The following is a 72,089-nucleotide window of genomic DNA, read 5'->3' as shown; positions in this document are numbered from 1 at the left end:
TCGCCGGAGATCCATACGGCCGGTCAGAGATTCACGTCATCATCTGGAAGAGTGCCACGTGCCCAGCGTCCATCGACTCAGCGTTCGGACAGGATCATTATGTATTCTGCTTCGATTGTGGAGAGTGCTATACAATGTTATTTCTACTTAACCAACTAACTAAAGAAAATCTTAAGAATTCACAACTACCACTAGTATTTTTTCGATCCAATTTACACCTGACATAATTGGAATCGGAGTACCCTACAAGAACAAAAGTTTTGGTTATTGGTGTCACACCCCGAGGGTAAGGTTATCCGACGAAAATCGGATAGCATCTCCCCTATAGCAATGGCAAATGAATTGTGTATACAAGGTCACAAGTAATAATCAACAACCATGACGGCTGAATCATACACAACTATGCAGTTATATACACAACTCACACGACTAAAGTAAAAAAATATAACCACACAGTTATATAATAAACATCCCACACGGCTATACTAAAAACATAGCAGAAGACAGAATAAACAATACACAGCCTACACGGCTGGTACAAATACAAACCACCCAAGATATGTTGGGTTTTTCGGGCCGCGAAAATCGCTTTTCGCGTCGCGGAAACCCCGAATCACCCAAAGCAGAAGATCCGTGCAAGGAAAATTTCCGGAAAACACGAGTACGAGTTTTAATACTTTGATCTACAGTAGATCTACAAAGAAAACATTTTACCTTCGATGCGTGCCCTCGCAAAATCCCGCTTGTCTAAGGTACGTGTTGGATCTCCAAAGTATCAAGATAGATACTTCTCTAGTGATATCCACACGAACAAGGAGTACTCTCTAGCACTCAAGGATGGAGAAGAAAGACCCCAAGTGTGCTAGCACTCTCTCTAGGGCTCTCGGATGGGAATGGAAGAAGAAAGGAAAGCAAAGAAGAGAATACAATACACTCCTCTAAAAATATTACCTTTCTTCTTGGACTTCTTGGATTAACTCACTCAACCACCTTCTCCTCACCATGGAAGTCACGGCAACATCTAGCCAAGAGAGGGGAGAAGCAAGGAAGAAGATGATAGAATGAATGCACACATAACTCCACAAAATCAAAACCCCCTTACCATTAGTGTGGCCGGCCACACAATGTAACCCCCTTCATTAATGTGGCCGACCACATTAAAACCAAGGGAAGAGTGTAACCCCCATGAGGTGGCATACCTCATGAGGTGGAGGTGATGTGGCAAGGATGAGTCATCCTTATGATGTGGCAATACATCAAGTCAAACTTGATGTTTCAAATTCCATTTGGTCAAGTCAAAATTGACCAATTTCTTCCTTGTTGAGTTAAATCCAACCTTTGATTCAAGTCAATTTCAATTTAATAAATCTTAATTCATTAATATAAATTGACTCAATGAATCAAATTTAAATTAGACTCATTCAACAATTGAATCTAATTGAGTCTAACTCAATAAGTCTAATTCGAATCCAATCTTTGGTGCATCATATGAACCTAATCCAATTGGTTCATCATATGAACCTAATCTCCATCCACTTGTTCTTTGTGTGTGACCCAATAGGCTCTTGTAATGTTGGCAATGTTTCTAAACTCCTTTAGAAACATAAGCAATGAGCGGCATCTAGCAATACATCATTGCTACCCAAGTTACAAGAATGTTGAGATCCAACATCACCTTGTGACTATTAATTGTGACTTCTCACAATATATGACAAGTGTCCTTCTATCCTAGACATCTAGATTGATCAATGTGAGGCATAGACCGTGTCATCCTCTGACCAATCTAAATCTTGAACTCCAAGTAGACTCACTCAATCAAATGAGCTCAATATCTCATATTGACTCATTTGGGTATGGCCATACACTTCGTGGTCTTACTCTATCAAGAATATCGATGTCACTCCCGTCATATAGGAGAGATAGATCCCATCTACATCACTCACATCCCTCTGCATAATTCGTTACATACCCAGTAATCGCCTTTATAGTCCACCCAGTTACGGGCGACGTTTGACGAAACTAAAGTACATAACTCCTTATGTAGGGATCCATGGTGACTTCAGGTCTAAGGACTAATAGTCATACTAATAGCCATATGAGAAAGTATATGACACTCATATAACGATCCATGATACTTTCTCATGGCGGGTCATTCAGTATACATTCTCTAATGCATACCCATATGTCAGCTTGATATCTCTATATCCATGACTTGTGAGATCAAGTCATCGAGCTGACCTACATGCTAGTCTTATTGTATTAACATTGTCCCTGAATGTTAATACTCGACTAGGAATGATTTAGAGTAGTGTTCCCTATATCATCTCACTATCGATTCAACTAATCGATTGATATAGGTATGAACCTTCTACTCAAGGACGCTATTATACTTAGTCTATTTGGCACTAATACAAATAAGTATAATAACCAAACAAATGCCTTTATTAATATACAAGAATATGATACAATGAGTCCATACAATCATCAAATGATTGACTCTAGGGCTCTAACTAACAAGATAATATACTGATTGCATGCTGGCATGACTTACACCATAATACAAACTACAAACGAATAAATATGGCCACAAGGCTCAGAACCATAAACAAAATCACATAACACAATACCAAAACCAAATACAAAGTACCAATAGCGCAATACGAAATAATATAAAAAATTGACCTCAGATGTGATGTGAGACTGACAACTAGGATCCTCCAAGTAAACCCATAAATCCTTTACTTGCTACCTGACGAAAGAAAAAACAATATAAGGGGTGGTGAGTACAGATCACTCAGCGGGTAATAAGAACATGATAGTGTACGAATAAAAGTGTAAGACGATCAAAGATATACAGTCTCAATAGGGAAATAAGAGTATGATCATATATGACATGATAAACATACATGCTCATACTAGTCTAACACAAACAATATAATGATCATTAACTCACTAGGGATTAGCAATAGACCTGCTCATAACACCTGGACAATATATATGACAGTATAACCATGTATGATAAATAGTAATAGATCATCAAATGTGAGAGCATCGCTCCATTATAAGAATATATCATACGTGGGAGCAATGCTCCACCATTAGAAATCCATCGTATGTGGGAGCAACACTTTACCACAAGCCATACAACATATGTGGGAGTAACGCTCTATCACAAGTAATACAACATATGTGAGAGCAACGCTCCACCACAAGCAAACCCAAGCTTGCACAATTTTAACCCTTGAAGCATAGTTTCTAGTAACTAAAGACATGAGTTGACTTATTTATGTTATGATTTAAACCCTAAATCTGCTTTTTTTTAAACGCCCCTTTGAGCTCCTAAAATCATGTCTAAATATTTAGAGCTTGAAATAAACTTTTCTAAAGCACTTCTATGATCATTAACTTGTAAGTTCAAATATGCATTCTCATTCTTAAGCTCATTAAATTCATTCATGTCATTTTCATGATGGATGCAAGTTTCACATGGTATAATTTTATTGTTAAATGATTTCAATTAATTTTATAACTTTCTAACCTTATCTTTTGATTTTCCTATAGCATTAGTTAAACATGCAATAGTGGCATACATCCTATCAAGTTTGGGAAAGATTACCTCCTCATCACTAGATGATGACTCACTTGAAGATTCCACACCCTCCTCATGACTATCTTCACTTTCGCTATCTTCTACATAGAGGTGTTAAAAATAAACCCAACCTGATGACCCAACTCGAGTCGACCCGAAAAAAATTAGGTTTGGGTTAAATATTTTTGGGTTCAGGTTGGAGGGTTAAAAATTTTCGGATTGGGTCAGGTCGTATTCGGGTTGACCTAAATATAGGGTTTAGTGGAATTTTTTTGGGTTAAATCAAATTTTATTTTAAAAATTAAGATATTTTTATGTATATTAATATTATGTTTGTATAATAATGATGGAGTATTGAGATAAAAATGAAGAATTATAAGGAAAATACCCAAAAAAAAATCATTTTGAATCAGATTTTTGGGTTATCCGGGTCGGGTTTGGGTTTAGGGGTTTTGGATTAAACTCGGGTTCGAGTTAGGTTCGGGTTGGGTTTTAAAAAAAAAACTCAACCCGACCCGATTCACCTAAATTGACACCCTTACTTCTACATGGTTTAAGGCCACGAGTGTCATGTGCCTTGAGCTCTTCCTTTCATCTTCTTCTAATGAGCTTGAAGATGATTCATCTCATGTGGCTTTCAAGGCCTTCTTCTTCTTCTTCTTAGTCTTTTCTCCTTGCTTCTTCAATTTTAGACACTCGTTTTTTAGTGTCCATTTTTGTTGCATTCATAGTATATTACGTCGGCTTTAGACTTTAAATCCACAAGAAGTTTACTTTTTCTTTTGTCATCATTGAAGATCTTCTTTACATCCTTTTTGTCAAACTCCCTTAAGTGTCTCATTATCCTTAAGACAAAATTTGCTATTTCACTTAATGATAACTTCTCATCACTATCATTATCACTATCTTGCTCAGATTCGGAAGAAGACTATTCCTTATTCTTTTCTTTGTACTTCTTCTTGCTCTTTTCACCTGCAATCAATGTTATACCTTTCTTTTTATGACTTGCATTAGCTTGCTCATGCAATTCAAGTTTACAAAATAATTCATCTAACTTTACCATCGATAAGTTCCTTGAAACCTTATAGGTATCCACCATTGATGACCATAATGAGTTTCTTGGGAAGGATTTTAATGCATACCTTATGAGATCTCGATTCTCCATACTTTCTTCAACTAAATGGAGATCATTTAGGAGTTTCTTGAATCTCCCATGTAATGAACTTATCATTTCTCCATCCTTCATTGTGGAATTCTACAGTTGGTTTATTAGAAGATCTCTCTTCATAATTCTTAAATCTTTGATGCTTTCATTTAGCTTAATGAGCTTGTCCCATAAATCTTTGGCACTCTTAAAAGGTCCAATCTTGTTGAGTTGTTCTGAACTCAATCCACATTGAAGAATCACAATCACCTTGCCATTAACTTGAGCCTTCATTTTTTGTTCAACAATTCATTTTGAAGATTCAAGTACTTTTCCATCCTCAATTGGCACCATGAATCTTTCCATGATTGAGAACCACATGTCAATTTCTGTCATGAGATAGTGATCCATGCAGCTCTTCAGTAAGCAAAGTTGTTACTTTCAAAGAACAGTGGTAGAGAAGTGTTGTGTCCCTCTTTCAACAACATCTTGTAGATCTAAACTTGTGCTTCCTTGGATGTGAGTCCTCAAAAACCACCAAGTTCTAATACCACTTGTTATGACCGATTGCACAACGGAAACTTAGAAGCAATGCTAATTCCTTGTGTTTACTTGGTATCCATCTCCTTGAGATGACTAATACAAGGATCCATACTATGTCCACAACATCCACTATGAAACTTCTCTTCCTCGAAACAATGTCGAAGGTGGAGAGACCTTACACAGTTTACATCTCCCTCTAAAATGAAATAACTCACAAGAAAGAAGAGAGGAGATTACAATTTTGGTATAGCTCAACAATGCTTTTGTGCGCTCGCAGAAAACCTCTAATCGATTACACCAATCGATTAGTATAGTCCTAATCGATTTAAGCAATCAATTTGGAAACTCTTCTATGAGTCAAAAAAAAAATCTCTGATCGATTGCACCAATCGATTAGTATAGTCCTAATTGATTGGGCAATTGATTTGGAAACTCTATACATCACAAAGAGCGTGGGAACCCACATTAACTGATTGATAAACACATCAATCGATTTCAATTACCTCATGCAAGATAACCTCCTATCCCCTAGACTTTATGCCTGGAGTTTTCTCATCTATGGGTTTTTGTCTACCCTAACATCTGATCTTCTCGGGTTCCCACCATTTGCCAAGAATATGGTCCTCAACCTTCTTTGACTTCTCTTGTCTTACATCATGTCTTCCAACCTGCAAGGACTTCATCTTGCTAAGAATATGGTCCTTGATCTTCTTGAACTTCTCTTACCTTGCATCCGATCTTCCAACTTGCAAAGACTTCATCTTGCCAAGAATCTGGCTCTTGATCTTCATGGACTTCTCTTGCCCTACAAACTTGTAATTCAAGTTAGATCCAATGTATTAACCTAAACTTAAATAATTGTCAATCATTGAAACTTCTCATCTAGGGCATGATTGCACCAACAAAGAGGTGTGTAGAATAAAAAGTTTGGCGAATTTTTATCTTGGGCACTCAACATGGGCAACAGTTACAATGTTGTCCACGGTAATTATTTTTATTTTTTCAAAAAAAAAAATTAAGCTCCCGATTATGCCAATAAGATTTTGCCTTTAAAATTTAGGGGTTGGATTATAATATTAAGCATAAAAATATTTTTAAGTGCTCACGGGGTGTGCAGGGTAAGGTAAGATAACATTTCTGGGTGTCTAGCATGAGCGACTCTCATAGTAGAAATGTTGATTTTTTTTTTCAAAAAAATTAAAGCTTCCAGTTATGCTGCCTTTAGAGTTTAAAAGTTAGATTATAGTATTAAGTATAAAAAAAATAAATTTCAAAATGAAAAAATAGGTATCACAAAGTGCGTAGGATAACAAATCTATATATGAATTTTGTTATTCCATACCTCTTACGCCCTACACCTCGTGAGCACCTCAAAATTATTTTTATTTTGAATTTTTTTGTTAAATATTATAACTCAACTCCTAAACTCTAAACTAAAATTTTATTGACATAATCAGGAGCTTAAAAAATAAACAAAAAATGAAAAAAAATCACTGTTTCGCTGCTTGTGAGGGTCACCCACACTTGCTGCCCCTAAGAGGTGTGCAGGAAAAAGTTCGGTGCATTTTATCCCGGGAGCCTAGCATGTGTGACGCTTATAGCGTCGTCATGGTGATTTCTTTTTTTTTTTAAAAAAAAAAATTAAGCTCCCAGTTATGCTAATAAGATTTTGTCTTTAGGGTTTAGGAGTTGGGTTATAATATTAATCACAAAAAAGAAAATCAAATTGAAAAAAGAAAATTGAGGTGTTCACGGAATGTGCAGGATAAGATAAGATAACATTTCTGGGCGCCTAGCGTGAGTGACTCTCATAATAGGAGAAATGTTATTTTTTTTAAGCTCCCGGTTATGCCAATAAGATCTTGCCTTTAGGGTTTAGGGGGGTGAGTTATAATATTAAGTACAAAAAACATTTAAAACGAAAAAAAATTTAGATGCTCACAAGGTGTGCAGGTTAATGTGTGCAGGATAATAAATCTATATATGAATTTTGTTATCCCACATCCATTGCGTTGCACACCTTGTGAGCACCCCTAAATTATTTTTGTTTTGATTTTTTTTAAATACTATAACCCAATATCTAAAGGCAAACCTTAAATGACTTAATCACATATAAAAAAAATAATAATAACTGGACACATAGTCGCAAACATGTATTGTGTGTGTATATAGATATATATAGAGAGCATCAAGTGTATTGTTTTTCTTTATTTTTTTTAGAGTTTAGGATTTAATGGTTAAATTTAGGGTTTGTGTAGATTATTCTAAATGCATGGATGAAAACGAATTAAAACAGTAAATACTTATAGTGATCTCCCGCAGATTCGCAATCGACGTCAGCAAGACTCGCTATCGGAAAAACAATCACAGAATCGGAAAGCCCTCCACAATTCCACGAATCCAATCCCACCGCTTCAGATATTCTCCTTCCTCTCTCTACGTTACACCCCCGATGATCCTTGGATGTACTATTTATAAAAGGAAATGACCTAGTGGTATGATGGTCTTTTCCATCAAGAGTAGTGGGGAACGTGGCCATGTTCCCACGTCTCCACTTTCTTTATTTCCTACATCTCCCACTCGTCCAAGGTAAGTCACTAAGACTAGTTCATTCAGGTAAGTCACAAAAACTTAATAAGTCACCTAGACTATTTGAGAGTTTGGTCACATAGACCATATTAGAACATCCAATCCATATTTAGAGAAAATAGTTCGTGCGACAGAAAGCACACTGAACGATAATTGCTAAGAAGATTGTTACACCTTTACTTAGCCGCTCTTTGAGCAATCAATGCTAATAAAGTTGTTACACTTTACTTAACCACTCAAATAAATTAGAGACACACTTTGCATGACATATAGCCTCTTTCCTGGTGGCACATAGGCTTTATCCAGAATCCATCCAATCTTCAAGTGGCACATAGCTATTATCTTAGAGATATCCATGTCTTGCTATTTACCCAGATTAAATAATTTTCATTTACATCAATATGAACATATCTAATCCCTTATAATGACCATTATGTCAAGAGCATGTTCTATATCTAATATTCACATTCATTTCTATATATAACAGAAATGGATCGACCAGTGAATAACATCAAAAGATGTAAATATATTTAATCTTCCTTTTTAGCTAGAATCTATTCATTTTAATTAGTCACTTTCCTAGTTATGCTCCATAGACCAAATCATACATAGCCATAGGATACACGCTAAAGTAGCATACACTGATTAAAATTTCAAGTAAACAGCTAAATAGTCACTAAGGCAAAAAATGAGATTAACTTATAATCTCAAAGGTCTCACAAAGTAGAGAAATAGGGATTCATTCTCCTACTACATTTATTATCGCAATAGCACATGTGGTGTGAATCACATGTTATGATGTTATTCTCTTTACTAAAAAGAGTGCATGTTGTCTTCAAATTTAACATCGTACAGATTTTGATATAGACATACCTAATGTCTAATCCTGAATTCAACATATGAATTCTAATATGACCTTCAACAGGTTCAGTAAATGGTGGTTCATTTATTTTGATCATTATTAACACATAAATGATCTCATCTTGACATAATTATCAAGGCGACCTCAACTTATGGATATGTCTCTAATTTCAGCTACATAAGTTATTCCATAAATAACGGTCTTACCCCTATTTCTACTTAACAAATAGAGATGATTGTCCATATAAGTGGACCAATCTCCACCTACCAACATGCTCACTGAGATCTTATATAAATATAGCAAATACAACATATACACTGAATAAATTATGACAAATGACACAATCAAATCACAAAGTTTGAATGTTATTTCAATATTGTTACATTCTACGAAGTCCCAAAGACTTTACATGTTATTTAAATGACTCTTTAGTCATTGGCTTAGTAAAAAGATCTGCAAGCATAGCATATGTAGAGATATACTCAAGAATTACTTTTCTTTTAGCCGCAATATCCCTCATAAAATTATATTTAATTTCTATATGTTTGCCTTTGCTATGATATTTGTGATCCTTGGAAAAAGCTATTGCAACTTGACTATCACAATAGACAGTTACTGGACTCCCACTATCCTCAGCAATTTTCAGATGCTTCAGGAACCTTCTCAACCAGACTGCTTCATGCACAGCCGCTGAACATGCCATATATTCAGCTTTCATAGTCAACAAAGCTACACAAGCTTCTTTCTTGTTGTTCCAGGAGATGGCACCACCATTAAGCAAGAATGTATAGCCTGATGTGGATTTTCTATCATTCAGGTCCCCGACCTAATCTGCATCTGAATAACCTTTCAGACTCATATCTGATCCTTGAAAATAGAGACAATAATCTGTTGTCATCTTCAGATATCTGAATATTCTTTTTACCGCCTTCCAATGTCTCGGTCCTAGATTTGACTGGAAGCGTATGACCAAGCCCACAACACAGCTGATATCGGGACGTGTATACAACATAGTGTACATCAAACTACCAATAGCACTGGCATATGATTTTTTATTTATCTCAGCTATTTCCTCTGGAATTTTAAGACACATACTTTTGCTTAAAACAATACCTTTCACAATAGGTGTATGTTCTACGTTGCAATTTAACATGCTGAAATGATGTAACATCTTATTTATATAAGACTCTTGTGATAGACCCAAAAGTCTTTTAGGACGATCTCTTATGATTTTCACTCCTAAAATATATTCAGCTTCTCCTATATCCGTTGTATCAAATTGTGATGACAGTCATTTCTTGACTTCATTCACATATCCTATGTCATTTCCGGCTATCAGCATATCATCAACATATAATGATAAAGTAACATACTTTCCTTTTCCCCTTTTCAGGAAAACACAATGATCCTTAATGATCATCTCGAAACCATAAGATAAAATGACTTCGTTAAATCTTATGTTCCATTGTCTTGACGCTTGCTTTAGCCCATATATAGACTTTCTAAGTCTACATACTTTCTGCTCTTAGTCTTCAGTAATGAAACCTTCTGGCTGAACCATATAGATTTCTTTGTCAAGATCACTGTTAAGGAAAGCGATTTTTACATCCATTTGATGTAATTCCAAGTTATAATGTGTCATAAAGGCCAAAATAACTCGTATTGACATAAATTTCACTACGGGAGAAAATGTCTCTTCAAAGTCAATACCCTCCATTTGGGTATATCCTTTTGTAACTAAACGAGCTTTATATCTGTTAATCGATCCATCAGCTTTCCTCTTTATTTTGAGAATCCACTTATTCCCAATAGCCCTTCGGCCCGGAGGAAGATCGACTAAGTCCCAAACATAATTCTGAATAATGGACTCCATCTCTTCAACCATTGCAGCTTTCCATTTTTTCTAACTCTACATCCCAATGCTTCCTTAATAGATTGACGTTCATCGTCGTCAATTAGAAGTGTAATCAATGTCTCATTCTCAATATCAAATATCTTCTTAGGTTTGATCTTACGAACACTTCTCCGTAAGTTGGGTTGTTGAGAAGTCAACTCATGACTTGACATATCACTCCCACTCGGTTGACTAGACTCAGGTGTTCCTTTTGACACCTCTCTTGTTGATAATATCTCATCCTCCTCAAATAGAGGAACATTTTTATCAACATCACCTCTGATTGGGAACTCTGTTTCGAGAAAAGTCGCATCTCTTGAGTCTATTTTGGAGATGGTTCCATCTAGTTACTGTAAAATACCAAAAAAAAAAAAAGGGAGAATAACCATAAGGAAATTTTTCAGAATTTTCAAGAATTTTTCGAGAATTTTTCGGAGCTTGTATGACGAGATTACGGGGATAAATATTGGGCCCCGAGAAAGCTTGTTTAGGCTACCCCATTTTAGTGAGGAAAAGTTGAATTTTTATATTCTTTTTCTTTTTCTTTTTCCTCTCTTTTGCCAGTTGCCTTTCCCCGACCCACGACTCGCGCTTCACTTCGTCGGTTTCTCCTTTTCTTCCCCAAACCGACGTCGCCGCCGCCGCGTCGATTCCTCTCCTCCCCTCGCGTACAAAACCCCTCTCCTCAGCCCGAGCAGCGGCGATCCTGATTCCTCTCCTTTCCCCAATTGCTTTTCTCCTCTGCTCGACGCTCTCTCTCGTGGACAACTCGAAGACGACGGAACGGAGCTTCGACCTCCGGCGAGATTCCTCTGTCGGCATCAACACCCTAAGCTCAGTTCCGGCCGGTGCTTTTCCGCTCCGGGTCGTAGACAACGTGTCGCGTCTCCTCTAGCCGACTGCCGACGCCACTGGGTCAAGTCTTTACCATCCGATCGTCGGCGTGAAGAGGCAATTAGGGCTCCGAAGGTAAGGCATCGTGTTTGGTTGATTGTTGAGGAATTTTTTTGAGACGATTCTTGATCCTTATTCACTGGACTCTCAGAACCGTGCCCTAGGTTCATCGCTGCTTGGATCTACTGTGTCGTGCCCTAGCTTTGGGCTTCGCCTCCTCTTCACAGTAGTGGTGTTCGGGGAAGGTGACAACAAGGTGAGTTAGGTTGTTTGTTTGATCTGTGATCTCCACCGATTGATTCCAGTGAGGTTTTGTTCTGATCAGTGAGGTGTGCTTGGGTTGTCGGGAAGAGACTAGAAGGTTGTTGCTTGATCAGTGATCTTCTTGCTTGACCTCCTGCTTGATTCGATTATGATCGTGAAGTGATTTCTAGCAACTTGCTTTGTTTCAGCATCAACAGCGGCTGAATTGAGGTAAGGTGTAAGAATTTTGGTACATATTGTAGATGATTGATGATAGGTTAGCAAGGAATGTTAATTTAGGTTTGTGTTTTGAATTAGGTATGATTGGATAATAATTAGGGTTAATGGAGCTAACCCTAATTAACTCATGAGTAGGGTTTAATTAGGGATTAAAGAATGGATTTAAACTAAGCTCGGATTAGACTCGTTTAGAAAGCTAACCGAGGTTAAGGAATGAATTAGGGTTTTTGGTAAATAAGGATTTTTGGTTTAGCTATTTTGTTTACAATAAAACTTAGCTAAACCGTATGATTTATTTCAAGATTTGAATTCGGGACGAGCATTTCGACATAGAGGTTGATTAGCTCGATCTATATTGGAGGCGAGTACCTTGACCTATCTATTTTGATATGTCTTGTTGATATATTTAGTAGATTTTAGCAAGTAGTAATAATTATGTTTATATCTGCATTGGCATGTCACTATTTATTTCCGAGCATGATTTGTTTGTTACTTGTTTAGCGTTCATGCCCTGTTTATTATTTATGTTATGGAGGTAGTGACATGTCATGCTTTATGATATACCGGACTGGTTAGATACCATACCTGACATGTGTACCTAGATCATATTTTGATCCACGTATATGATACATGTTTTTATGGAGGTATATAAGATCAGGATATTTCTATGCTTAGTGTCATGCACCATCTCGCATGATTGCATGTTGTGCGATAGTCGACTCCATTATTGTTGAGTGCATCGCCAATTACATGGGTCTGCACACACAACCACTCATGGGTTAGTGCTTTTTATTCTGGTAGGGTGTGTGCAGCAGTTGCTCTGTTTGGATCCGTTGGTCACTCATGGGTAGTGTGACGCAGCGTGGTAGCCGGCAGGGATTCCTCCTCCGGACCGGCTCAGGGAGATGAGAGCATTGCGCTCCCCCACTTATGATTTGAGGTAGGAGGATAGGTGTACCCCGACAGCATCTCATCCACTCGGTCGCTCAGGAACAGTGATGACATAGTGCACGGTTGTCACAACCCTACCCACTCGGTCTTACCATCATGTGTGAGATGACCGACTAGCGTCAGGGGTGACCAGGACATGTTATGTCATCATATGCATTATTTACATTTATTGCTTGTGTTTGTTGCACTTTATATGTTGCATATTTGGTGGATGCATTGTTTGACATGCATACAGGATTTATGATACTCGGGTATGATGACCTTGATATCCCTATACCCAGATTCCGATTAGTACAGTTACTCCTTACCTTACAGTTTTGCACTTTCCATATGTTATATCCAAGAGACTGTATGCATATTTATTTCTGCTGGTTATTATTTACTATGCATGTCAACTAGGTATCCACCGAGTGTTGGACTCACACCCCGTTATTACTATTTTCAGGTTGAGGCTGTTCAGAGGTTCCAGTCGCTAGTCCCCACCACTGCGCGTCGCGACGAGTTCACACATTTCGGTTTCCTTATTATGTTATAGACTATGTTTCAGCTTGTATCTTTTGACATTTGGATCTTGTACGATTCTTATTCTCGATGGGTTTTCGTTTAGATGCATGCTGATGATTTGTGTTTTATGGGTGTAGTCGAGTAGGATATCGGATTTGTGTTTTATGGGTGTAGTTGAGTAGGATATCGATTTGTGTTTTTTGGGTGTTGTTGAGTAAGATTTCGGATTTGTTCTTTTTGGGTTTTGTTGAGTTGGTTTTTGAAATGATTTTCTTTTCATTTCTTAGGTTAATGTTTTACTATTAAACTACGTGGGTGTTTGATTATTTTCATTGTTATTATACATATGTTTCGGCCGTGTTGGCCGAGGTATCTAGATTGATGTAGTCAAGTTTCATATTGTCACCCGTACAGGGGAGATGCTGCCGAAATTTATTCCGGCAGGGACTACTTGGGGCGTGACAGTTACTCACCTATGAAAATATAACCTTTGGAGGTCTCATGATATCTTATAAAGATACATTTCTTACCCCTAGGTCCTAATTTTTCATACTTGTGAGAACTATCATGAACATAAGCAGTTGATCCCCAGGGTCTCAGATTACTTAAATCTAGGTTTCTGCCTATCCAACGTTCATATGGGATAGATGGAACTGACTTTGAAGACACTTTGTTAAGTATATAGACTGTAGTTAATAATGCATCTCCTCAATAGGAGATTGACAAATTAGCTTGCGCCATCATAGACCTAACCATTTCAAGAAGAGTTCTATTTCTTCTTTCAGCTAACCCATTTTGCTGTGGAGTTCTAGGGATTGTCGGTTGTCTAATAATCCCTCTATCATTACATATTATCTTGAACATATCAAACAAATACTCCCATCCATAGTCAGTGCGTAAAGTCTTAACTTTATGTTCTGTTTGATTCTCAACTTCGTTCATATAACGAATGAAGCAATCTAATGCTTCAGATTTATGAGAAATCAAATATACATGACCGAACCGAGAGAAATCATCAATAAATGTAATGAAAGAGGAAGCTCCATGTCTAGCCTTCACATTCATCGGACCACAAATATCCGAATGAATTAACTGCAATGTTGATTCAGATCTAATAGTCTTACCAAATGATTTCCTAGTTGCTTTTCTAACAAGACAATGCTCACATATAGACAATTGAATCTTAGCCCGAGTGCCTAATAGACCCTCTATAGCCAATCGATTCATACATTCTTGTCCTATGTGTCCTAATCTAGCATGCCAAACCTCATCAGTTATATCTGCATCACTAGTTAGAACAATGTTTGAAAAACAACCATCAATAACATAATTGACATCTGGTTCTACATCAAAAACTATAAAACTATTTGTTAAAAAACTATGTCCGATTGACATTGAGTCAATCTTAAGTTCAACACATCGACTGTAAAAATTAATGTAATACCCTAAATCAAGAAGACATGTAATGGAAACAAGATTTCATCGAATTTCAGGAGCATTCAGGATATCATGTAGAAACAAAACTCTAATACCACGGAGGTTGAGTTTGCAAGTGCCGACTCCTTTGGCTTCAACTCTTGTATTGTTTCTCATATAGATCCACTTGTTGCCAGTTGATACCCGACGATACTCAACAAATGTAACTCGTTCCCGAGCTATATGATTGGTTGCTCCCGAATCTTTTTCGGCTTAGTGCACTCCCGAGCAAAGTGACCCTTCTTGCCGTAGTTAAAACAAGTAAACTTGTTTTTATGTTTCTTTCCAGTCTTCTTTAATATCTTCTTGATTGGGTCTTGTCCCACAATAGCAGCTTCCCTCTTCTTTCCCTTCATTTTCTTGAACCATTTCCTTTTTATGGATCCAGATGATCTAGCAGAACCTACAACCACATAGGCTTGTCCAGAAATCCTTGCGGATTCAACTCTCTCCGCCTCCAATTCTGCATGACGTGAGACATCAGTGGAAGTATTGATACTCTCACTGTGAGTTAGGGTCTTCTTCATGGTTTCCCAAGAATCTAGAAGTGAACGAATAACTACTTGAACCTGTTGTTCATCGGTCAACTCATGACCAGTAGTTTTAAGCTCCCGAATCATGTTCGACATCTCCCTGAGGTGTTGAACCATTGATATATTCGGATGCTTCTTGTAGCTGTCAAACTTGATTGTCAGCTGTCAAAGTTTGCTCAAACTTACTCCACTGTATTTTTCTTTAAGGGCTACCCAGACTGCATGAGCTGAAAGATACGACTCATACTCAAAAGCTAGGTCATCTACCATTGAACTAATCAATATGCCCTTCGCAGTGGAGTCATTTTTCTTCTATGCCTTATAGGTATTAAGATCTCGTTTGTGTTTTACAGTGGGACCATCTACAGGTTCTATCATAACCTGATTTACAGCCTCCAGAACTTCTTGTTCTTCAAGTACATATTGTATCCTGAGGTGCCAGATCTTATAGTTATCCCCATTAAGTTTTTCACCTTTGTTGAGTTTAGCTATAATGTTTTTGGTTGTCATAATATATCATAAATAAACACATTATTTAGTATTCAGTGTAATTCATATGTATACAATTTATGATTGACTCAATATTAATTTGAGTTGGTTTACAAAATCAAGTGACAACAATATTTTCACTCATCATTCGTATGCCCAATCAAATCAATATTGATCAATTCTATTGCATACATCCCAACCAATAAACTAATCATTTATAAAATCATAATTTCTTTAATTAAATGAAATGTTCATTTAATAAATCATGATTATTCAATTAAATGAATTGATCATTTAATAAAAATGAACTAATCATCAAGCAAACAGCATAAATAAATGAACATATCATTAATATAAAATTATTATGGATATTGTTAACATATAACTGACTGACATAAACGAAATGGACTAAAATTGTTCACACATAATGAAAAATAACAATAACAGAACTCTAGTAAACTAGATAGGCTACTACCACTCCCACTAGGACAAACACTAGTGCAGTGTCCAACATTATCCCTTTCAGCCTGGACTTATTTGGGGTAATCTCAAGCAGGGCAGCTTTAAGATTCTCTATAGGATTCTTATCTGAATTCTCCACAGACTCTTCCAGATCATCTTCTGACTCTTCAGGATCTTCTGAATCCTCTTCAGATTCATCTAGATCCTCTTCTGGATCTTCTGAATCCTCTTCAGATTCATCTGAGAATCCTTTTCAGATTCATCTGAATCCTCCTCTGGATCTTCATGACCCCAATAGAAATGAAGTAATTGTCTGTACATCTCTGAATACGAGATGTACCCATCATAATCATCCCAAAGTTAGAATGCTATCTGCCTAAGATTTTTCGGCAGTGAATAGACCAGAGCCCATCTTCTGTGTGTCTTGGACTAGAAACTCTTCTCGCTCGAGTTTCCATAACAACCGATCGAGCCGAATAAGCCATCAGAGTCCTTGAACCGGGTCGAAATCAAGCTCCTTGATCTCCTCTCAAAGCTCATGTTGTCGTAAATCACGACTAGCCATCTGGAAAAATTGAAATTAAATAAGTCAGTACAAAACCGACTAATCAATACAAAATCAACTTATTTCAATTTATACAGGCATAGTACCAACATAATAAATCAAGAAAAATAAATCTTCTCGATTTCCAGAAGTCTAAGTCGACAATTAGAACTAATCTAATTGGTCAGACCCATTGGATCGGTTGATTAGGGATTCAGATCCTAAACTCGGTCCATTGTCCTTAATTAGAACTAATCTAATTGGACATGAATTTTTGTACCTGTGTTCTGTTACTGTTTGATCTAAGTCCATTTCTTCCAATTTCAGACTTATTGATTAAACTCAAGTCTATTTGATCAAACCAATATTCATTGGTTTAAGTTTGACCGATTAGAATAAATCTAATCATTTGATCAAATTTGACCCATTAGAATAAATTTGGTCATTTGATCATATTTGGTCCAAATCCAATTAATCAACCCAAATTGATTAGATCAAATTGATTTAGTCAAACCAACTAATAGTTTGATTGGACCAATCTGGTTCGACTAAACTAACTAACGGTTTAGCTTACCCCGGGTCTGGTTCTAATTATCTTTAAACCAAGCCCATTGAAAGCTAAACCAATTTAAGTGAACAAACTTCATTGCATTAAATAAAACCATTGCATTCAACTTGAACCTAGCACGTAATTAAATTTATACATGCATCAAATTCAATTGCGTAGACATGATACTTTTTTTTTCCCCTTTTAATCATGCATTCCATGCCATTATTCACCGCATGCATTAAATAAAACAAAAAAGGTTCCTGTCGTGAACCCTAATCTATTGTTTCTCCACATTATACACCGTCGCCAGCACTTTTCTCCACCACGAATCCACGCCGCACATCGCCTCACAGCGATGAACGTTGGTCACCGCACATCGCCTCTCCTCTACAGCCAGCCTCACAGCAGCGAACGCTGTGCATAAACTTCAAGAGGCCACCTCGAACATGCCGCCGGCCAACCTAAATGTCGTCGACCATGGATTGTTGCCACTAGCGTCCTTTAATGACGCAAGGCCTCTGCGGGAGGTGACCATGAACATAGTCATTGGCCAAAATCGGAAACAATTTTTGTGGGTGTTCCTTGAGGCCTATGGTGTCGGCAATTGAGGCAGATCATGACATGGACGCGATCTTGCCATCATGTTGACGATAGGCAACAAAATCAATTGGAGTGGCAACAAACAAGAGGGCATCAATTTTAAACAGGAGATCATACATGCATTTAGAACTAACTTGGGATTTGATACCAATGTAGATTATTCTAAATGCATGGATGAAAACGAATTAAAACGATAAATGCTTATAGTGATCTCCCGCAGATCCGCAATCGACGTCGGCAAGACTCGCTGTCGGAAGAACATCACAGAATCAGAAAGCTCTCCACAATTCCACGAATCAAATCCCACCGCCTCAGATATTCTCCTTCCTTTCTCTACGTTGCACCCCCGATGATCTTTGGACGTACTATTTATAAAAGGAAATGACCTAGGGGTATGATGGTCTTTTCCATCAAGAGTAGTGGGGAACGTGGGCATGTTCCCACGTCCCCACTTTCTCCATTTCCTACCGTTTGAGTTATAATATTAAAGCTAAAAATAAATTAAGAGATATTCTTTGTGCTTTTACTTGAAGAGGGTTTAATAGTTACCATAGAGGGTGAAAGAAGTTCATCGAGAAGCCTCATAGTTGATGACTAATGATAGTAGGGTGATTTTACGATTGAGGGCAAAGAGCAGAAAGGTACTCATGGTCAATGATGTAGGATAAAAGAGGCTTGGAGTTGATAAGGTGAAATCACTCGCCTTTAGTGCCTCTGTCGCACCTAACTCAAGATCATCATGAGGAAGGTAAATTACGATAGCCGAGAGGATAAGTGATGGGTGGGATAATGTGCATAGGGTCTGAAGATTTATGTCTTGACATCCTTATAATTCAACTTTACAGTCTTAACTGTAAATATAATCACCATTTATCATCTTGGATAACTCCATGAAGTTGACTTGGAGTTGATAAGGGATGGATCGATAGATGACAAGATTAGATTCAAAGCGCTAAATTTAGAAACACTTTCTATATATATTATCCAACACTAATGACAAAAATATAATTTATATAATTAATAGCAAATTACTTTATCAATATAATTACTCAAGTATATACTAGATTATTAAAGCAGAGTTTTAATACGTTGCGCATTGTCCCGTGTGTATTCATTGCGAAACTGAAAGCGAGGATGTTCGATAGTGATCTAGATTGAGGTGCTCAACTTATTAAAACTTATTACAATTATTTATTAGTTATTGAAATTAACTAAATAATTAATAAAGGTTAAACATGCACTAAAAGTACGGACTGCCTTCGAAGCCTCGTTATCAACTCGGAGACTTCTATATCAACTTCTTGGACTCTTGGAGTAGTGACGCGTTCACTTCCATTCCTGAGAGCCCTTGATGTGATGGCGACGGCATTCCGCCGGAGACCTCTTTCTACCGCCGATCTCTCCTGGATGGCACGTCGCCGCGTTTCCGTCCGACCGGACATGCCCCTCTGGGGGCCCTCGGGCCTCGACGCCCTTCTACGCCCGACGAACCTCATTGTGTCGCCGATTCCAGATGCAGCGTCGGCGGAGGCGACGCCGAATCTCAACGGACTGGGGAGACGTCTTTCGCCGGATCATCCGTGGCGAATCCCTCCGCATTCGAGCTATAACTTTGCCTTCTCATCCTTTGGTCCGTTTTCGTGTTCCTTTTCCCTATTGAAATCGCCGTCCGCTATTGTTTTCCATTATTATTTCAGGAATCTTTTTCCCTTCTATTTTTATGTTTTTTCTTTGCACAACTGTCAATTGGATGAACCTTTGCGTTATTCTCATCTAATCTGGAGGATCATTGTCCCTTTCATCAACATAAAATCTTTTGTTAACTGCTGATGTTAGAAAAAGGTTGCCTAATCGATGGGAGATGGAGTTTGTATTGCATTGTTGCCACCAATACAGTTTAACGGAGGGAGCAAGATGGACAGCTCGGGCTGATACTGTCTGATAAAGGTATACAGACGTTGTAGCAACATACAAACGAAACTCCGAATCATGATGGGAGAAAATGTCATCATCTTTAAAGTTTAGCGAGAGAACCAATATATCAACCGCATAATCAACATGCCACTGCTGTGAGACTATATATTAAGATATTTTTACCATTCAAGAAAAATAGTGTGGTACAATGTATCTAAGTAAGAAGAAAGAACCAAGTACTGGCTATGAGAGTAATATGCTAAAGGTACTACCTGGATAGACTATGGTATTACAAGTCATATTGTATGCTGTGAATGAACTTGTAAAAGATATTCCTTCGAGAAACAACAGAAGATATATAACTGAAAATCATTTAAATAGGGAAAATTGGTGCTTGATCAATGATGAAGGGGTTGATTCAGATAATATGATAACAACTGTATAACGTATTAGGCACAAATTGAGTTCAAGAATGATAGATTGTAATCAGGACAGCTTTAGTAGAAAAATAAAAATGATTATGGATTTATATCTATTGATAAAAGAAACATTGTAGTCCTAGTCAAGAGAAAGATGTAATAAACCTGGGATTGGTGTTCGAATTGTTCATCGTGGCATATAGTATAAGGATGATTTGAGAACTATGTAGGCTTGAACCATTCTTGAGTTGATTAAACAGAAGTAATTGATAAGTACAAAATAAGATATGTGATAACTATGCATGAATAACCAGAATATTTTTTTTATGTTAGTGGAAAATATCAAAAGAAACTGCAAATATATTTATTTCTGCAAGTGCTTATAAAGTAGATAACAATTCACAAAGGATATTCAGGACATACTGTACTTTCCCTCTTACTGCTAAGCCATGGCTGAGATCCTTGTTAACGAGATACTTTATAGCACTCACTTCATGGATCTCTCCGAATCCAATCAAATTTGTTCATGCCCTCACATCTACTGGTGTGTTCCAGTATTTCCTTAATAAGCTCTATGTGTTTTGTGTGATGCTGGCTGCAATATGCACGAACATAGAATTACGTTGGTATTGCTCTCTCAAGCTGAAGAATTTACTAGTCATATTAGCCTTCTCCTGATTTCAATCAGAACATGCATCTATGGTTCATGAGGCTATCTGATTTGGCATTAAATGGTATTTAGAGTTTGTGGGTGTGTTGAACAACCAGAATATTTTTTTATGTTAGTGGAAAATATCAAAAGAAACTGCGAATATATTTATTTCTGCAAGTCCTTATAAAGTAGATAACAATTCACAAAGGATATTCAGGACATACTGTACTTTCCTCTTACTGCTAAGCCATGGCTGGGATCCTTGTTAACGAGATACTTTATAGCACTCACTTCATGGATCTCTCCGAATCCAATCAAATTGGTTCATGCCCTCACATCTACTGGTGTGTTCCAGTATTTCCTTAATAAGCTCTATGTGTTTTGTGACGCCGCTGCAATAAGCACGAACATAGAATTACATTGGTATTGCTCTCTCAAGCTGAAGAATTTACTAGTCATATTAACCTTCTCCTGATTTCAATCAGAACATGCATCTATGGTTCATGAGGCTATCTGATTTGGCATTAAATGGTATTTAGAGTTTGTGGGTGTGTTGTAGATTCTTATCATCAAGAAGTAGGTACAAATCATTCTGGGCTAGGTGCGCCATTCAATCTGCCTTTAATAATCTATAAACATTGAGCATCTGATCATCATCTGTTGGTTCGATGCAACACCTCTGATACTCATCTGGTTTGTAATGATATATTTCATTTAGCATATTACCATATATGTAATGTTTTCTATTTTATGTTGCAATCTCTATAAATAGTGTATAATAATGTATGGTCACTAAAAAACATCAAATGAAGAATTATTTACCAATTATCTTATTTTAGAGAATTATTGACTCTCTTTTTTATTATATTCTTAAACTCTTTATCCATCTTTTTTGGCATGCAGGCACTCCCTCATCATTCCAAAATCACATGCACCTTCATTTGAACAACTCCACCTGCTGTGAATTTCTCATGTCCTTAATCTGAAGCCATGTAACTCATGAATTTTAGAGTAGCATTAGTCCATAATTTGGAGAAACACCGTGTGTTTATGATGCATGTTATGTTTGTAGGGATCTTTTGTGAAAAATAATATATAAACGCAGCGGAAAAACCGATCTAGAGATCCATGCTAATACAATATAAAGTTTGATAGAATAAGTGGGTAACCAGTCAATCCAATCAACTTATTTTCACAAGTCTCAAATGGCCGTGCTTCTTCGTATCCACAAATCCCCTTCGTTCGTCGCATCCAGTATAAGGAGAAGAACCACCTGATGTGCTAGCAATTTGGATGGTTCGGCCAAAAGAAGAAGAAGAGGAAGACTAGAATGATTCACACAAAAATGCATTGCAAATAGTTTTTTGTACTCATTCAATGAATACAAAAGATTTTTACTTTTTGATCTCCTTTTCATTAATGCTCTATTAATCTCTATTAATGGGCATTAATCCTCTTTAGTGGTTGAGTCTAATCCAATGAGTCTAATTTAGATTAGACTCAATCCAATAATCCAATAGTTGGATTCATTTGAGTCTAACTCAATGAATCTAATTCAGATTAGACTTAACCCAATAATCTTAAGGTCCATCATATTTTAGTCAAACTAAAATAAACCCATCTCTAAATCAACATATTTTTTTATGTGTGACCGAATAGGTTCTTGTGACATTGATAATGTCTCTAAAATCATTTTAAATACATATGCAATGAGTGACATCTAGCAATGCGTCATTGCTACCCAAATGACGAGAATGTCGAGATCCGATCTAACCTTTCTGTGTCTATTATTTTGTATAATTTAGCCCTTCCATCCTTGATATCTTGATTGATCCATAAGATATAGACTATATCGTCCTCTTATCAATCTTTGTGTTTCTTGATCTCTAAGTGGACGCACTCAATCAAATAAGTTCAGTATCTCATATTGACTAATTTGAACATGACCATGCATGTTTGTGTCCTACTTAATCAAGAGGTCCACAAATATCACTTCTGTGATATGGAAGAGATAAATCACATCTACATCACTCACATCCCTCCGCATAACTTATTGCATACTCAATGATCGACTTTATAGTCCACCTTGTTACATGTGATATTTGCCGATACCAAAGTGCACGACTCCTTATGTAGGGAACTATAGTGACTTCAGGTCTAAGAATTATTGATACTAGTAGTCATTATGAGAATATTTATGACACTCATATAATGATCTATGAACCATTCTCATGGCGGGCCAATTTAGTACATATTCTCTGATATATACCTATGTGTTAACTTGATATCTTATATCCATGACTTGTGAGATTAAGTCATTGATTGACCTACATGTTAGTCTTAATGTATTAATATTGTCCTTGTATGTTAATGCTTGACTAAAAATAAATAATAGTAGTATTCTATATATATATCTGCAGTCTCCCACTATTAATTTAAGCAATTGATATGTCGTATACTAGAATCTACTATCCTAGAACATTATTATACTTATTCATCTAGCATAGATTTGAAGTAAATATAATAACCATAAACTTTGTCTTTTATTAATGAAATATGATACAAAAGTTCGCTTGTCAATTATCTCATAATTGGCTTTAAGGGCTAATACTAACAATCTTCCACTAGCACTAGTGTCAATCACTGAAATATCTAATATCCAGTGACTTAGTGTGACTATCATGCTTCCTCTGTGCCAAAACCTTGGTCAAAACATCCGTAATGTTAGCATCGGTCAACATTCTGCATATCCTCACATCTTTTCTATTGATGATTTCTCAAATGAGATGGAACTGCCGTAGTATGTGTTTGGATCGTTGATGAGAGCGAGATTCCTTAGCCTGTGCAATAGCCTCATTGTTATCACAATAAAGGTCTATTGGGTTCACTATTCTAGGAACTACACCAAGCTCCGTAATAAATTTTTTGATTCAAATAGCCTCTTTTGCTGCACCTGAAGCAACAATGTACTTAGCCTCTGTAGTAGAATCAACAACTGTATCTTGCTTTGAACTCTTCTAGCTCATAGCAGCAATATTTAAGCAATATACATACCCTGACTGTGATTTATAATCATCCTTATCGGTTTGGAAGCTTGCATTACTGTAACCCTTTACAGTGAGCTCCTTATCGCCTCCAAATATCAAGAAATATTCTTTTGTTTTTCTCAAGTACTTAAGAATATTCTTGACTGCTGTCCAGGAACCTTTACTTGAATCTGACTAGTATCTGCTTGTCATGCTTAACACATACAAGACATCAGGACGAGTATAAAGCATGATGTACATGATAGACCATATAGCAGATGCATAAGGAATCTAATCCATGCAGTTTTCTTCTTTCTTAGAAGAGGGCATTGAGCCTTCGAAAGGCTCACACCATGTGACATCGGCAGAAATCTTTTTTTGGAATTCTACATGGCAAAATGATTAAGCATCTTGTCAATATATGTATTCTGAATTATGCCAAGTAATCTGTTAGAACTATCTCTATAGATCTTGATGCCTAAAATGTAGGTTGCTTCACCTAAGTCTTTAATTGAGAAACAATTCCCAAGCTATGCCTTCACAGATTGTAGTATAGGGATATCATTTCTAATGAGAAATATGTCATCTACATACAAGATGAGAAAGATGACTGTGCTCCCACTAATCTTTTTGTAGACATAAGGTTCATTTTCATTCTTAATGAAACCAAATGCGTTGATTGCATCATCGAATCGAAGATTCTAGCTTCTTGAAGCTTATTTTAAACTATAAATGAACTTTTGCAACTTACATATCTTTCCTACATCCTTTGGATCTACAAAACCCTCGGGTTGTGTCATGTACATATCCTCGAGTAGATTTCCATTCAGAAATACAATTTTGACATCCATCTGCTAGATCTTATAATCATGGTAAGTTGTAATAGCAAGCATGATCTGAATAGACTTAAGCATCGCAATTGGTGAAAATTTTTTATCATAGTCTATACCATGAATCTGCATGAATCCTTTAGTTACCAATCGTCCTTTATAGATATACATTAGACCATCCATGTCAGTCTTTCTCTTAAAGACCCATTTATACCCAATGAGTTTGATTCCTAGGTGGATCAACCAAAGTTCATACTTAGTTAGTGTACATGGATTATATTTTGGACCTCATGACCTCAAGCCATTTTGTTAGTACCCCAAGCTAGTTTTGATGTGATCAACCAAATCAAGTTATGTCCTGTTGTGATTTAACCCATTGTGTCTAAGTGCGCAGGAACTCAGGAGCACAGGAAGTCGAGTGAAAGACGCATTTAGCGAGAAGGTCATAACAACACTTGTAATTGATTCCATTTGACTTTAGTTTTGGAGTTGTGAGTTTTGACTGCTATAAAAGGTTTTTCCGCCCAAAGGAGACATTAGTGATCTTTTCATCTTTCTTGAATTAATAACCTCCCCGGTTGTAACCAAGTAATTTCTTTTGTGCCTATTTTATTTCTTTAATTAATCGGTTTCTTTTACGCAAGTGAATGATTTAATTAAGTTGTAAAGTTCGAGAAGGGATTTGTTTGTTTTTTTTTGTAGGCTATTCACCCTTCTAGCCGGTCGCCAAGGGATCAACACATATCTTAGAATCTGGGCTCATTACAACTTCCTGATAAGATGTAAGCTCGTTGAGATCAATAAACATTACATCACTGTCGTCAGACAAGAGAAAAGAATATCTCTTAGGTTGGCGACGTATTCTATCAGATCTGCGCAGAGCTTGGTCTACTCGAACAGGTCGTTACTTCATAATTTCTTGCGATGTAACATATTCATGATCCACAACACTTTATGGTGCCTGTTTAATTTCCATCAAGGCCTAAGGACTAATTTGTGTATTTCGAATTTCTTCAAGATCGACTTTACTTCAATTAGTTCTTCTAGAAATTAACTCTCTTTTTAGGAAAATATCATTTTTAGCAACAAAAACAAACACTTTGCCTTGTGTGGAATTATAAAAGTAATATCCTTCATTTTCTTGGGATATCCTACAAAATAACACTTATCGAATTTGGATCCTAGTTTCTTTGAAACTTGACGTCGAATGTAAGCCACATAATCCTGAATCTTCATGAAAGACATCTTGGAACTCTTCCCAGTCTATATAGTATATGGTGTCTTTATGACTGCCTTAGATGGAACATAGTTAAGTGTGAAAGCAGTCGTTTCTAAAGCATGTCTCCAGAAAGAAGTAGGAAGATATGTCTGACTAATCATTGATCGCATCATATCTAATAAAGTACTATTTCTTCTCTAATACATCATTCCACTATGGTGTTCCAGGTGGAGTGAGTTGAGATATGATCCCAAATTCAATAAGATGGTCATGAAACTCTTGGTTAAGGTATTTTCCACATTGATTTGATCGAAGTATCTTAATACACTTACCAAGTTGGTTTTGCACTTCATTCTTGAATTTTTTGAACTTTTCAAAGAATTCAGGCTTGTGTTTCATGCAATACATATAGCCATATCTACTGATATCATGTAAAAGTAATGAAATATTGATAGCCTCCTCTAGTTGTTATATTGAAAAGGCCACAAACATTAATATGAATGAGTCCTAACAAATCATTAGCTCTTTTGTTGTGTCTATTAAAAGGAGTCTTTGCCATCTTGCCTTGTAGACAAGATTCACATACACATATCTCATATGATCCAAAATTAAATAAGTCAAAAAGTCCATCCTTATGGAGCTGTGATACGCAATTCTCATTTATGTGACCCAAGCGACAATGCCAGAGATATGTTTGGTTCAGATCATTAAGTTTGAATCATGTGATATTTATGTTATAGATTAAGTTTTCAAAGTTTAGAACATAGAGTCCATTTATAGGAAGTGCACTACAATAGAACATATCATTTAAATGAACAAAACAACATTTGTCCTTTATTATAAATGAGAAACCTTTCTTATCCAAATAAAAAATAGAGATAATGTTCTTAGTTAAAGTGGACATAATGGGCAAAGATAAGTCTAATGGGCAAAGATAAGGAATATGTTTCTACAACTATAGCAGCAACTCTTGCTCTACTTCACCCTTTGTCAACAATCTAGTCTTTCTTAGGCCCTACACATTAGTACAAATGTGAGATACATAGCCGGTATTTAATATCCATGAAGAAGAAATAGATAGATTGACTTCTATAACATATATACCTGAGGCTCTCACTTCTTTTATTTCTAACTTCCTCCATATATAATTTACAGTTCCTCTTCCAATGTCCGATTTCACCACAATGGAAGCATGTTTCTGTTGGAGCAATCCCAATGGTCCGTTCGACCATGTATTTTGGTGTTTGGGCAAAGGGTTTAAGTTAGGTTCACCCTTGTATTTGATATGTGTATTTAAGTTGTGCAGGTTTGCGGGGTACACATGTGACTTAGGTTGACGGCTTCAGGTCCAGTGAAGGATGGAGCATCCGAGGGACCGTGAACAAGGCAGCGAGGACAAGGGCCGAGGGAAGCGACTTCGAGGCATACGCGAAGGATGACATTGGGGATGAGCCGCGGGCTTGAATGCATCCGAGGGACGAGAGTCAAAGGAAGTAGGTTGAAAGCAAGAGGTCAAGGCTACAAAGAAACGTCAAGTGAGTCATAAGGGTGAGGGTACGAGTGCACGAGAGATTGTACTTGGAGTAAAATCCTAATTTTAGGGTTTACTGTAGCGTTACTATAGCAGTTCTGTGGTGCAGTCGACTGGGTGCGAACATAATGGTTCTGTTCGTTCGGTCAGTGTGGATCAGTAGATTGCATGTTTTAGCAGTCGACTGGTGCAGTCGACTGTAAGTTTTAGCAGTCGACTGGTATCGAGCCGTTGGGATGGAACGGTCGAATTTCCACAGAGGGCAGTCGACTGCATATTTTGGCAGTCGACTGGTAGGCGGAGTTTTCAACCCGCAGCTTATATAACCAAGGCTTGGAAGCTTGGTTATCCCTGACGAAATTAGTGGTGGTAAACCCTAATTAATAGTCTACTTGTTTTCAAGTGTTTGTGAGTGTTGTGGTGAGGTTTCTCCACCCACAATGAGCTATTTGAGATAGCCGGAGTTTGCCGGGGGTTAATCCACTGACGGATCGGGATCGTCCACCTCAAGGACACGTCGTGGAGTAGGAGTTCTAATCTCCGAACCACGTTAAACGAACGTGTTAGCGGTTTGCATTTCCTTTCTTAGTTTTAGCCTTTAGCTTGTTTGTTTTGTTTGTATTCCGCTGCGCAAGCTAACATCTTAGGAGAAGCGATCGATTTGGGGGCGCCGTCTATCCAACCTCCTTCAAGCCGGCCACCGATCCCTCACAGTTCCTTCCTTAGGCACTTTGCCTTTATGTTTCAATGCATAAGATTTGGTCTTACCTTTGCCTTTGCCTAGGTCTTATTCTTATCTTTGGGCTGTCATTTACCTTTTCCCCTTTGCACCATTAATATTGTACTAGGCTTTGTCTTCTTAGGATTGAGTTCAGCAGTTCTCAACATGCTTAACATCTCAGGCAATGGTTTGTCAAATTCATTCATGTTATAGTTCATGACAAATTGACTATACCCTTCTGGCAATGATTGCAAAACAAGGTTAGTGGTCAATTCTTGGTCCAATGGAAATTCCAATCTTTTAAGGTTCTCAATGTACCCAATCATTTTAGTTACATGAGATCCTACGAGACTTCCTTTTTACATCTTGCATTGAAATAAAGCTTGAGATATCTCAAATCTCTCGTGTCTTGCCTGCCATTGCTATAGTTGTCTGTTCAATCATATCATGAGCATCTATGTTCTCATGTTGCTTCTGAAGCTTAGAGTTCATGGTGGCAAGTATAAGACATGACACATCTAATGCATCATCTTGATGCTTCTTATAAGCACGAGTAATAGTAGTGGCGGGTGGTTCAAGAATGGGTTGCTCTAGGACATACAGTTTTCTTTTTTGCTTGAGAACAATTCTCATATTTCTGTACCAACCCAGGAAATTAGTTTCATGGAGCTTGTCCTTATCAAGGATAGATCACATAAAGAGAGTATTTGACGTATTTAATGATATGGTGATCTATAATATGAAATATAGAAATAAGTATCATATTTAAATCATTTAATTAGACCTTTAATTAAATGATTCTCCCATTGAACTGTAAAGCTTGGTAGGAGTAAGTAATGAATGTAGGCAACCGGAGTTTACCCACACTACTAGCTCCAAACCCAATGACATTCAAGTGGAACAAGATTTATATTATACCTCATCTTGAGTTAGCTTTGGCTAATCGTCCAAGACTTGTATAATTTAGGTAGGCAATATTTACCAATTACAACATATGCAACTCTTAGATAGTTAGGTGAACAAGACTATTTGTTCGTTTGCCTAATGTATGGGATATGTCTCTATGTTCTCAAGCTAATTGAGATAACTTAGTTAAGTCGCATCCAAAGTTCAATATTTGGACATCATAATTATTCTGTCGTACTCTGCCAAGATAAATTGAGTCACTTTTCTTTGGCATGCATGTCTACAATTGATCAAGGTAATAGTGAGTATTAAACTTTGATAAACATATGAAATTGACCTAATTATGATAAAACGACTAATTAAACATACATCACATACAAGCATGACACATATCAATATATATGCATAATTAGAAACGTGACATGGTTATGACCCGTCTACTACAATCTTTTCAAGCTAATGAGAAGATCGAAAGGTCAACCTAGGGAATTGGATCTTCTCCAAGTGCTTCCTTGGTTATCGTGTGTTATTGGTCTCCTCCCTTTCCATCGTCGTCTAATAGATTAGTACTATTCTTAATTGTTCATTACAAATTTAAAGAAACCTCGAGTTACATTCGAGGGTTGTCTAATTTTTTACAACTAAAAGTATAAAAGGTGAGAGGCATGGCTCGTAGGTTGTATTATTAATTAATACATGTACACACACACAATCCAATCACATTGGGTAAAGGGGTCATAACCATACACCATGACATACATTATTCGTAATAGATCTTAACCATGCACTATAACATACTTTTATTATGATTCTTAACAATATTTATGAGCCACAATCTTACGGCGGTCTTGCTAAATTTTTATTAACTCATTGAATGAGTTGTTGCTCACAGTTCATAAAGAATAACCTGAGACCTCCCTCATAATAGATTGATGCATGCTTACAACAAATATTGTACAATTTGTTCACAACAGTTCATGAGTTATTTCACAATCTGTTCTCAACATATTAACGCAACTGCATCAACTATTATGAAAATCGTTATGAAAATCGTAGGACATGGAAGATTTGTCAAATGAAATTAGACTATAGCACACAGTCATATTACGTATGAAGATGCTACAATCCTTTAGTTTGATCAACACAAACTATTTCATGTTCGACAAAAACACTCATCATGCAAATCATAATAAACATATGTTCGTTATCTATATCACGTATGAAACATAACTAAAACGATGTATATGCATTCACAAGTGACTCTGATACCATGGATCTTTTGCGAAAAATAATATATAAACACAGTGGAAAAATCGATCCCTCCATAGATCCATATGAATACAATATACAAAGTTTGATAGAATGACTACTGATGCGGCGATAAGAAGGAGCCCACCTGACACACCGTGGAGGTCAAAGTCAAGGCGGTAAACACTAGAACTCAGAAGAGCGGAAGGTGGCTACATTGGCCAATCGGATGAACCAGTGTCCGGTCGGCAGGAGATTCGTCCGAGCGGATCATTCGTCCGACTCGGGGTAAGGCGGTGGTATCTCTCGACACCGAGTGCTCTAGGAAATATTAAGACACCGGGTATGGAAGAGCTTGTCCGATCAAGAGGGACAAGTCATTGCTCGGAATCATCACACAGAAGAGTAGCCGAAGCCGACCGAGCGGAGGAGTCCTGGTGCCGAGCGGCTGACCCGTTCGGACAAGCAGCAGGACAGGAGGATTGTGCATGTTGGAACGTGTGGGGGCGTGGCCACGAACATGTTGGAGAACGTGGCCACGCACATATTAGAGAATGTGCCCACTCTTCGAGGAACGTGCACGTCGTCCACCAGAGCTCTATATAAAGGGGGTCCATCACCGGCGGAGGTACGCATGATACTTTTTACGCATAATTCTACTGTTGCTTCACTTCTTCTCCGTATTTCGGTGACTGACTTGAGCGTCGGAGGGCTAACGCCGGGACCCTTTCCCTGGCTCGGCACTGACGTCGTCTGTTTTGCAGAGCGAAGCGAAATCCACATTCCAGCAAAACTGCCATATCCTAGCTCTCTAACTCGCGCACTTTCGGATAGGGTCAACTACCTTTGTTGTGTGAATGGTACAATTCTGGCAGCAACTTTGATTCGAAAGATCTTAGCACGATCTGAATGACCACGCCTCTTCGGTATCTACATGAACACGTTCCATGTTCATCGCTCGAACTCAGTTTCGAAGAAGAACCACCTTCGGTGTACTAGCAACTTGGATGGTTCGACCAAGAGAAGAAGAAGAAGAAGAAGAAGAAGAAGAAGAAGACTAGAATGATTCACACGAAAATGCATTGCAAATAACTTTTGTACTCATCTAATGAATATAAAAAGGTTTTTGTCTTTTGGTTTCCTTTTCATTAATGCTCTATTAATCTCTATTAATGGATATTAATTCTCTTTAGTGGTTAAGTTTAATCCAATGGTCTAATTCGGATTAGACTCATCCAATGATTGGATTCATTTGACTCTAACTCAATGAGTCTAATTCGGATTACACTTAACCCAATAATTTTAGGGTTCATCATATTTTAGTCAAATTAAAATAAACTCATCTCTAAATCAACATGTTCTTTGTGTATGATCCAATATGTTCTCGTAACGTTGACAATATCTCTAAAATCATTTTAGATACATATGTAATGAGTGACATCTAGCAATGCGTCATTGCATCCTTAATATCTAAATTGATCCATGAGGCATGAGTCATGTCATCCTCTTATCAATCTTTGTGTTTTTTATTCTCTAAGTAAACACACTCAATCAAATAAGCTTAATATCTCATATTGGCTAATTTGAGCATGACCATGCATTCTTGTGTCCTACTTAATCAAGGGACCCACAGATATCACTTTTGTCATATGGAAGGATAGATCTCATCTACATCACTCACATTCCTCAGCATAACTTATTGCATACCCAGTGATTGACTTTATAGTCCACCTTGTTACAGGTGATGTTTGCCGATATCAAAGTACACAACTCCTTAGGTAGAGAATCGTAGTGATTTCATGTCTAAGGATTATTCATACCAATAGTCACTATGGTATTTTCATGACGGGTCAATTCAGTACATTTTCTCTAATATATACCCATGTATCAACTTGATATCTTATCTCCACGACTTGTGAGAATAAATTATCAATTGACCTATATGCTACTCTCAACGCATTAATATTGTCCTTGTATATTAATACTTGACTAGAAATAATTAAGAGTAGTGTTATATATATATATATATATATACAACCTCCCACTATCAATTCAACCAATTGATATGTTGTAGACTAGAACCTACTGCCCTAGGATATTATTATACTTATTCATCTAGCACAGATTTAAAGTAAATATAATGACCATAAACTTTATCTTTTAGGCATAAAATATGATGCAAAAGTTCCCTTGTCAATTATCTCATAATTGTCTCTAAGGGCTAATACTAACCATGTTTATCTTGGTGAATCAGATCTTGAGGCATTGGTTCATGATTTTCTTTTTCTGTTTCCTCAACGAAGTACTCAGCCTCAAATGTCTATGGATACTTCATTTTTGTTTTTTAGCTTGGATTTCTTGTTGGTCACTGTCCTTGAGATTGACAAGGACTGCTCAGCTGTTTTTGGATGTTTCTTTTCTTGTTTCTTACAGTGTGTCAGGTTTATTAGAATTGAAGCTCTTTAGAGTTGTCACCCCTGACAGTAGTTGGCCATGAAATCATGTAGATTATGGGCTCATGAATGTGAAAAATAGGTATGTGATTTTGTTTGATATTCTTTGTTTATGCATTAATTATTTTGCTTCTTCTCTCATTGATTTTCGGATGATAGGCATCCTTGGTTGAAAACAAGAATTTTCACCATTCCAATGAACAAAAACGAAATCTAAAACACATCAAATTGTTACAGTTTATTGATTCGCATGCATGCTCAATGGCTAGTGCTGATTGAATACCTGCCATGCTGCCACTGTCCTTGGAGATTCATATTCATACAAACCACAGAGAAGAAATAAAGTCTGTGTGTATTCTATTTAACATCTAGAACCTGTGTCTGTCTTTTCATATATCAAAGAATATCATTAATTGTTCAACTGGTGTCATTTTTGTCTAGACAAAACATGAAAATAACTCGTGAATTAATGGTATCTATGCCAAAGTTCCTCGTAACTTTTAACAACTAATTTGAGATATTGAAATGAGCTTGGTAAGTTGGAAGCTGATATGATTCATCATACTTTTCCTTGATGCTGGATGCCGTGCTGTTTGATTTTTCATTAAAATTTCTGAAATTTGAATCTGCCAAGAGATCCATGCCAATACTTGCGTACAAGATTTCTAAAGCACCTCAGCCTGATTGGGTAATATTTTAGTTTTTTCCTTTCGGATATGAATGTTTCCATCATTTTTTTTAAAAAAATTATTGACAATGTTTGATGTGCTTTTATGTAGCCATGCTTCTGTGTATCTTTTATATATCTGTTTGGTCATTTATTATCTCTTGAAGGTTTATTTGCATCAAATGTCATATAAAGCTTCTAGCATCTCAATAGACCATTTACCTTGAAACCAGTTGCCCTGAACAATTCATCATTGTGATACACACTATTCAACTTCTATTTGTCAATTTTTGTGAAAAAACAATGAGTTGTAATGCACTCTATTAAAGCACCTTTCATCAGTATTTGGTAGAAGAGTTATATGCAATCTGTAATTTGCAGATTCATTCAATTTGCTTGTCAACGATGGATTAGAGCAGGTCAAGTAATATTTCATGTTAGTAGTGAATTTAAGTTCAGGAGATGGTTTCAAATACCAGTGGCTGTATGCTACCTTCTTTAATCTATGCCTGCTGCAGACTCATCTTCACATAATTCCTTGGAAGCCTGGGGACCAGCTATGGCCTTTTGAGGTAAGATACTGTAAATTTTCAGATCACTTGGGTGCATAGTTAATGACTTTTTACTCCCATTACATGTAGTGTTTCCGAAGACAATCCATTGAATCCAACCAGGAAATTGTTGATCTAGCGAACACTGTTAGTGATCTAGTTTCTTCAGGTCCAAGAACGATTTATTGATAGATATCCACTTTAAGTTTTCAGGAATAGTTATCTCATATTGGTAATATGTGCACAGAATTTTGTGCACTTTACATTGTTACTAATTATATTTAAATTCAATTTTAGAATTGATTTTTTTTCTAGTCTGTAACATGATGCAACATCAATGAAAAATTTTGGTGGGTGAAACTTATCCACTAGCTGAGTCGTATTTGGAAGTAGATGACATTGGAAGACGCACATGCTTTCAGATAAGGATAAATCTCAATGGTCAGACCAGCTAGAAAATGAATGTAAGGTGTTTAATCAATGCATGGTATTTTAAAAATGTAATTAATCATTGATATAGATGTTGGATACAAATAATCTGTTGTCGGAGATATACAGGGTATTAGTTGAATTTAAACTGCTCTGAATTAAATTCAACTTACAGTTGATATGACCTGAGCGGATAATCTTAGGCTGCCAGCAGGAGTTGGTTTCTGCTACGAGCTGAAGAATTGCTGAGCAAGAAGATCAACTGAGCCGCTAGTCTGTGTTGCCGAGCGGGTGGATCGGGCGAGAGGGCAGGTCGGCCAAGTAGAGGGTAGGTCGGCCAAGCAGAGGGCAGATCTGTGTTGCAACAGATCTGTGTTGCCGAGTGGGCGGATCGGCCAAGAGGGCAGGTCGGCCAAGCAGAGGGCAGATCTGTGTTGCCGAGCGGGTGGATCGGCTGTGCGGGCAGGTCGGCCACGCAGAGGGTAGATCGGTCAAGCGGAGGACGGATCGGTCGAGCGAGCAGGTCGGCCAAGCAGAGGGTAGATTGGTCAAGCGGAGGGTGGATTGACCGAGCGGGCAGGTCGGCCAAGCAGAGGGCAGAGAGACTGACCGGACGAGCTGACCGAGGCCTGCAAGAGTTGCAGTTTCCTTGAAACAGATTCGCCCCCACCTCCAGCTGTGCTTCGAGGCTTACTCGGGTCGTTTGCTTCCCAAGATACAACGGTTTGACAGTGATCCCCACCAAGCACTGGTGGTCACGGCGAATGGCACCCGATCGCTATCACGGGCACTTTGCTGAGCAGGAGTAGCACGACAGGGGAGGGGAATGAGGCGGGGAGCTTCTGCTTGCTTCTTGCGTGTGTGTACTCTGCCTGTGATCGCAGCCTCCTTATATAGGAGCTCAGATCAACGACAGCGTTAATGGTCGATTAATGACCATTACTAGCCGAGCAGTGAAACGTCTACTGTTTCACTCATTATTACTCGTAATCTCAAACTTAATGCATCTGTTACACAGAAACAAAATGTTTACATGGCAAAACGTTGGTTGTTCTACTTGGGTGAATTTTGTCCCGACCGGTCCAGCATTCGGCGCGCGCAGGTCGTGCCCACACACGAGTCAACATGGTCCAGTGCAATCCAGGCTCTGGATTTGCACCCCTGTGCACCCATGCATGAGAGAGAGTCTCTTCCCGTACATTTGTTTACATTCTCAATACATGTGAATCAATATAAACCAACCATCATGCCATGAAACTCCCAATGTGGAACTAAAGTCCCATTCACAATGGAGCCTCTTTCCTCTTCCACCTCTTCTCCATTCACTTATATTCAACAATCCCCCACATGAATGGAGATAGGGTATGTGATAGCATTCAACAGTTGAGTCAAGTATAGGATAGGTAGGTTTTACCCTTTGAAACTTCCCTTGTGAAGATCTGGTTACTTACTGGCTGATAGTAGACACAATGTCCTTGAACTATACTGCCGTCTATGTAAGCAGTGACAAATCTCACCCAAGACTCTCCCTGATACAACTCAGTTCTCATGGGTGTGTTCGTTCTTGGCCATGAACACGCCTGGTTCTGTGAGAAGTTCTAAGAATTGTGCCTCTAATTCTTTTCGAAGCGGCCCCACTTCTTTTTCACATAGGTGATCCCTCAAGAGTTGTCATATACTCTTCTTGATCATTAAAAGCCCATCGGTTTACCCTCGTCTAGTCATTGTTTCATTGGGCTATCCCCACAATGTGTCTAGTTAGTGCAGATTAGTTGTCCCTTTGAACATAGTTCTTGGGATCTCCAGTCAGCATAGGTTGGGTGTCCTCTGCACTGATCGCTGACAACGACATCAATCCCATTTCTCGTGATGAGCTTGCAACTAACTCTCGATTTAACCCTTTCGTTAGCGGATCCGCTAGGTTATCCTTCGACTTCACATAGTCAACCGTGATAACTCCCGATGAGAGTAGTTGTCTAATGGTATTATGTCTACGATATATATGTCTGGACTTACCATTATACAGATGGCTCTGTGCCCGATCAATTGCTGATTGACTATCGCAATATATGCAAATCGCCGACACAGGTTTCGGTCATCGTGGAATTTCTTCTAAGAATTGTCGTAGCCATTCAGCCTCTTCATCACATTTGTCAAGAGTTACAAACTCAGATTCCATCATGAATCTGGTTATTGCGGTTTGCTTAGAAGTTTCCAGGAAATGACTGCACCTGCTAAAGTGAAGACATATCCACTCGTAGACTTAGAGTCTTTTATATCAGATATCTAACTTGTATCGCTGTATCCTTTGATCACAGCAGGATATCTTGTATAGTACAGTCCATATTCATGAGTATGCCTCAAGTACCTCAGTACTCTTGTTATCCCTTTCCAGTGCTCAACACCGGGATTACTCGTGTATCTACTCAGTTTGCTTACTGTGTAGGCCAAGTCTGGTCGTGTACAACTCATCAAGTACATCAGACTTCCAATCACTCGAGAGTACTCTACCTGAGAGATACTTTTACCTCGATTTTTCGATAGATGTTGACTTGTATCTATCGACATTCGTGCCAACGCAGTATCACTCTTAGTGAATTTCTCAAGAATTTGTTCACGTAATGAGATTGACTAAGAACAAGTCCTTTTGTTGTTATAAGAATTTTGATTCCTAGAATCACATCAGCTAGGCCTATGCCTTTCATATCAAATCTTGAGCTCAACATACCTTTTGTGGATTTTATTATCTTATCATTACTTCCAATGATAAGTATGTCGTCTACATAGAGACACAAGATGATATAGTCACTCTCTGTGGCTTTCATGTAGACACATTTATTACATTCATTGATCTTGAATCCACATTTCTTCATGGCATTATCAAATTTTTCATGTCACTACTTTGGTGCTTGTTTCAAGCCATATAATGACTTCACTAATCTACAAACCTTGTTTTTCTGTCCTGGCGTAGAAAACCTCTCAGGTTGCTTCATGTAGATCTTCTCTTCTAAATCCCCATTTAGAAAGACAGTCTTTACATCCATTTGATGTATTTTGAGATTCCATAGAGCGGCGATAGCCAACAGTACTCTAATGGAAGTTATTCTCGACACCGGAGAATACGTATCAAAGTAATCAAGGCCTTCTCGTTGTCGGTATCCTTTGATTACCAATCTGACCTTATACTTATCAATTGTGCCATTTGGTTTCATTTTCTTCTTAAAAATCTACTTGCAACCTAGTGGTTTACTTCCCGAAGGAAGATCCACAAGTTCCCAAGTGTGATTTTGCAAGATAGATTCTATCTCAGATGCAATTGCCTCTCTCCAGTGAGGTCTATTAGAAGAGCCTACACCTTCTTAGTAACTTCGGGGCTCACTCTCCAACACGAAAGTGATAAAATCCGATCCATAGGATTTTTCTACTCAAACTCTTTTGCTCCGTCTAGGCTCAACCTCCATAGGTTCCTCATCATCATCTTCTTTTTCGCCTTGTGTTTCATTTGCCCGTTTTGAGGAGCTCGCATCCTCTCGGGTCTTATACGGAAACACATGCTAGAAGAACGAGGCATTTCTCGATTCGATTATCGAGTTTTTGTGTATCTCCGGTATGTGTGACTTATATACACAAAATCTATACGCAGTGTTGTTTCGTGTATATCCAATAAATATGCAATCAACAATCTTTAGTCCTATCTTAATTCTTTTTGGATTAGGCACCAACACTTTGGCAAGAGACCCCCATATTCGTAAATATTTGTAGGACAGTTGTCTTCCATTCCACAACTCATAAGGGCTCTTATCTATTTTCTTCTGGAGCACCTTATTTAAAAGGTAATTAGTTGTTAATACAGCTTCGCCTCACATGGACTCTGGCAATCCAGAGCTCAATAGAAAGGACATTCATCATCTCCTTTAGAGTTCAATTCTTTCACTCAGCAACTCCATTTTGCTAAGGAGTATAAGGAGCTGTTGTTTCGTGGCTGTTCAGTACACAACTCAGCAAATGGTGATACATATTCACCGCCTCGATCACTTCGAACCATCTTAATTTTTCTAGTAAGTTGGTTTTCAACCTCATTCTTATAGAGAACAAATTTCTCTATAACTTCATCCTTACTTTTGAGAAGATACACATAACAATATTTTGTGTTATCATTTATAAAAGTGATGAAGTATTTATTACCACCACGTGTTGGCGTACCTTTTAGGTCGCATACATCAGTGTGGATTAGGTCAAGTGGTTCGTTACTTCTTTCAATATGTTGAAAGGATGACCTTGTCATTTTCACTTCAACACAAATCTCACACTTGTGTTTTGGGTGAAGGTGGAATGTAGGTATGCTTTGCATATTAATTAATCTACACAATACATCATAGTTAACATGTCCTAATCTATCATGCCACAAACACGAAGACTCAAGCATATAAGTGGAAGAGCTTTCAGTGTTATTTATCTTAGGCCTAATCGTCATTACATTGAGCTTAAACAACCCATCAGATACATAGCCCCTTCCTACAAACACTCCATTCTTGGGCAATACAACTCTGTCCGACTCAAAGACAATGCGGAAGCCATGCTTGCTTAGCAGTGATCCGGACACTAGATTCTTCCGAATCGCCGGAACATACAACACATTGTTCAGAGTAAGGTCCTTGCTCGAGGTCATCTTCAGCACCACCTTTCCTTGGCCCATGATGTCCGAGGTTGCTAAGTTCCCCATGAGCAGCTTGTCTCCAGTGACTTCTTCAAAGTTGTGGAGCTGCTCCTTATTGCAGCAGACATGTCTGGTGGCTCCAGTATCGATCCACCATTGCTGCGGGTTTGAACCGATCATGTTCAACTCAGAGACCACAACGCAGAGGTCGTCCATTTCTGGTCCCTCGTTCAGGTTGGCCTCTTGCTTCTTCGGCTTTCTGCACTCCGAAGATTTGTGATCCACTTTGTCACAGTTGAAGTACTTCCCAAAGAACTTCTTGCTGATGCCTCCTCTGGGTCCCATCTTGGAAGACTTAGGGTTCTTCCGTTTCGAGCTTTGACCGTGCTCGACCATGTTGTCTTTCACAGTAGCCTGAGAGAACAGCTTTCTCTCTGAACTCTTGTCGTCTTCTTCGATGCGAAGTCGAACAATGAGTTCCTCCACATTCATCTCCTTCCGCTTATAGGAGACAACTTTTCAATGATAGCAGCCACCTGGAAGGTTTCACTCAGAACCACCCCTTCAAGTGAATCTCGCAAGATCACCGCAAGATCACCTGAAGCTCCTGGGACTTGGCTGATCATCGTCTTGGAGTTAACCATCTTGTAGTCTAGGAATCATCCCACGATGAACTTCTTTGCCCCTGCATCCTCCGTCTTGTATTTCTTGTCCAGGGACTCCCACAGCTCCTTAGTCGTTCTCTTCATGCTATACACAGCGTACAACGAGTCGACAAGGCAGTTGAGGATGTAGTTTCAGCAGAGGAACTCAGAATGAGTCCATGCCTCCACTGTACTGATGGTTTGCGCATCAGCATCCTCAGCACGCTTGGGAGGGTCCTCGGTCAAGAACCGAGCCAGGTTGAGCGTGGTCAGGTAGAAGAGCATCTTCTGCTGCCACCTCTTGAAGTTCAGTCCACTGAACTTCTCTGGCTTTTCCCCGTAGTTGATTGACACAGTTCCAATCGGGGCGGAGGGGGCATGCATGTGTTGAGTCTGTTGCATCTCAACATTCCGTTCTGTGGCCATCTCAACAGAATTGAATCTGTTTCAAGATTGTTGAATACAAATAATCTGTCACCGGAGATATACAGGGTATTAGTTGAATTTAAACTGCGCTGAATTAAATTCAACTTACAATTGAGATGACCTGAGCGGATAATCTCAGGGGCTGGTTTCTGCTACGAGCTGAAGAATTGCTGAGCAGGAAGATCGGCTAAGCCGCTAGTCTGTGTTGCCGAGCGGGCGGATCGACCGAGGGGGCGAATCGGCCGAGAGGGCGGATCGGCCAAGCAGAGGGCAGGTCAGCCAAGCAGAGAGCAGATCTGTGTTGCCGAGTGCACGGATTGGCTAAGAGGGCAGGTCGACCAAGCAGAGGGCAGATTTGTGTTGCCGAGCGGGTGGATTGGCTGAGCAGGCAAGTCAGCCACGCAGAGGGTAGATCGGTCAAGCGGAGGACGGATCGACCAAGCGGCAGGTCGGCCAAACAGAGGGTAGATCGGTCAAGAGGAGGGCGGATCGGCCGAGCGGGCAGGTCAGCCAAGCAAAGGGTAGATAGACTGACCGTACGAGCTGACTGAGGCCTGCGAGAGTCGTAGTTTCTTTTTCGTCGAACTGAGTGACACCCGATCGCTATCACGAGCACTCTGCTGAGCAGGAGTAGCACGACAGAGGAGGGGAATGAGGCGGGGAGCTTTTGTTTGCTTCTTGCGTGTGTGTTCTCTGCCTGTGATCGCAGCCTCTGTATTACTCGAACGTTTAGATTCTGCATTAATCTCAAACTTAATGCATTTGTTACACAGAAGCAAAATGTTGTTTGTTCTATTTGGGCGAATTTTGTCCCGACCGGTACGGGATTAGGCGCGCGCAAGTCGTGCCCGCACACGAGTTAACATGGTTCAATATAATCCGGGCTCTGGATTTACACCCTCTGTGCACCCACACGTGAGAGAGAGTCTCTTCCCGTGCATTTGTTCACATCCTCAATACATGTGAATCAATATAAATCAACCATCATGTCATGAAACTCCCAATGTGGGACTAAAGTCCCATTCACAATGGAACCTCTTTCCTCTTCCACTTCCACTTCCACTTCTTCTCCATTCACTTATATTCAACAATATAAAGAGATAAATTTTAAAAATTAAATATGAAATAGATGGAAAAAGATATTATTGATTTATAAAATATGATATTACTTGGACACACTTAATAATGACTCTAAAATTTAGAGAAAAATCTATTTTAGCTGGCAGATTCTAGTCATTTAGCACAATCCTACCATTTAGCACCATCCTTCAAATAAATATCCTATGCGTATCAGCATAGGATGGTGTTCCAAACTCTAGAAAGTTTTTGTGCGGAAGCAGGGGGAAAAGGGAATAGAATGTGGCATTCATTGTCCATCAACAGAAACCAAACAGCATTTATATCATTTTATGATAGTACAGTCGAAGCTTTTCATATCACAAGGTACACCTCCTCTTCATTTAATGAAAAGATGCCCCATCAACAAGCATTTGATTATTTGATTTCATTCTATCGCATTGGCTTCAAACCACTACCTATTATATTTTTCTACCAACCTAAATGCTCAACTCACATCTTTAACACAATTAATGAAGGAGGTTCAGAGTTTCCAATGGCTTTGCAGCCTCTAGATTATGATGAGACACATCTTGCAATGGCAGCGAGTGCAGGTAGTTGCAATTTGGACAGTGTGGTGAAGATTTGAACATCATGACGAGAAGATGGCAATGAACACAGACTAATGCCACCATGTTGCTACTTGAACTGCATTGCTTCTTCATTTCCTGAGCTGTGTATGTTGTCTTTCCTTCTGAGAATGGAAACACTGAGATGTTAAGATCCAAGTCCATGCTTCGCTCTTTTGGCCTCATCCATCTTTTTTTCATGGTCCTCCTGTTCAGGTAATACATGTTTCCTGACTGCCACAGCATGATTTAAATAAAGCATAAATTTAGATGATACTGTCATATTGCATTAGATAAATGCGAGAGGTTTATTGCTCACTTCCAAATCTAAGCATTGCTCCCAATCTAGTGGCAGGGGATCATCGAGCTGGAGGTCAATGTTACCACTCTGGTTCACTGGATTACTCCATATAGATTGTTGCTTCCTCTTCGTCGTGGAAATTGGATCTGTTTCCTCAGTCGAGATTGACTGAGGCTGGCCAAGAGAAAGCTCCGTGTGTTCCATAGCCGCCTGTTTGATACTGGTACCTCCTCTTTTCTGTCTTCTCGTTAAGCTTTACTTCCTCCTTCCTGTCTCCTCGTTAAGCTTTATCAATCAACTTTTATGTCTTCATACATGTAGTCTGCAATATATAGGATGAGTGAACGATAATCTCGGAGAGACATCTCGTGTTAAGACTGATGGGATCATGCAAGGGGGCGCGTGGTGAGTAAATAGGGTTCTTAAAGTGAATTTCATCCAACCCCATTAATAGGAGGGCAGTCCTATGCATTTAAAGTGGACAGTAGACTGGAGAATGACCATAAATTGTGACAAGAAACCAACACCAATAAGGCCCACTCTGTCCCACTTCCTGTTTACATTGGTATTTACCAAACGGTGCAATGAATTTCCAAAAAACTCCTTTAGTCTCTGCCCATTTGAAAGCGTTAAACTTTGTTTTGCCACCTGAACATAACCGACTTGCGACAAGAAACCAAATCGTTAAGTCTTTTATCAAGAACTTTTTAACCAAAAGTGTTCACCTGAATTAGTCCCTTGAGTCTGTATACCTTTTTTTTTTTTTAGATTTTAAGTTGTTTAGGGTCATTAAGCACTTTTGGTCATGACAGGCGACTTCAGAGGCGATGCCAATCTCTACCATCATGATGGCGGAATAGGTATGGCGATAGAGAACTTCAAACACGTCAGAAATGGTTTCACACTTATTGGGCAGGCAAACAGCGGTTTGGCCTGAAAATGGGTTGCGCTATGAGAGTTGGGCAGAGGGGTATTTTAGAAAATGAATGCGCTCTTTGATAATACCAAAGGTAATACCAAAGTATGGTGCATTCTTCTGGTAGTTGGAAAAGCTAGCCGTGTTCTATGATAAAATGCTAAAAAAATCAGTAAATCTTGTTAGCTAGAATCTGGCCAGTTAGAAATGAATTGTAATACATGTATGTAATTAATATATAAATATGATATTATTAAAATATTTTTAATAATAATTTATAAAATGTATTCTAACTGGTCAAATTCTGACCATTTAGCACTATCCTAAAAAAATAAACTAAGCAAGGCATAACAAATTAGTGTGGTGGGGTGAGGCTTCTGAAAATCCACGCCAGCAACTCCAATTAATAAATGGAGCTGTGCCTCATTCTTTGGTCATGATGGATCAAATGCATTCAATGTTTGATGTCATAACTCACTCCCCTTGTGAATTTAATGTTCCAACAGCCCTTTGTATCTGTGAGGTCGTCTTTAATCTCCAGTGGCACCTCGGACTTCTTATATGAGCATAGCATTTGGACATTAATGCGGGGGTCGTCTTGTCATTAACAGAGATTAATTATTCATTTAGTGGCAATTAAGTGATTGAACTGATTCCATGTTTGCTACACTGTTTCATCATAATGACAATTAAATATTTAGCATTAGTTACGTCGATTTGACTAAAGGTCCATGGCAGTGCAATGTTGGGCCATATAATTGGAACTGAATCGATTTGGGTTCTAAATGATATGGAAAACCCTGAATGAGTTTTTTCTTTGCAAGAAAAGAGGAAGAATGAACACAAGCCCCCTTGACGAAGACTTTGAGTGAGTTATACTCAAGAAGCAAGCACATAGAATCATGATCATATGTTCAATATTACACTGAAAATTAGTATATTGCATAACGAACATATCAAAGCATATTATTAAGTACCAACATCATATATCACATGATCATCCAATATTCACGCCTTTATCTATTAGAGCATTTCACATTATTTGGACTGTGGTATAAGTAATCCCATGATAGTGTGAATTCAAGTGTGTGATTTGTTAATTTTTGAACTGTGGTTTAAGTACCTTGAAGGATGCGGGAGGAAAGAAAGGAAAAAGATAGGAGGGAAAAGGGTGAAAAGAGAAGGTGAAGTAAGAAGGGCTTGAAGTGAGTGAGGGGGTTTGAAGTCCATTCCACGGTGTCTTCCATCTGGATGAACAAAAGAACCTTACTAATCTTACCTCGATTCTCATGCCCGTCCTCACATAAATCGCATCTGTTCTTTAGGTAAAATAGGTCTTAAACTCTGCAGATGCCAAGTAGCACTAATTATGCTCAGAGTCGGCACTTGATTTCTTCATTCAATTACAGATACACAATTGATCAAGTAGAGAAGTTAACACACTCGTACAAAGTATTTAGTATTTTATATAAGGGCACATCGTGATGCATAGTATTTTATATGTAATGAGAAAATACATATGTATGGCTCATTTTGCATGGCTGCAATGGGGCCCCCCTTCATCTATCCTCTGGAAACAATTGCAATTGGATGAAAAGCTCACTACATCCAGCCATTGACAGCTTGGTACCTATTGATTAATAAAAAAACCGTGTAAGAGATACAACCATTGATTGTTATTCTTTCTTGAAAAAAAGACAGTGATAGATTCTTTTTCTAGTTGTTCTTGTAATTGGCTGGACCACAAGACCAGCGTGTTTGTTTAAACAAGATTTTGGATTAGGAATCACTTCTGGAGGCAAAAGGTATAAAGTGGAGTTGTTTTTTTTTCTCCCTTTAAGAAATATACCCCATAGTCCAATGCATATATTTATGTTTCTTGTTTCTGCATGGGCTTAATTGCTTACATTTTGTATTGATTGAGAAGCTTGATTTTAGTTGTACACAAGATGTTTGATAAATTCATTTTAGTATGCATAAGTAGTCAAATTGAGCCTCTACTAATGAAAAAAAAAATTCAAGTTCGGACCTTCTTATTTGAAAATACCCAATTGAGATCCCTCTCGAACCATTGTTCAAGTTGTGCAAACAAGTTGATGGATTGAATATTTATTTGATCATAATTTAGTATATTTGATTTTGTCGGTATCATCTAGGTTCACTTTGATACAATTCTAATATCACATGTTGCTTATCAAATTGTTTCAATTTCATTTCTTGACTGTTATAAAATTTTATTTAGGTCATTTTTTGCTCTATTTTTGATATAAAATATTTTGTAAGTTGTTGGTGAAAAAGTTGATAATCAAGAGAGTATTTTGGCTACGGCAACCTGTTCCCTTTAATCTTGGGCATATCCAATTGATGAACAGTCAAGATCTAAAATCTATATACTTACCTTCTTCCTCCACATCCATTCTCCCTTTGGCAGTTGAAGAACATGGCAGCCACAGGATCACCGAGGCTATACGCAGCTGCAAAGTCCCTTGTGTTGAAGTTTGGCCTCCATCCTGGTGCATAAATTGTTTGTCGGATGGATTGTCGGAATACCACAAACACAAACCGATGGATCCCGGCAGTTGGCCGGGGACTCTCATATGCCACAATCTCATTTCCTACAACGAAAAACTTTTACGCTTCACAAAAGAATCCATAGTCAAAAGAAGTTTATAACCTAGTTCAATGTGGTTTCCTCACCATAAGTGGCATTTGATGTTTCTGGGATGTCAGTCACCAACCTACAAGGACATTTAAGATGGAAGGCCGTTAGATCCCAGGGATCATATACCAATGTTGGGAATATCAAACCAGGGCGAGATAGTCCCATTGAACTGACCCTTTAGCTAGTTCAACTGGATGTTCCATTATTCACAGCTGTTCTAGTTGGATCTACTGGTTCGATTTCAAGACAATGAAATAAATTTCAACCATTTTTTCAGGCAAGGTGAACTTACCAATGGAGGTACTCCCTCTTGGTTGGATTGCTGGGGCTGGGAGAATCAGGATCCACCATCACCTAAACATATCATTATGGTCAACAAACATCAAGAATACTTGAATCTATTGATGTTTTAATTGGCATTCTATAAACATGCAACAAATCTTATGCCATGTTTACGTGATGCAAATCAAGATTTACAATAGTGAAAGCATAGGAAAACTGTCCCTCAGGATTTCTTATGCTATTGGAATTTAGTTTAACTGTTAATGATTAATTAACAATGATAAATCATCAATTTTCATAATTAAATATGGACCTAATCTTACGGCCAAGAAAAACACCACTATAGGATTTCCTACGGAGCCTATTCATAGGATTAGCGTTGAATTCTGCCTACACATGTAACTCCAAGAGAAACCTATCAAGTCGAGCAGCCTTGTCAATTCAAAGATTGCACAAAAGGCTTCAACAGTTAATCCAAGACCTAGAAGAAGATTCTTTGACTGCTACAAATGGACAAACAACTTTGCATCTTGACCCACTTGCTCCAATTGAGCTGATAGATTGAGGCTCATGCAACCAAACCAAATCAAGCTAAACATGTCACTTACAAGAGTATAGTATGTCCTAGAGTCACGTCCCCTCATCTCAACCCTTGGCTGGTTTGCCACTGCCGAAGGTTTGAGCTCGGACCCATTGGTCAACTCCTTCCCGTTGTAGATCACCCTAAGTGAGGCTGACCTGACAAACGGGTCCAAGACATCCCCAACAATGTTGCCAACCACGAGCGGGTCTCTCGACATGATTGATTGATGGGTTGCGGGACTCGGATTGAAGTTGAGCAAAAGAGGCTTGATGGTGGTAATGCCAATGGAGGGATTAGAGTCTTATATAGATAGAGAGGGTAATGATGGTCCTGGAATCTGAGACTAGTGCAATGTTAAGGAGGATAATTTGGATTGAGATGAATGTGGGATATTGAATTTTGTAAGGGTTAGTGGCATGGTGAATAAAATCTTTAGATCTGGATCCTCCTGTAACAGTGATTGGTGATCAATGATACATGGAATGGAGGTAGGTGTGAGCTCCTGGAGCAAGTAAGCACCTAACTGTTGGAATTTAGCATTTTGTTTGCTCTTGGGAATCCCTTGAGAAAGAATAAATATATATTTTCGTTTGAAATTAGTTATTCTCTTTTGACAAAGTGGCACCAGCGCAAATGTCTTCACTTCAAGGAGTGTGGTTTAGGAATTGAGTATGAAGTGTGTGTGTGGTTCTAAATTCAGGTCTATTAAGGTTGTCTGCACTTCATGCCTGAAAAATTTCGAGGGCAGCATGCTCTGTTTTTAAGGTGCTTGTTGTGGTTGAAATTACAAACTCACAATTACGATAGAAATGATAGTGATATATTTGACTGAACTATTCGAAGCTCATGTATGAGTGGACGGAGATTTGGGTGGGGTTCAATCGAACTGCTTGGTGTTCAGTCAATGTGGATAAAAGTTGGTAAGCATCTTGCCTGAGGTGAACAGATGTTGGATTAGCATTAGCTGAAAGGGTTAAGGTGGAACATGACTAAAATACAAGGTGGCTTTTCTAGTTAGAGGGGTTGAGGTGGAGAGAATCTTAGATAAGCTAAATTAAAGTGGGGTTATGAGTGTTCCAAGTAATAGGAAGTTTATAACTTGGTCTTCAAATGCTTCCAAAGTGGGGTTCTTCCTTGTGGTATTGATCTATATTTTATAGGCCACAAAGTGATTGTTTGCCTTATGAGAAGTTGCCACAGGGCAAAGTGTGGATTCAATTTATGACAATTTCAATTTGTTGGCTGATAAGTTCTCAGGGATTGGTTTGAATTTCATTCCCATTGTTGGCCATCCTTAAAATACATGTTACTCATCTAAAGTTCCTATGTTTAATAAATAATTTTATCCATTTCAATGATGTGTTACATGGATAATATTTTGAAGTCCCTTTGTGTTCCTTTACTTTCTCTCACCATTCTGCCAACAAGTTCTGTGTCTATCCCTTTCAATTTCAGTACCCTTGCATGCTTAAGATTTGGGATGATTTATCGACTCCCACCCAATGAAATTTCAAAGTAACTGTGTGATTCCCCTTCCTTTGTTGCCAACTTTAATGTCAAAAAATTCACACAAGTAATGTCAATATTCTAATGCATGACCTTGAACAGGTGGAGAAAAGCTAAAGAGTTTATTGTCAAAGAGAAGCTGATGAAAAAGCCATGAGTTTATGGCAGAGTGAAGGTCTTCATCTAAGAAGTGACAAAGCGATCAAAGGTAGATCTAATCTGTCCACAATGATCATCACGTCGAGTTCTCTCGAGGCATGACTAGGAGACTAGAGATTAAAAAAGAAAAGAAAAAAAAAAAAGAAACCACCACCCAATTCGACAAGGAGACTTGTCGAGTGTGATTGGGTCATTAAATGCCCAAAAAATAAAAAGGTTCTTCAAATGGAAAATAAGTGAAAATGTGATTGCAACTTGTGTCGACATATGAGGGCGGTCAATTAGCATATTCTGGATTATTGTGCCATTCTTTGATTTCCCTTATATTCTGTCACATTTGAGTTTATCTGAGAAGAGAGACATCAATCAATTCCAGCACATGAAAACAGTGAGAGAGATTGGATAAATGCATGTAAGATTTGTTCATTCTACATGAGCAGAACCTGCGGATACGATGCTGATAGAAGTTTGTTTATCTGACAAAGTTGATGAAAGAGTATTTCAAAGATTCTTGTGGTAAGTGGAAAAACTTGATCAATTTTTATCAAACTGACTAAATTTTTTCATTTTTAAAAAGCAGGTCCTTGTTGAATCGGTTCGCATGTGGAACCAATCCATTTAAAGAACTAGACTAGTCCATGACCCAGGTTTTTTTTTTTTTTTTCTGATCAGAGTATCAGACCGATTGATCCAGTCTGTTTTTCAATAATTATGGATGAACACTTCCTCACTATTTTAACAAAATCCTTATCGTGAATACAAAAATTTAATTCATGGGATCAGCACATATAAGATTTTGATCTATCTATTCTTCCTGTGGTACTTATCATTGCAACCAAACTGATCACTTTTATAATATGCAAATTGAATGTGAGCTATGTTTCATACATATATACACCGTAATCTTGAATTATTTATTACTTTGCACATATGAAGATATGTTAATGGACTATCTCTTCTATGAGCAAGCTTAAGATTTGCCTGCATGTGACATTTAATTGTTTACAACCTCAATCAATGATAGACAGAGTGTTAGTTTTCTTCTTTACAGTTAGATTATTATATTTGGTGAAGATGTGCCTTTATAAGGAATAATTATCTCAACTTTAGAAAAAATGCATTCGCCTTTATGTTTCTTTATTAAATCAAAGACTTTGTGGCTGATTTGCCGAGCATAATAAGATGTAGAAAGCAAGTCAAAGTTTGGCTATGAATTAATTATTCATATATCTAATCGTGGATGGATGCACACACACACACACGTGTATAATTGATTATTTATCCACATATATAATCACAAGTATCTTTATATATTTACACACATATCACAAGTATACTCGTATACAAGGTATGGAATACTGCTGCATATAATTAACCCTAAAACTATAAGAACAGTTCATACATTTAATTCTTACTCCATGGAAAGGATATAGGTGGCCACATATACAGCCAAAACTTAATGAATATAATGATGAAGATTCACATATTTAATGTGCATTGTGAAGCCGACTATTCTTATTCTTGAGGCAATAGGCTCAGATTCTCTTGTTTATTTTGTTTTTTTTCCATTTCTTTAAAATGCAGAGGTGAAGGATCACATCGTGGAGCTTGCAACGTAGGCAATTCTACAACCATCAAATATATTCCCCAATTATTCATCTCTATCTCTCCCATGGCTGCCAAACTCAAGCTGAATTTTTCTTTTCTTCTGGGACAATGACAAGATCAGTGCTGCAGTAAATGAGGTTTTGCACATGGCGTGGGAGTCAGTTCCGAGGAAGGAAGAACAGCATCTCCTCGCTCATACGTCAACAGGTGAGGAAAAGGTTGGGGACAATTGTTTATGGCAGTGGAATTCACCAAACAACTGGTGGCCAAATGATGCACAAATAATTGAATGAGAGATGTCAGATGGAAGGAAGGACGCACGCCGTGCAAGGGAGAATCCCACCACCCGGCTCCTTTTTTCTTCTGCGGATTCATAAACAAATGTAGTGATGAAGAATAAAGGAGATGATTGCATGGGGATGTGTCATTGGGCACTGCCAGGATAACAATAGTCAAAAAGGTGGCAAAAAAGCCTTATGTCGCTGGTTTGGATGAGAGATTTGGATCTGATACAACTAATCGAGGTTAGTGGCTCTTTTGCTCTGTAGTTTATTTTTTTGCTAATGGTGATTAGATGCGTATAGGCATTTGATAGGCTATGAAAGGGACACTGAAACTGCAATAGTGTCAGATGAAAAAAGTAACTAGTTAATATAGGTGAAGTTCGTTTCATCTTCAAAAAAAAAAAAAAAGAAGATGAAAAATTCAGCTGATTATGCAGTGCTGATGGTGCAAATCCTATCTATGATATGCTTGGAATATACGGCGTGCGAGAAAGAAAAGAGGATTCATATGATGGAGCAGGGGGATCGTATTCCTTAGGATTTTATGCATGACTTGCACTGTAGTGTGGAGGACAAGGTTCTTCCATGCTTTCTCCCATTGTTAATGGGAAATACATGGGTGCTTGGAGGACTAATGATAGAAAAAGTGGCAATATATTCTCCAATAACGTTTCATTTTGACTCAGATTGTGATTCTCCAAATAATGCTCGTTAAAGTGATGCAATGTGCAATGGGCTTGCGGATATTTGGCACCGAACAAGTATGACTTGCCTGTTATGAACGAGATATGAATTAAGGTGACAGCAACCTACTCACTGTGGTATCAGAGGCAATAAAATAGTGTTTCTGAAAATTAGGAATGGCACACTAAGACGAAAGCAAAGGTTAGAGATGATTTAAAGAAGAGAACAAACTTCAGGAGGAGGAGGAGTTTGGTGATCTTTTCACTAGATTTAATTATAATGAGAACTTACATGATATAGATCATGGTCACACAATTTGAGAACCTTCGACTAAGAGAACTATAAGAATGTTGAATGCATTATATATGCATAATATAGACTATTAGAAACTAGAAAAAAAAAGATATTCAATACAATGAATATTACAAGATTAGGCCAAATCTACACCTAAATAACATCAATATGTATGCATCACACAATAATACCATATGGACTTGCCCAATATACTTTCATTGGGCTTATATTGATTTTCTATATTTCAAACTAAATTGTCACCTATTGGATTGTTATTTGGACTTGGCTAACCTTTGTCATATGGATAATCACTTGGACTTAGATTTACCAACTATTGATCTTGTGTACGTAGAGCCTCATATTTTAGATAATTGCTTGGACTTTGGTGAAAACCTTAGTGTAATGGTAAAATTATTGTCATATGATCTAGAGGTCACGAGTTCGAGTTTCGGAAACCTTTGCAAAATAGAATAAGACTACCAACAATAGACCCTTCTTCATGACCTCGCATTGGCGAAAACTTCATACACCGAGTTGTTTGTTTTTTTTTGGTTGGACTTTGGAAATTGAACTTTATTGATCAATAAGATCTAAATTGAGATTTGGTATGAGCATGAAGAGGGTTTCGTCTAAAACACTAGTCATGAACTAGGAAGAAGAATAGAATTAGCGAGGATGACAATTTTTATTCTCCTTTGCTTTGTTTGGATTATGCTTTAAACTTGAGTCTATAGTTCCGAATATTCTCTTCCAATTTAAATTGGTACTCTACATTGTTTGCTTTCTCTATTTCACCAAATGTTGTGTTCACACATTATGAATGCAAACCTTGTTAGGGTGGTGTTGAATGTTTTTTCCATGCGATCATTTCCATTCAAGTTCACAACTGGAGATCTTCCTATGAACTTTGGTGGAAGCGTAGTAGAAGTTTGGTTCTTTATTATCTACAATGGAATTGATTTGGAGTTCGATAGCCAATATGGAACACGACTCAAAACATAATGGCTACACATTTTCTTTAGAGTGACCAAGTTTGATCATCAAAGACTTTCCATAGCCCAATCTGCCACAACTTTTGCAAAACTTTAAGAAGTGGCATGGCTTTCCATTTGATTTTGGAAGACTAGAAGTGTGTTTTTGTTGTTTTTTTTTTTTTTTGATAAACAACTGGTTTTGATCAAATTCCGATAGGAGACCATCCTATAGTTGGATCAACTTGATTTTTTGGTTTTGCGTTACTATCAAATAGGCATGATTCTTAGTTCTAAACCAGGAAGATTTTAGCTTGGCACTCTTTGGACCTTTTATTTAGTAAATGACTTTTTTTTTTAATCAAGTTCACAATTAGAGAGCTTCTCGTGGCCAAATCGACTTAGTTTCTTTAATAGAATTGCGGAAGACAAACAACACCCTCATTCAGGCTAACAAAGAAGCTTTTTATAAGCTTAGATGAGTAAGCTACTGTTAATCGAATCCATTGGTAACAAAGCAAACCCTAATCCTACGGTGAGGTGTTAGCGTTGTCTGTGTGATAATGTAAATACCATGGGCTTCAGATGCTGCTTGTTATCAATAAATCTTGGTTATGAGATAATAAGAAAGAGTCAGCTACTGTTAATCTATGCTTATAGTTCTTAGATTTGTCCTTGCGATTTGATCCCCAGTTATGATATATTTATATGATTTTTTTTTCTAAATGAGATGCGCAATCAAAGAATACTGGGCACTCTAAGTGCTCGTCTTGTGTACTTCCCGATTTCATTTACTTACCGATAACACCAACCTTCAGCTGATAATCTTTCCTTTGCAGGACACCAAGAGCGAACGCATCGACAAATCAACATCAACCACAGATTCGAGTGAGTGACGAATGACACTATCATTAGATGGTTCTATATTTTTTTTAAAATCTTTTTATGTATATTTTTCTCTTTATGTACACCATCAATCCAACTAATCAATACTTAAATAGTCAACCCTGAAAATATATCTAATTATTTTCCATCTCAATTTAATATGTTTTTTCCTCCTAAGATTATCAGAAAAAACTATTAAAAAATAAGGACAATTATTTTTTACAAATATTTTCACATTTGACTTTAGTCAAAGTGTTATTTTTTTAATATAGGAAGGTAAAATGATGTTTGATAGAAAATATAATGGAGCTAAAGGTATTTTTTCCTATATATAATCAAGAGAATTAAACAAATTGATAAGCTTAATTCCATATCATTTTGAGTTTTTTTAATTTATCGATCAATTTTAACCAATTCAAACTCATGATATTTATTCAATTGTTCATGAGCTGCTCAAGAGTTGAACAATAAAACTTTGATTATTTTTACATACTTTTAATTTCAATATGCTGAAATTAAGATTTAAATTTAAATAATTTCAAATTATAATTTAATTATGCTCGAATAAGTTCAAACAATTTTACTCTTATTCAAACAATTTTAATCGAACGAGCTCAAATTCTATTTTAAGCTAAAATTATTTATATTTTTAAATTTTAAATTGAATTTAAATATCTTATTTATTTTTTTAAATTTAAATTTAAATATTAATATTTTTATATTATTCAGTCCGATTCACTCATGCTTTATTTTAAATGGATGCACGATGAGGATTTTTTTTTTTCCTTCAAAAGGACATGGATTTTAAGTAAAATTAAATTAAGGTTTAGAAGTGATTTATCTAATTTATAATGAGTATAATGATGATCGGTCCGACAAGCTAACCGGCCCTCGTCGGGTAGGTCCAATTGCCTTGCTCAATGTGCACTTTTGTCTACAGTATTAATGACCATTCTTTTCTTAAGTCCAAACAATTCACCGAGAATGAATCACTCCGATTACATTCTATTCACACTATTCCAATTTTCTCCGCGACCCAAATAGATATCCTTGGTAAAAAAGGAATGAATATATATATATATATATATTAAACGGAAAAAAAGGAAAAATGATTAATATAAGAGATATTTAATCTTTTAATTGGTATGAATATGAAAATGAATATATGATTCGTAATAGTGCTGTAAAAAAATCGAGTCGGGTTAAATTTTGAGATATTCAAATTTATTTGATAAGATAATCGAGCCTAGTTAAGTTTAAAATAAATCAAATTTTTGAAATGATTATTCAAACTTGATTTAATTTGTTTTTTTATGAGTTTGAGTTTTTTTGAAGCTTGGTTTGAGTCTGATTTATTTAGATTTTATCGAGCTCTCAATTCAAATTTGATTTGAACTTGATTCGTTTAGATGTTATTGTTGAAACCCCAAGGTTGTTTTGATATGATAAAAAAAGTTAAGTTAGATCCTGCTGGTTTTGATCCCTATGCTTAAATGTGCAGGAGCTTAGGGCTCGGTGCGTCTGAGGGACGAGAAGTTGGAGCGGAAGTCTGCTCGAGGAGAACACCGAAATTAGGTTCGGGTGAGCCTTATTTTGGTTGGTCGAAATTACCTAAGCGAGCGGAGCCGGAGCAGAAGACTCGGACCGAGACGAGCAGCACCGGAGTAGAGGGTCCGGACAGAAAAAGTTAAAAGGATTGACTTTGAGGGTTCGGACGCCCCGAACCTATTCTTTATCACTATCGACGTGGGCGTTGACCATTGCATCGAGATAGATTTCTATCTTATTCCAGGCATCTGGAACGCTTCCAGGCGCCCCGACCAAGGCTATAAATACAACCTTGGTCCAGAAGTTGAATAACAACAAGTAATTTGAGTTCCGATACTTGTGCGCTTCACTTTGTTAGTTTAGTTTCATCTTTTTGCGCTTTCACTGCTGTAAAAAGCTTCTCCGCCTGAAGGAGATACTTAGTGAGATTTATTTCCTTAGATTAACAACCTCTCCGGTTGTAACCAAGTAAAATCTGTGAGCCTCGTCTTTTAGTTTATTTCTTTACTTTATTATATCCAAGTGTTCTTTTAAATCTGAGAAGGGTTTGTTTCTTTTTAATTGTGTAGGGCTATTCAATTCCCCCTTCTAACCGGCCAACTGGTCCCAACAAGTGGTATCAGAGCCAGAATGCTTCAGGAGGACTAACCACCGATCGGAGCAAAGACGATGGCCGAACCAAGCATCTATCCACCAAAATTCGAGGAGGAGTTCACGAGTTGGAAAAAAAGAATGGAGGTATTTTTCAAAATCGATTTCGATTTATCATTAATAATGGAATTTGATTTTGAAGCGCTCAAGGGCAAGGAAAAGTATCAATGGACGAAGAAGGAACAAGCCGACTACGTGGCAAACGACAGGGCATAATTTCATCTGCTAAGCGTACTACCGCCACAAGAAATCAACCGGATTGAAGCTTATGAGTTCACAAATGAGCTCTGGGAGAAATTCCTGAAACTACACGAGGGAATCTCTGAAGCGAAACTTGCGAGACGGGACTTACTTCGCAATCAGCTCACCAACCTCTGATTTGAAGAAAACAAAACCATAACACACCTTCACTCGAGAATTAAGGAGTTCATCACCGAACTTTCAAATTTCAGAAAAAAGGTAAGCAACCGAGATTCGCTAAGATACGCACTTAATGCATTCCCTAGAAATATGAAATGAGCATCATTAGTAGATACCTACTATATCTCTAAGGATCTAGAAACTGTTACCTTAGAAGAGTTATTTTCAACTTTTGAAATCCATTAGTTGAGATGTGTAGATACGAAGAAGGAACCGACGCACAACATTGCTCTTAAGGTAAGAATGGACGAATAAAATTCAGAATCTTCCCTCAAGGATGAAGAAACGACAATGATGATAAGACGTTTTAAAAAGTTATTTAAATTAAGAAAAACTAACCATCCGCATAATAGAAAGAATAGGACGATCAGATGCTACCATTGTAATGAAGAAGGACACGTTAAAGACAACTGCCCCAAGCTTTGGGGCAAGGACAAGGACAAAGGAAAGAAGCTTGTCCTTTGTCCGGACTTCTTTCCTTTGTTTGGACAACTGCCCTAAGCTTTGGGGCGACATGGGACTATACTTCTTCTGAATCGAAAGTGGAGGTTTTCTCCGGACTTGCATTAATGGCAAGTCATCAAGAAGATGAACATGAGACAAGTTCGTACTAAATGAGCATCGAGAGCATCGATGAAAGAGGAGCTACATCGGAAGAAAGCAGCAGTTCAAGGGGAGCTACGGATAACGAAGTCGACAAGGTAAGTCAGGTACGATCTCTTCCACCTGATAAGTTGTTTAAATTTGTAAAAGTATTAACCAAAAATTGCTGCAAACTTGAAAAAGAAATTAAAAATTAAAAATTAATTTTAGCAAAATCTTGCCCATTAGAAGAGTTTGACAAAATAAAACTAGAAAATGATATTTTGCAAAAAGAAATAAGTAACTTGAAAAATCATGCATGCTCATGTAATACAAGTTTTAGAAAATTCAATAACCTAAATTGATATTTTAGATATCACAAAAGATAAATTAGAAATATTTCAAAGAAATATGTATCGAAGAAATTTCTAATTAATCAAGTTGGCTGAAACTTATATTGGGTTCCAAAGTCTTATCTAACTTGAATTTTAATTTAGAATTAGCGCTTTCAGTAAGAAAATTAAACGTTTAATTTCCTTATGCGGTTTTGTTTAGAAGTGGTTGATGATCCAATAATTAAGAAAGTCGAGTGCCTCTCCACAGCCTGAAAATCAAATATTAAAATAAAATATTTAATTGACTAACTGATTTATCATTAAAATTGAAATTAGATAATTCTTTGAATAATTATTATTTTTTTAAAAAAAAATTAAAATTTTTCTATGCAAATCTGTTTAACATAAAAAATCTTATTATTTTAAAATTTTTTAACTTAAAATTTTTTAACTTGTGCTTTACCAAAATATATTTTACATATTGCACAAATTTTAGAAAAAACTTAGTAAATTTTTCTTTAGAATTTTTTTTATTTAGAAATTTTTTTACTTAAAGTTTTTTAAATATCAGATATATTTTATCAAAATTTTTAAAAAAATTAATTCTTGGAAACTTGTCTAACTGAGAATTTTTTTCATTTTTAAACTTAAATTTTTTTTTCTTATTAAGATTTTCTTAAAGAAATTTTTTTGATAAGTTTTTTTCTTTCAAAATTATTTGAAAATCAGAATTACCCTTAGATTTTATGGTCCCTCATTTTTTATGTGATCAAAAGAGGGAGAGAGAGAATTAAGTCTAGGGAGAGATAACTTAAAATTAAATTTCTTACTTTTTGTGTTTTATTGTAAAATTTATTTTTACTTTAATTTTATTTATTTACCCTAACTTAACTTGGGTTGCTCACATCTAAAAGGGGGAGATTGTTAGAACCCAAGGTTATTTTGATGTGATCAAACAAGTTAAGTCCTGTTGGTTTTGATCCCTGTGTCTAAGTGTGCAGGAGCTTAGGAGCATAGGAAGTCGAGCGGAAGACGCGTCTAGCGAGAAAGACGACACGGGAGAGAGCCGACGAACTTGGTGCGTCTGAGGGACGAGATGCCGCTGAAGAGTACACCGGTGGACGAGAAGAACGTACGCGACGTTCGAGGGACGAGAAGCCGAAGCGGAAGTCTGTTCGAGGAGAAGGTCGAAATTGGGTTCAGGTAAGCCTTATTTTGGTTGGCCGAAATCACCGAAGCGAGCCGAGCCGGAGCAGAAAATCCGGACCAAGGCGAGCAGCACCGGAGCAGAGGGTCCGGATCGAAAAAGTCAACAGGGTTGACTTTGAGTATCCGAGCGCCCGAAACCCAAACTTTATCACTATCGATGTGGGCGTTGACCGTGTTAGGATGTATACTAAAAGGCTAGCTTTTGTATAAACATTTATAAGAATCACATTGGTCAAATGTCTATATTTTTGCTAAGTGTAGTTGTCCATTTAATTTATATTGAAGATAACATGGTGTGAGGAGACACACAAAAGATCTTGTTATCAGTTTCTTATAAATTATAATAGTAGCTCACAACCAAAATGGAATGGGACAAACCATTGGAGTGGTTGTACTGTAATTTGGTATTAATTTATTTAGATTATATAATTACACTAATACACTATGAGTGTATTGAGCAGGACCATTTGAGATAGTTTCTTTTATACTAACTATATAAAAGAACAAAATCTCTGTTAATATGGAAGTGCGTACTCTTAATCATGATATAATAACAAACACGTATACTTAATATTTATTTTTTTAATTTATCAAAAGGTGCAATTTAGCTCGTTAAATCAATAGGCCCGATAAGTTGGGAAATAATATTATTTATATGGTGTGTTGTTGATTATAAAATGAAATTGTGTCCTAGTAATCTAGGTTGATGATGCCCCCTTGAGGAGCTTATAAGGATTGTCATGTAAACCTTGTAGGTGGATTTAGTCCGACATGACAATAAAGTTGAGTGGTACTACTCTTGGAGCTAGATATTAATTAAGTGAGTTGTCAGTAACTCATTTAATTAGTGGACATTCAATATCTTAAATACAAGGAGATTAATGCACTCATAATAAGGAGTACATAATGTAATTTGGGATGGGTGCGGTAATTCAATAATAACTCTTTAGTGGTACAAGTTATTATTGATGAACTTGAGTTGGATGTTCGGAGCGAACACAGGAAGCTCAAGCTCATCGGTAGATTGAAACCAATTTCTCCTCTCGGTCCTTGTTGTAGCTTCTATTAAGCCTTGTATCCACAAAGTCCACTTCTTACCCAAGTAATGGGTCGGACACATCCTTGCTTAGAGCATCGGGAGACCAAAATCAATTTCTCCTCTCGATCCCTGTTGTAGCTTCTATTAAGCCTTGTATCCACAAAGTCCACTTCTTACTCAAGTAATGGGTCGGACACATCCTTGCTCGGAGCAAGGGGGTCGGCCAAGCATTATTTTTGAGCTTATGTAGTGGCCGACCAAGCCATGCTCGGTGACCAAGCATGGGGCCGACCATAGGTAAAGGAAAAAGGAAGTTTTGTTTAAAACAAAATTTTGTTGAAATCTTTTCTTATTTGTAGTTATCTACAATGGTTAAAAGAGATATTTTATTTTATTAAAATCTTTCCTTTTATGGTTAAAAGAAATATTTTAATTTCCTTTTATAGTAATTCTCATGGTTTTAAAAAAAGAGTTTTAAAATTTTAAAATTTTTCCTTTTATAGTTATCTACAAAAGATTTAAGAGATATTTTAATTTTATTAAAATCTTTCCTTATTTGTAGTTATCTATAATGTTTAAAAGAGAAATTTTAATTTTTGATAAAACTTTCTCTTTTTGTAACCATGATTTAAAAAGGAGAAGTTTTAATTAATCTTTCCTTTTTGTAGTTGTCTACATGTTTTAAAAGAGAGAGATTAATTTTAAAACTTTTCTTTATTGCCATATACAATAAGAAATTTAGAAAAGAAAAATTTTAATTGTTGTTAAAATTTTCTTTTTTAAATGGGAAGCCACAAATAAGGAAATTTTAATTATGTTTAAAACCTTCTTTTTTTACTTTGACCAAGGATTATAAAAAAGAAGAAGAGGGTGCCTCATGAGAGTACACAACCCTATTCTCTCTCTTTTCCTTGGTGTGGTCGGCTCCCTTTCTTCTTATCCTTACTTGTGGCCGACCCTCTCATCCCCTCATCTATCAAGGGCCGGCGACACAAGAGAGGTTCATCTTCATCTAGATCCGAGGACCTTTGGTTGGAGACAATTTCATCCTTACTTTGCTAAGACCGACGGAACAAAGATAGGAAGAAAGCTTGTGTTCTGTTGCTTGGAGAAGAAGAAGAAGAGAAGGAGTTTCCTATTTTTGGCATCCCTTGATGGCTTGAAAGTCTTGGAGGAGAAGAAGTAGTTCGAGTGGATTCCATCTTGGTAGATCATCGCCCACACGACGTCCAAGAGGAGGAGAGGAATATAACAGAAGATCAAGAGGTCTTTAAACTACAAAGAAAAGTATAACTAGTTATTTGTTTCCGCATCATAACTAGTTCATATTCTTTATATAGATCTTGAAAAATCAAATACAAGAGGCTATTGATTTTAAGTTATCGTTTTTGTTATCGATTTTATTTTTCGATTTCATGTTTTGATAATGTGTTTCTATTGAGGTCTCTATAATTAAACTTAGTTTACTGTAAGAAGTTAAATATTCGATTTCTTTGTGAGGTTTTGTCTAGGAAGTGGTGGATGATCTCATACCCAAGAAGGCCTAGTGTCTCGTCATGTTTAACCTGGAAGCCGATTTTTGAAATAGATATTTGATAACTTCTGTAATATGGTTTAATTTAGGAAGATCGCATCGGTTGAACTTGGAGTAAGAATGTTAAGTTTCATTCCCAATCCAAGTTTACCTTCTAAAGGAAAATTTGGATTAATAATGTTAAGCATCGTTTGCAATCCAAATTTAACTTTAGCAGAGCACATGAGTAGCTAGGTTAGTTCTATGCTTGTACAAATTTTTTGTACAGGGAAACTAGGACGGAATTCCGAGTAGCAACCAACAATTGGTATCAGAGCTACGTTTTAGCCTCTGTGTGTTTGATTTTTAGTTTAATTATGCACATGTCATACATAATTTAGGCATGATAATAGTAGGATGTGCAAATAGATTAACTCTGTAGTTGCAGACATCCTAAATCCAACTATTATGATCATGCTTGTGTTTGTGTGTGATTGGACCCTCGAACATGTCGAGGGCATTTTATGTGTGTGCATGATTGTAATATTAAATACAGTAAGAGCTGTATTAGTTATTAGGATTTTACATTTTGTTCGATCTAGATTATATGAACATTCTTTCGTGGAATATAGGATCGATAAATGTAAAATTTTTTTTTATCGCGGATCGTATCCTTGCGAGGCGTGGGGCTATTTGAGGACAAGAGGCGCAGCGGAAAAAGAAGCAAGATAGATGCGACGACTAAACCCAATGGTGGTGGCTAAAGATGGTAGCAGCTAGGGTTGATGGCACACGGATGACAGCTATGGATAAAAACCATAATAGTTGGAAAAATATTTTTCTTATTTATTGCCTTTTATGCTGTGTGTGCTTGCGTTTGTGTGCTTGTGTGCATGTTAAAATTCTTCGTTCTAAATAACTAAGTGGGAGAAGAATTTGATTAAATTCCACGGTCTCCATTACTGGTTTGTAAGTGATGCATTCAAACTTGCGCGTTGACTCTGAGTGTCTTCCTCCACATCGGATGAGTTTGTTTGCAGATCACTAAATCAAACTTCCTTAATGGATGATTATAGGAAATTATTTAGAATGTATGTGATCTTCTCCAACTGAAGGGGCACAATTCTATTTAGTGAACTTAGTATCAAGTAATGGTATACACTTAAACACATTTAATAGTATCCTTTCCATCGGAGTCACTGTTATTATTTGTGTGACCGAACAAAAACCAACTATTAATTTGTCATAAAGCTAGGTAAAACCTCTTCTTACAAATGTTTAAATTTATATACGTCCACATTATCGTGGCATATAAAATTCATAATATTTGAGGTAACTTTATTGTCATAAAGTTAGGTTGACAAAATAAAATTAATGGGTAAAACCTCCTCTTACAAATGATTGAATTTGTATACGTCCACACTATCGTGACATACAAAATTCATGGTGTTTGAGGTAATTTTAGGTTGACAAGATAATTAATGGGTAAGACCATCCTCTTACAAATGTTTGAATTTGTATACGTCCATACTATTGTGGCATATAAAATTCACGGTGTTTGAGGTGTTGATGAATTTAAATGATATTGTTTTGAGGAATTAATATTATTTTAAATTCTAAAGTTTTGACCAAATATTTGATCGAAGAAAGACTAACTATTAATTTTATTTGTCATAAATTTAGGATGACAAAATAATAAAATTAATGATTGAATTTATATACATACACATTATCGTGGCATAAAAGTTCACGGTGTTTGAGTTGTTGGTCTTGACCAAATATTTTGTAATTATTTGGATTTCAAATGGTCTTCAATTCCCTAGCTGTTATACTAGAGAATAGAGTTACTATTCTCAATTATAATGATTGGAAACAAAACTTGGACACTAAAGTGGACTGTCCTATCAGAAATGAGAACAATAAAGGTATATCTTATTCATTAGTTGTTGAAATATGTTTAATGGTGTTATCTATCGGTACCTAGTGTGTAAATACGGGAACCACTAATCATGTCTGCAATTCATTGCAGGGGGTTCCAGGAAACCTGACAACTACATGAAGGAGAAATCACTGTTTACATGGGCAATGCTACAAAAGTAGCAGCTGTTGCAGTGAGAGATGTTTATAGGAATAAAATATTGATTTTGAGAAATTATCTTTACGTACCAAGTTTTAGAAAGAACTTGATTTCAATTTCTAAACTATACAAGGATGGATATTCTATCTATTTTGATAACAAAGGTGTTATCAAGAAAAATATGGAAGTTATCTGTTCTGGTACATTGGTTGACAATTTATATACTCTAAATTCAATAACTCCCACGATGTAACAAATGAAAATTAATAACACATATTCTAACTCTAATAAGAGAAAGCAACCTTCGGAAATGAACCAAACATATCTTTGGCATCTAAAGCTAGGTCATATTAATTTGAGTAGGATTCAAAGGTTAATAGCCGATGGACTTTTGAGTTCATTGGTAGTGGAAAATTTTTCAAACCTGCGAGTCTTGCTTGGAAGGGAAAATGACCAAGAGACTTTTTAATGCCAAGGGGTATAGAGCCAAAGATGTGTTGGAATTGGATCATTCTGATTTGTACCTATGACTATTCAGGCAAGAGGTGATTTTGAATATTTCATCTCTTTTATAGATGACTATTCGAGATACGGGTACTTTTATTTGATGCGCCACAAGTCTAAGTGCTTTGATAAGTACAAGACTGGTGTGGAGAAATGTCATGGTAAAAGAATCAATACACTATGGTCTGATCGTGGTAGAAAGTACCTCTTAGGATAGTTTAGGAGTTACTTATCAGAGGCCGGGATTCAATCCCAACTGTCTGCACCTGGTACACCCCAACAGAATGGTGTGGTAGAACGAAGGTATAGAACTCTTATGGAAATGGTTAGATTAATGATGAGTTATTCAGAATACCAAGTTCGTTTTGGGGATATACTCTAGAAACGACAATGAACATAGTACCTTCTAAAGTTAGAACCATCTACTCCTATAGAATTATAGAATGAGCGTAAGCCTAGTCTGAAGTATATTCGGATTTGGGATAGTCCAGCACATGTGCTAAAGGGAGACACTGATAAGTTGGACAGGAGTTCACTTGTTTGTGGGTTATCCTAGAGAAACGAAAGGAGGTTTATAGTCCTAAAAATCAGAAGGTTATTGTTAGCACCAATGTCTGATTTTTAGAAGAGGACTATGTAATGAACCACAAGCCCATGAGAAAAATTATTCTTAAAAAAATTAGAGAAGACACATCTAAACTAGTACCAACTGTACAAGATGAGATACCACAAGAAATTGCAACACGTGTCACAAATATTGCACAATTACAAGCAGTGTCATGTCGTAGTGGGAGGGTTGTTTGACAACATGGTAGATTCATGTTTTTGGGAGAGTCTTGGACTTGATCCCTAGTGAACATGAACCTGATTCCTGCGCATATGATGAAGCACTCCAAGATTAAGATGTAGCGTCTTGGCAAAGTACAATGAATTCTGAAATAGAATCTATGTATTCTAATAAGGTCTGAGAGCTTGTAGAACCACCAAATGATGTAAAAGTCATTAGGTGTAAATAAGTCTACAAAAGAAAAAGAGGGACAGACAGGAAGGTGGAAACTTTCAAAGCAAGACTTGTTGCAAAAGGATATACTCAGAAAAAGAGAATCGATTATAAGGAAACCTTTTCGCCGGTAGCTATACTTAAGTCTATCCGGATACTTTTATCTATTGTTGCTCATATGGATTATGAGATTTGACAAATGGATGTCAAGATAGCTTTCCTTAATGGAAGTCTTGAAGAAAACATCCATATGAAACAACCAGAGGGGTTTATTGAAAAAAACAAAGAACATCTTGTATGTAAGCTCAATCGATCTATTTATGGACTGAAGCAAGCTTCAAGATCTTGGAATATCCGATTTAATGAAGGGAATTCCGTATGCTGTAGGAAGCTTAATGTATGCAATGTTATGTATGAGACCGGATATCTGTTTTATCGTGAGCATGATTAGCATCAAAATAACCCAAGACAAGGACATTGGATTGCCGTAAAACATATATTAAAATACCTGAGAAGGACTAGAGATTATATGCTGGTTTACCAGGCAAATGACTTGCTCCCTGTAGGTTACACGGATTCGAAATTCCAATCAGATAGGAACAATAGTAAGTTAACCTCGGGGTTTTGTGTTTACTTTAGGAAGTGGAGGATAACAATGGAGAAGTGTTAAACAGAAATGCAGTTCAGACTCCACCATGGAAGCAAAATATATGACAGTTTCTGAGGCAACCATAGAAGCTGAATGACTCAGTAACTTCATGATGAACTTAGATGTGATTCCTGATTTGCCCAAAATTATTTGGAGCAGTAGCAAACTCGAAGGAACCGCGAGCCCATAAGACAAGAAAACACATAGAACGCAAGTACCACCCAATACGAGACATCGTATAACGAGGAAAAGTTGTTGTCGCCTAAATTACATTAGGAGATAACCTGGATCTTTTCACTAAGGCCCTTAAGGCAAGAGCTTTTGATGGACATGTTGAGGGGATGAGAATCAGATGTGGCAACATATATGACAGCATAATTTTTTTAGTATAAGTGAGAGATTGTTAAGATGTATACTAAAAGCCTAATTTTTGTATAAACATTTATAAAAATCGCATTGGTCAAATATCTACATTTTTGCTAAGTGTAGTTGTCAATTTAATTTATATTGAAGATAACATGGTGTGAGGAGACACACAGAAGATCATGTTATCAGTTCGTTATAAATTATAAATAGTAGCTCACAACTAAGATGAAATGAAACAAACCATTGGAGTGGTTGTAGTGTAATTTAGTATTAGTTTATCTTAACTATAAAATTACACTAGTACACTATGAGTATATTGAGCAGGACCATTTGAGGTAGTTTCTTTTATACTGACTACATAAAAGAACAAAACCTCTGTTATTATGGAAGTGCGTAATCTTAATCATGATGTAATAATAAACACATATACTTAATATTTATTTCTTTAATTTATCAAATAGTGCGATTTAGCTCGTTAAATCAATAGACCCGATAAGTTGAGAAATAATATTATTTATATGGTGTTTTGTTGATTATAAAATGAAACTGTGTCCTAATAATCTAGGTTGATGATGTTCCCTTGAAGAGCTCATAAGGATTGTCATGTAAACTCTGCAGGTGGACTTAGTCCGACATGACAATAAAGTTGAGTGGTACTACTTTTGGAGCTAGATATTAATTAAGTGAGTTGTCAGTAACTCATTTAATTAGTGGGCATTCAATATCTTAAATACAGGAAGATTAATGCACTCATAATAAGGAGTCCATAATGTAATTTGGGATCGGTGCGGTAATTCAATAATAGCTCTTTAGTGGTACGAGTTATTATTGATGAACTTGAGATGGATGTTCGGGGCAAACACAAGAAGCTCAAGTTCATCAAGAGATCAAAACTAATTTCTCCTCTCGATCCCTGTTGTAGCCTCTATTAAGCCTTGTATCCAAAAAGTCCACTTCTTACCCAAGTAAATGGGTCGGACACATCCTTGCTTGGAGCAAGGGGCCGACCAAGCTTTATTTTGGAGCTCATGTAGTGGCCGGCCAAGCCATGCTTGGTGACCAAACATGAGGTCGGCCATAGGTAAAGGAAAAAGGAAGTTTTGTTTAAAACAAAATTTGTTAAAATCTTTCCTTATTTGTAGTTATCAACAATGGTTAAAAGAGAGATTTTATTTTGTTAAAATCTTTCCTTATTTGTAGTTATCAACAATGGTTAAAAGAGATATTTTATTTTATTAAAATCTTTCCTTTTATGGTTAAAAGAAAGATTTTAATTTCCTTTTAAAGTCATCCTCATGGTTTTAAAAGAGAGTTTTAAAATTTTAAAATCTTTCCTTTTATATCTATCTACAAAAGATTAAAGAGAGATTTTAATTTTGTTAAAATCTTTTTTCTTATTTGTAGTTATCTATAATGTTTAAAAGAGATATTTTAATTTTTGATAAAACTTTCTCTTCCTGTAACCATGATTTAAAAAGGAGAAGTTTTAATTAATCTTTCCTTATTTTAGTTGTCTACCTATTTTAAAAGAGAGAAATTAATTTTAAAACTTTTCTTTATTGCCATGAACAATAGGAAATTTAGAAAAGAAAGATTTTAATTGTTGTTAAAATTTCTTTTTTTTTTTAAATGGGAGGTCACAAATAAGGAAATTTTAATTATGTTTAAAACTTTCCTTTTTTACCTTGACCAAGGATTATAAAAGAGAAGGAGAGGGTGCCTCATGAGAGTACACAACTCTATTCTCTCCTCTCTTTTCCTTGGTGTGGCCAGCTCCCATTCTTCTTATCCTTACTTGTGGTCGGCCCTCTCATCCCCTCATCTATCAAGGGTCGGCGACACAAGAGAGGTTCATCTTCATCTAGATCCGAGGACATACAAGGGACCTCTCTTCCTCACCTTTGGCTGGAGGCAATTTCATCCTTACTTTGCTAAGGCCGGCGGAACAAAGAGAGGAAGAAAGCTTGTGTTCGGTTGCTTGGAGAAGAAGAAGAAGAGAAGGAGTTTCCTATTTTGGTATCCCTTGATGGCTTGAGAGTCTTGGAGGAGAAGAAGTGGTTCTAGTGGATTCCATCTTGGTAGATCATCGCCCACATGACGTCTAAGAGGAGGAGAGGAATACAACAGAAGATCAAGAGGTCTTTAAGCTACAAAGAAAGGTATAATTAGTTATTTGTTTCCGCATCATAACTAGTTCATGTTCTTTATATAGATCTTGAAAAACCAAACACAAGATGCTATCAGTTTTAAGTTATCGTTTTTGTTATCGATTTTATTTTTCGATTTCATGTTGTGATAATTGTTTCTATTGAGGTCTCTATAGTTAAACCTAGTTCACTGTAAGAAGTTAAATATCCGATTTCTTTGTGAGACTTTGTCTAGGAAGTGGTAGATGATCTCATACCCAAGAAGGCCTAGTGTCTCGCCATGTTTAACCTGGAAGCCGATATTTGAAATAGATATTTGATAACTTCTGTAATATGGTTTAACTTAGGAAGATTATATTGGTTGAACTTGGAATAAGAATATTAAGTTTCGTTCCCAATCCAAGTTTAACTTCTAAAGGAAAATTTGGATTAATAATGTTAAGTATCGTTTGCAATCCAAATTTAACTTTAGTAGAGTACATGGGTAGCTAGGATAGTTCTATGCTTGTACAAATTTTTTGTACAGGGGAACTAGGATGGTATTCCGAGTAGCAACCAACAGACCGTTACGTCGGGGATAGATTTCTATCTCACTCCAGGCGCCTGGAACGCTTTCAGACACCCCGACCAAAGCTATACTTAGTGCGAGTTCCAACAAGGCTAAATACAGCCTTGGTCCAGAAGCTGAATAACATCAAGCAATTTGAGTTCCAACACTTGTGCGCTTCACTTTGTTAGTTTAGATTCATCTTTTTGTGCTTTCATTGCTGTAAGGGGCTTCTCCGCCTGAAGGAGATACTCAATGCGATTCATTTATCTGGATTAACAACCTACCCGGTTGTAACCAAATAAAATCTGTGAACCTCATCTTTTTGTGCTTTCACTGCAAGTGTTCTTTTAAGTCCGAGAAGGGTTCATTTCTTTTTAATTGTGCAGGGCTATTCAACTCCCCTTCTAGTCAACCAACAGGTTCCAATAATTATCAAGTTCTTAATTCAAGCTTAACTTGAGCTGGGTTCGAACTTAGTTCGTTTAGAAGTTATAAAACCGTCAATTCAAGCTTGCTTGATTGTTTGATTGATTATTGAACTTGATAATTAAAATTTATTTATTTTATTGTTTATTTAGCATAATGAAAAAAATTATTAATGAATATGATTCATGAACATTGTTCATAAATATTATTCACAAATATTATTCATAAATATTGTTCATAAATATTATTCACAAATATTGTTCATAAATATTATTTATAAATGTTAACGAACTAAATACATATATATTCAAGTTTGCTTGTTTAGTTTAACAAACTGTTCAAATTTATTTATTTAATTAATTTTATATATATTAAATGAACATAAATAAATTTTTACAAGACTGAATATCAAATTTATTCATGAAAACTTCATTCATTTACCGCTCTAATTCTCAATGAGTACAAATATCGAAGATATAAAATCTGAATCCGATCAATGTCATCCCTAATCAAAGGATGTTTAGGGAGTGCAAGATTTAATATAAAAATAATAATAATTAAGAAGAAACACTATTATTTTTATCAGAAAATTTACTGCACGCTGAGAGAAGTCTGTGAACATTGCACACAAAGTCAAACAAACTGCGGAATTCAAGGCATGCAAACAAAACAAAAAACATCAGAAATGGAAAGAAGCAAGAAATAAATCACAAAGATCCAAAATGGACCAAACAAGTTTCTGCATCCCCAAATACGGTTCCAAATTCATGACTGTCATGGCCATAAAACCATGTTCTTTCCACAAAAGCTGGGATCTTTATGTCAGAGGATTTGATTGGTGGTGAACCTTTTAATCTTATGGTAAATGGTTTGAAATCCACAGTCAATTCGCAGATGCATGGTTTGTTATCAAGCCCAAGTTCATCTCAAATGCACCAAAAATATGATTCATTATTCATAATGTCGATAGAACATGAAACAAAACATGATTGGTGAAGAAGATTTTTCATGACCAGTTCTGTTAGTCTTCTTCCTCCTGCTTCATCTGCTGATTTATATGCAAAGTTGGCTCATCTCAAGCAGAATTGATGAGAGAATTTGCTCGGATTGAAATAGATTAAAGAATTTTTCCATGTTCCATCAGCAACACAATTTGACAGTACATGCCACTGCTTGAGCCCAATATTTCAATCTCGCTTTAACTTCTTCAGGATCATCGCCTAACGAGATGCAGTTCAAGGACATCGAAGAAGAGTGAGGATGAAGCATCAAACGAAAGGGAAAAAGGAAATCAGAAGATCATAATGGAAGCAGGTGGAGGTTTGGGCCATTGGATCTCAGCAAACCAACATTAAGAACTCGATGCGTGATGGTTTGGAATCATCAGAGAAATCAAACCAACATTGGTTGAGAAAATTGCATATTTTAAACATAGCTAACCGATTCAAGGTTTTGGAATTTTTTCAGATTCTTCTAATTGATTTTAAAGATCTGTGTTAGGACCAGAAAATTTCTCAAAAATTGCTTCGGTAAACAACAACAAAACCGGGGAAGAGCTAAAATCTTACCAGGACGGGAGATTCTCCAATTGGCAACGGGAGGCTGAGCGCTGCTCTGCGCTGACGAGGACGCATCATCGGTCACCTCCAACGACCGGCTCATCGAGTAGCAGAGCTCCAACGCCGGCAAGGTCCCGCAGAGCTCGGGGATCTCCTCGTAGCTGAAGCCGAATCCGAGGTCCAAGCACCCCTTTAGCTCGTCCAAGTCATCGTCGGTGAGGCTCCTCGTCCTCCCGACCCCTACGGCGCCATCCGACACTGGATCGGCGCCCTCCGCCGTCTCCATGTACCCCTCTAGGGTAACTCCGCCGCCCGGCCGGCTCCTCCGCGGCCACGCGGCCTCCATCCCCATCGCCTCGGCCCCCTTTTTCTTGCTCCTCTTCTTCGCCCTTCGAGCGATAGGGTTAGGGATCGGAAGAAGCGAGTCGGCACCGGAGGAGCCGCTCGAGCTCTCCATCGATTCCACTTCCACTCACTCCAAGTGGGTGACCGTTTTTATAGCGGAGTTTGGTAGCGGCATGATTGGTGTGCGACGGTATGTTGTCGTGTCGTCATAATTAGCATATAGCAGCGACATTTAATTAGCGATACGCATTAACTGTAACGGGTTACGAAACGTGACCGATGTAACGGCCGGGTGGATTTGAATTCAACGGTAAGAAATAAAGGAAATACATAAAAGGAAAAGGAATTAAATAGCACTTACTTTCTTTTTGGATCTGCTGTGAAATTAAATAACTTCATTGTGAAAAAAAGGTTTAGATAATAACTTAATTCAATTATTTACTTAGTGTATCATTGGTGCAATTTCTCCTAGATAAAGTTGATCAGATTGTTTAAATTTGAGTTGGTTCAAGTTTAAATTTTGATATTTGATATTTGACATTATATGAAGATTACAAGTGCAATTGTCCATATGGGACATTGGCAGCCAAAGATTGATCAGAAGAATCAAGTAGGTCAAGGTTGACAGGATACTTAATTGGAAAGCACTAACTGGATGTTAGGCAAGGGGCAAGACCAACGAGAAAGTTAGAAGAAGAAGAAAATTCAAGTGGATCAGTATTGACCGAACATTTAATGTGGAAAGTTCTAGTGAGTGAAGTCAGGCGGATTAGAAAGTCCTGGTGAGAGAAGGTAGGCAGCTGAAAAGCCTTAGTAAGTGAAGCTAGGCAGAGAGAAATCCTAGTAAGTGAAATTAGGTGGTAAAAAGTCATAGTAAATAAAGTTAGGCTGAGGGAAATCCTAGTGAGTGAAGCAGGTGGTGAAAAGCCCTAGTGAGTGAAGCAGGTGGTGAAAAGTCCTAGTGAATGAAGCCAGACATATGAAAATCCAGGTGGGTTAAGGTTAATCAGACACTTGTTATTTGAAAATCCAAGTGGATCATAGAGAAGCAGACACTTAGCAGCTGAAAGCCTTAGTAAGTGAAGTTAGGCAGAGAGAAATCATAGTAAGTGAAACCAGGTGGTTAAAAGCCCTAGTGAATGAAATCAAGCAGAGGAAAATCCTAGTGAGTGAAGTCAGGTGGTGAAAAGCTCTGGTGAGTGAAGCCAAGCGTGTGGAAATCCAGGTGGGTCAAGGTTGACCAGACACTTGATGTTTGAAAGTCCAAGTAAATCATAGAGGACCTGCCACTTGACATGAGATAGTGGGTCAAGGTTGACCGGACACTTGGTAGGGGGAGAAAAGTCTAAGTGGGTCAAAGGATTGACCAGACACTTGACATGGGGAGAAAAGTCCAAGTGGGTCAAAGGATTGACTGAACACTTGGTGATTAAGTCCCAACAAGTCAAGGTTAACCAAATGCTAAGCATGAGGGATTCCTAATAGGTCACGATTGACCGAATGTTGGGATTGGGAACCCTGGACTTGAATTAAGCAAGCTTAGGTTGGTCAATCGATCAAGTGATCGATTGAGCTAAAGCCCAATCGATCAGTGGATTGATTGGGCAGTGCATTTTGACGCGAGGAGCTCAATCGATCAAGTGATCGATTGAGAGGAAATCGCGTGAGCACAGAAGGCCTCCCAATTGATTAGTTGATCAATTGGGGCTACTCTAATCGATCAGTTGGTCGATTAGGGTTACTCCAATCGATCATTCGATTGATTGGAGCTAGTTTTCTCGTAATGATGTGTGGCAACCGGAATCAATTCATCAATCGACTCTAGGGTATTCTGCGAGAGCCCATAAGACATCTAGATCAATTAGTTGATCGATCCAGATGCCCCAATCGATCAACAAATCAATTGGGATATGACCGCTACGCAAGTTGTGAGCTTTGAACGGTTGAGA

At 37.3% G+C, this 72,089-nt stretch overlaps 4 protein-coding genes across 20 annotated transcripts; 1 reads left to right on the top strand and 3 right to left on the bottom strand.

Annotated features, from left to right (window-relative positions):
• The first annotated feature begins 19,416 nt into the window (after nt 1-19,416).
• LOC122045748 lies at nt 19,417-53,340 on the top strand. Of its 16 annotated transcripts, XR_006130098.1 has the most exons (9): nt 19,417-19,737; nt 34,075-34,265; nt 42,062-42,301; nt 42,435-42,609; nt 48,438-49,010; nt 50,079-50,109; nt 50,224-50,309; nt 50,406-50,626; nt 53,175-53,340. XR_006130098.1 is itself a non-coding variant. In XM_042606103.1 (4 exons), exons 1-4 carry the CDS (start codon nt 19,464-19,466, stop codon nt 34,431-34,433), a joined length of 465 nt encoding a protein of 154 aa, XP_042462037.1. In that variant the 5' UTR covers nt 19,417-19,463; the 3' UTR covers nt 34,434-35,161. The 16 variants fall into 16 exon arrangements, 1 of the variants encoding a protein (XP_042462037.1); XR_006130094.1 differs by having other exon boundaries at nt 34,075-34,112; nt 34,212-34,265; nt 50,079-50,626; XR_006130096.1 differs by having other exon boundaries at nt 34,075-34,112; nt 34,212-34,265; nt 41,996-42,301; nt 50,079-50,626.
• On the bottom strand, nt 41,912-42,590 carry LOC122045747. The gene is made up of 2 exons (XM_042606102.1): nt 42,405-42,590; nt 41,912-42,319 (listed from the first exon to the last, which is right to left on the bottom strand). Exons 1-2 carry the CDS (start codon nt 42,588-42,590, stop codon nt 41,987-41,989), a joined length of 519 nt encoding a protein of 172 aa, XP_042462036.1. The 3' UTR covers nt 41,912-41,986.
• Nucleotides 44,639-47,117, bottom strand: LOC122045746 (protein FLOWERING LOCUS T-like). Of its 2 annotated transcripts, XM_042606100.1 has the most exons (5): nt 46,855-47,117; nt 46,257-46,318; nt 46,000-46,040; nt 45,701-45,917; nt 44,639-44,932 (listed from the first exon to the last, which is right to left on the bottom strand). In XM_042606100.1, the coding sequence occupies exons 1-5, from the start codon at nt 47,044-47,046 to the stop codon at nt 44,905-44,907; spliced, it is 540 nt and encodes a 179-aa protein (XP_042462034.1). In that variant the 5' UTR covers nt 47,047-47,117; the 3' UTR covers nt 44,639-44,904. The 2 variants fall into 2 exon arrangements, with proteins under 2 accessions (XP_042462034.1, XP_042462035.1); XM_042606101.1 differs by lacking the exon at nt 44,639-44,932 and having other exon boundaries at nt 45,697-45,917.
• A 15,827-nt stretch (nt 53,341-69,167) lies between the features above and the next one.
• LOC122049159 lies at nt 69,168-70,264 on the bottom strand. Its single transcript, XM_042610593.1, has 2 exons — nt 69,805-70,264; nt 69,168-69,456 (listed from the first exon to the last, which is right to left on the bottom strand). Exons 1-2 carry the CDS (start codon nt 70,250-70,252, stop codon nt 69,377-69,379), a joined length of 528 nt encoding a protein of 175 aa, XP_042466527.1. The 5' UTR covers nt 70,253-70,264; the 3' UTR covers nt 69,168-69,376.
• Between the last annotated feature and the right edge of the window lie 1,825 nt (nt 70,265-72,089).

Source organism: Zingiber officinale, chromosome 2B (genome assembly GCF_018446385.1).
Source record: "Zingiber officinale cultivar Zhangliang chromosome 2B, Zo_v1.1, whole genome shotgun sequence".
NCBI classification, from domain to species: domain Eukaryota; kingdom Viridiplantae; phylum Streptophyta; class Magnoliopsida; order Zingiberales; family Zingiberaceae; genus Zingiber; species Zingiber officinale.
The sequence above is the reverse complement of the archived record's forward strand: the minus strand, read 5'-3'. Positions and strand labels throughout refer to the sequence as shown.

Excerpts from the sequence above, each read along its gene's own strand:
- LOC122045748 (XM_042606103.1), top strand. The coding sequence starts at position 19,464 with ATGGCGACGGCATTCCGCCGGAGACCTCTTTCTACCGCCGATCTCTCC. Across the intron at positions 34,113-34,211 it reads TCAACGATGGATTAGAGCAG|ACTCATCTTCACATAATTCC; the intron begins GTCAAGTAATAT and ends TGCCTGCTGCAG. Across the intron at positions 34,266-34,334 it reads ACCAGCTATGGCCTTTTGAG|TGTTTCCGAAGACAATCCAT; the intron begins GTAAGATACTGT and ends CATTACATGTAG.
- LOC122045747 (XM_042606102.1), bottom strand. The coding sequence starts at position 42,590 with ATGGAACACACGGAGCTTTCTCTTGGCCAGCCTCAGTCAATCTCGACT. Across the intron at positions 42,320-42,404 it reads AGCAATGCTTAGATTTGGAA|TCAGGAAACATGTATTACCT; the intron begins GTGAGCAATAAA and ends ATGCTGTGGCAG.
- LOC122045746 (XM_042606100.1), bottom strand. The coding sequence starts at position 47,046 with ATGTCGAGAGACCCGCTCGTGGTTGGCAACATTGTTGGGGATGTCTTG. Across the intron at positions 46,041-46,256 it reads AAGAGGGAGTACCTCCATTG|GTTGGTGACTGACATCCCAG; the intron begins GTAAGTTCACCT and ends ATGTCCTTGTAG. Across the intron at positions 45,918-45,999 it reads AACATCAAATGCCACTTATG|GAAATGAGATTGTGGCATAT; the intron begins GTGAGGAAACCA and ends TTTTCGTTGTAG.
- LOC122049159 (XM_042610593.1), bottom strand. The coding sequence starts at position 70,252 with ATGGAGAGCTCGAGCGGCTCCTCCGGTGCCGACTCGCTTCTTCCGATC. Across the intron at positions 69,457-69,804 it reads TTGGAGAATCTCCCGTCCTG|GCGATGATCCTGAAGAAGTT; the intron begins GTAAGATTTTAG and ends GCATCTCGTTAG.